The sequence below is a fragment of the Ziziphus jujuba genome, chromosome 1 (assembly GCF_031755915.1).
Source record: "Ziziphus jujuba cultivar Dongzao chromosome 1, ASM3175591v1".
Lineage (NCBI taxonomy): Eukaryota > Viridiplantae > Streptophyta > Magnoliopsida > Rosales > Rhamnaceae > Ziziphus > Ziziphus jujuba.
In genome coordinates this window covers 3,685,640-3,756,384 of record NC_083379.1, presented here as the reverse complement: position 1 = coordinate 3,756,384, position 70,745 = coordinate 3,685,640, and the positions used below count along the sequence as shown (strand labels likewise).

Here is a 70,745-nt window from a genome sequence, read left to right as displayed (position 1 = left end):
ATTTTTTCTTTCTTTTCATTTTTTAATGCAATTTTCTTTTTTACGTGTCATGTGGTAGCTAAGCTAATTAAATATAAGATAATAGATTAATATATAGACTGGACACCAAACTTGTTTATCAAACGATATATTAGTTTAACTTCTATTTGTCCTTCAATAATTTTAGTAGCTAACATATATAATTTGATATTCAAAATTTAATAAATTAATTTCAAGTTTGTTGTATTGTATTACTCACTTTAATAAGGAATTGTAATATTTTTTTATTTTTAAAGAAAAATTGTTGGTTGACCCTTTTTTTTTTTCTTTTTTTCCCCTTCTTCTCTCTCATTGCAGTTTGACGTGTACGGCAACTTGTTTGGGCTTTTTGCAGCACATCCAGTGACACCTCTAGTTTCAATCCACCACCTGGAAGTGGTGAAACCCATATTCCCAAATATGGGTCCCATTGAAGCAATTGAAAGGCTAAGACGCCCAATGAGCTTGGACTCTGCTGGGCTTATGCAACAATCTATTTGTTATGACAGAAGGCGGCGCTGGACCGTGTCGGTTTCTTGGGGCTTCTCTGTGCAAATAATCCGGGGCTTTATCAAGGCCCGAGATATGGAAATTCCGGGTCGGACCATGCTCAATTGGTATCGGACCTATGACGAAAATGGGTACCCGTTCAATACCCGCCCATTTTTCGAGCATAAGTGTCAGAAACCTTTTGTATATTACTTGTCCAATGCGGTGTTTTATTCAAAAACCAACAAAACCATTACTGAGTATATTTCGGATCGGGCACGAAGCCCAAAGTGCGAATGGAAAATGGCTAATCCATTTCGGATTCAGAAAGTAGTGGTTCATAAAAGACCCGACCCAAATCTTTGGGACAAGGTAAATTTCAAAGCCCTCATGTTTTGTTTTTGTTCTTATTTTTATATTGGCGTTTTGGCTTTTTGCTATTTGGTTTTTGGCCCCATATCTTAAAGCAATTAGTTTTACCGTATGCCAATATGATTTTTACTGCATACGAGGGACAAATAATATAACAGATACCAATTCATAAGAAGAAAATAAAAAACCAATTTAACGTAAAGTAATAGTTTATGCGTTGTTTGGTAGCACATTGAATATTGATTTTCGATTTTTTCTATTTAATTATGTATAATTTATTTACTTTAAATATTTATTAATATTAATCAGGAGTAGTCGGAGTTTGTTTGATATCAATTAACTATAAATTTAAAAATATAAAAAAAGCTACCAACTCAACTTAAACACAATCTAAAATGGTTTTCACTTGGATTTTTTATTTTTTTATTTTTCTTTCCCTTTAAGTTTATAGTTTTTTTTTTTTTTTTTTGGTTAAAAGTTTATAGTTATTAGAGACGCATTGTAAAATTCAAATTACCTCTGATTAATATTAATAGCAAACATTCGATATAAGTAAATTATGCATAATAGATAAAAAAATCAAAAATTAAAAACCAAAAATGGAAGTGTTATCAATCAGACACGTTAGTTACTTGTTGTTTTGATTTTTTTGTTACTTATAAAAATGTTGTCGTTAGAGAAGAGAGTTATAAATGTTGTCTAAATTGTTGTTAATAGTTGTTTTTTGAAAAATGTTTTCTATGATTTAATAAATGCTATTTATTGTTTGTTGAAAAATGAAACAGTCTCCAAGAAGAAACTGTTGCAGAATTTTATCAACAAAGAAGAATAGCACCTTGATGATTGATGTAGGAGTATGCAAAGAAGGTGAAGTTGTAGAATTTTAGAAATGGATGTATTATATAGACTTTTTCCATAGAAATTTTGCTATATAGAAAATTTTGCAATACTTTTCATGTCCACAAATTGGATGCTAAATATTTGAGATTTTAGTTAGTTTTCTTTATTAGAAAAAAAAAAAGGAAGATAAAAAAATTGAATGTATTTCAGTTCAAAATCCTTTATCAAGTTAATACCATGTTTCCTTTAATATTGCAAGGTGACATTACTTTTGGATAAGTATTAAATTATCCTTTAATTAAAGGATAAAAAATTTACGTCAACTATTTTTTTCTAAGTTATTTTGACCTGAATGAATTCCAAAGAAAGTAAAGGATTCTTTTCATTGCATATATATAGTTCAAAATATTAAACACTAGCTAATAGCAATCAATTTCGTGATAAATATTAGCACTTCTTTCTATTATGCTACCTTTTTCTGTAGATATCTTACTAAATACACACACGCGAAAAAAAAAAAAAAATTATAGAGATATCTTACTAAGTTTTTGAATTTATGCTTATCTTACTTCAACCAAAACATCGCCAAATTTTTTTAATATCTGTGAATTACATTTTACACATAAACTCTAATTTCATTTTTAATTTTTTTTTATAATTTTATAATAATTCCCTTTCCATTTTAGTATTTCAAATTTATGATCTTCCAGTCATAAATATGAATAACTTATCAATTGAATCAACCTTACTTAACAACTCTAATATCATTTTAACAAAAATTCTATTGTATCTAATTATTATTTTCTTCCCCTAAGCAAACTTATTTTTCCTACTAAACTTTCAAGAAACCATCAATTTAAGAAGAAAGAAAAGAAAAATATTTAAACTTGATATTAGGGGTGGGCATGGATTGGGTTGGTTCGGTTTTGGACCGAAATACAACCCAATCCATACATATCGGTTTTTCTAGTTTACAAACCAAACCAAACCATTGAAATATTAAATCTAAACCAAACCAAACCATTTATGATCGGTTTGGTTTGGATTGGTTGATCGGTTTGAAATTTACTAATTTATAAAGATATAATACAAATAAAAATTTTTTCAAATATAAAATATAAATAATAAATTATAATTATCCAAACATAAAATACAATTAGAATAATATAACATAGTCTACAATGGAAAATAAAGAAGAAAATGTAGCAAATGATACATATCATACACTTATTAAATAGCAAACATTAATGTCATCATCTCACTCCTATAAAATCAAATTAAAATTGTTAGAACAAATAATGTAAAATAATACATTCGTCAAAATTCATTCACTCAAATATCAATGCATAAATCTTTTTTTTTTTTAATTTTAAAACTTTGGTAAATCATAAGTCAATCAATGTTGACAGATTCACTAATTTTAGTTAATTTTGTAAGCTCTACAAAGATCAAAATAATAAAATTAGCAATAAATTATATTTAAACATTTATATATATATATATATATATAACAATTAGATACAATATATGTAGATATATATATATATATATATATATGATGGGGATGTAAAAAAATATATATATATATATATATATTATGGTGATGGTGATAGACTGGTGATGGGCGGCAACAAAGGTAAATGTTTAGTTTAGGGTTATAACTTACAATTTAATTTGGAATTTGGGATTTAGTATATGGGGATGTAAAAGAAAAAAAAAAAATATATATATATATATATATATATTTATATATTAAAAATCAATATATAAAAATAGAAAAAAAATTTTAAAAACTAATATATAAAAATGAAAAAAATATTCTAAAATTAATATATAAAAATGAAAAAAATAAAAAATATATAATTTTTTAGTTATATAATATATTATTTGGATTGGATTGGATTTATATTTCCAATCCATAACCAATCTAATCCATACAATTTATAATATTTTGAACCCAATTCAATCCAATTGATGTAAAAATCCAATCCAAACCGTTAAAAATGGATTGGATTGGGTGGATTGAACGGGTTGAATTGGATTTTGCCCACCCTACTTGATATATTTTAATGGAATATTAACGTATAAAATGAAAGTAAACGTGTGTTTTAGTAAAGTAGTACAATGATGGAATTTTCTACTATAAAGATATGCACCGGAAAAAAAAAGAAAGAAGAAGCTATATTTATTAAATTACTTGTCAAATGAAGTGGTGATTCATTTAAGGGTTTATTTATCTATATATTTTGTTTAAATTGAAACTTCAAATTTGATCAACCTGTTTGATCTGGTCAATTAAATTTGGCCATTTTAAACTCACCAAAAAAACTTAAATACCTCAGCTAGAAAATTCTTCAAAATATAAATTTCCTGGTAAAGCTTGTACATACAACCTAATGCTTTGGTAATCAATATATAAAAATTTGAAATACATATAAATAAAAAAATGGAACCTTAATCCACTTGGTTACTTTTAAACTTGATATATTTTAATGGAATATTAACATATAAAATGAAAGTAAACGTGTGTTTAGTAAAGTAGTACGATGATGGAATTTTCTACTATAAAGATATGCATTGGAAAAAAAAAATGCTATATTTATTAAATTATTTGTCAAATGATGTGGTGATTAATTTACGGATTTATTTATCTATATATTTTGTTTAAATTGAAACTCCAAATCTAATCAACCTGTTTGATTTGGTCAATTAAATTTGGCCATTTTAAACTCACCAAAAAAACTTAAATACCTCAGCGAGAAAATTCCTCAAAATATAAATTTCCTGGTAAAGCTTGTACATATAACCTAATGCTTTGGTAATCAACATATAAAAATTTGAAATACATATAAATAAAAAATTGGAACCTTATTCCACTTGGTTACTTTGTGCCTCATATTTTGGTTAACCATGTGAAGATCCTTTGGACTTTTGCACGCTCCAAAGAGAATAGTAAGCTCCATGTGAACCTTTGGCAGTCAAAGATGAATGGGTTCCTTTTTACACAACCTTTCCCTTCTCTAAAACCACAATCGCATCATAATTTTGTATGCCCCTCAATCTATGAGCCACAATTACACTAGTCCTCCCTACCATAACATTTTCCAGCGCATTTTGGACCATTTTCCTGACCGACTATCAAGAGCACTGGTTGCCTTATCTAATAGCAATATTGTTGGATTTCTCAATATAGCTCTAGCTATTGCAATTGCTTGCTTTTGGCCCCCAAATAATTGTGCTCCTTTATCCCCACACCAAGTTTCATAACCCTCTTTAAGGCCTGAGATCAAATCATGAGCACTTGCTATCTTAGCAACCTAAATGATTTCCATTTCATTGATTTATTTAGGTTCTCCATATACAATGTTTTCTCTAATTTTGCCTGCAAATAATGTTGGCTCTTTTTTAACAAGTGTGATATGTTTTCTTAATGATCTTAGATGGTAGGATCTTATATCTTGAGCATCGATTTTCACCGAATCTTTTTGTGGGTCATAGAATCTCTCAGTCAGTCCTATGATTGTTGATTTCCTAGATCCACTTTGTAGTACTAAGGTTGTAGATTTTCCAGCTTCAATGTTGATTGAGAAGCCATGGAAGATCATAAGGTCTGGCCTGGTTGGGTATGCAAAATGCACATCATGGAGTTCTATATGTCCTTTCATATTTTCAGTTAATTGCCTTGTTGGTTTTCAGGCTCAATTTTTGAGTCTCTGTCTAATATAGCAAAGATGGAACTAACAGCGTCAAAGCCTTTGGCAAGATCAAGTCATACTTCCAGCATTTGCTATGACTTTTCCTATACTTATGAGGATCGTTACTGTCTGAAATAATTGTCTACCTATTAGGGAGCCATTAGAGATAAGCTTACCACCATACCAATAGTACATACACCAATTGCAAGTATTAATGCTATGAGAAAAGGCAACCCCAAAACCCTTAAACTACGACTGTTAAATGATCTCTCTGCATGGACCATCCTTTTTCAATATTCTATTTTGAAAAGAAAAAGAAATAATGGTTGTTAGATATATGTATAAACATTGTGTGGACTTGGCATAATCAATTACTCACTTACAGAGCTTCTTTGTGCCATTAATGGGACTGACTTATTTATTAAATCATGTAGTATGCCTTCGATACACATTCTTTTTAATACTCCAGTTTGCCTATTGGATTGGAAGACTAACTTCCTTTAAAGGTCCATTTGACTTACCCATATTTTACTATTATTATATTTATTATTAAATTATTATTTTGGTATATGTTAAAATTAATGGGTAAGTCATATAGCTTGCACGTGACTTTAGTCATTAAAAATACTGAGGTTTTATTGTTAATGTAAGTGAGAAAAAACACACCGTATTTATGTTGGGGTTTAGAGAGATCACTTTAGGTTAGTCAAAGACGGGTTTGAGAACAGTTTGTCCATTATAGGCACTACTATTACGTTACTTCTATTTTGTGGAATTATAGATATGATTTTATCAATGACTGTGTTTGGATGTTAGTATTTTCTTTACATATTCATTGTTAATATTAAATGGAATTTATATGTTTGTTTTACTATCTGTGTGTTTATTTAATTTCAACAATTGGTATCAGAGTCTCATGCATAATAAATTCCAATTTGTTGTTATTATATTGATTGTGTAATATGAAACTGGCCATTGATCAATGATGTGTATATTGATCTGTATATGTTGTTTATTTTTATTTTTTCTCTTCTCTGAATCATGAGAATTTATACCTGACCTGTTCTATGAAATTAAATAAATAAATATATATATACAGAAGTGCTATGAAAAGGACCTGTCCGCACCACATGGAAAGGACTTGAACGTCCGTTTCCATCACCCATTTAATGAAACGGAGTGTTTGCACCCATTTTGGGAAAAAAAAAAAACAAAATAAAACAAAACACGTCCATTTATGTGTTTTACTAAAACGGTGCGTTGGCACCCATTCTCGAGGGGCAAAAAAAAAAAAAAAAAAACCAGCTCTAGGTTCTTTCTTTCTCTATTGCCCTCTTTGCTGCCCAGTCATCCATTTTTGGGGAAAAAAAAAAAAGAAAAAAAACAGCTCTAGGTTCCTTCTTTCTCTACTACCCTTTTTGCTGCCCAGCTCACCCATTTTAGAAAAAATGAGAAAAAAAACCAGCTCCAGGTTCCTTCTTTCTCTGCTGCCCAGCTCACCCATTTTCCCACAAAAAAAAAAAGACAAAAACAAAACACATCCATTTCTGTGTTTTAATGAAATGGTGCGTTGGCACCCATTTTCGAGAAAAAGAAAAAAATGAAAACCAGCTCCAAGTTCCTTCTTTTTCTGCTGCCTAGCCCCAGCTCCAGCATGTTCCTCTCTTCCTTTCTTTCCTAAATCCCTTAACCAACTCTAGCAGTTCATCCACTTTCAGGTTCCTTCTTTGCCGCCCAGCAGCTCTAGCACTTTCAGGTTCCTTCTCTTCCTCTCTCACTCTCACTTTATATTTTTCGATCTGCTTAGATATTTTTTTTTTGGATCTGTAATATGCTTAGCTATTTTCTGTGTAAATTCTGCTTGGATTTTTAATATGCTTACAAAATATGAACGTAGGAAAGTAATTTTGTGGTTTTTAAGAGGATAGAGGGGGTAAGGCTCTTTATGGAAAAAAAAAAAAAAAAAGAAGTATATATATATATATAATATAAATTAAGAATATTTGACAAGTAAAATTGTTTGTCTGTTTGCTTACATAATCAATATAAGAAAAACTACATGCTTCTTTTCTTCCCCCCCTCCCTTTCTTTTTTTTTTTTTTTTTGTTTCACCTAAAATTATGAAAAAAAAAAATCAATCATTTGGAGTAGAAGAACGCCTATAGACCTCTTAAACCGTTTCTTCCATACACATCAAATAATGTGGATTATCCAAAATTATTATTTTTTTGGTGCTCAAAATATCAAATAGGTGGAGTTGATGAAAAAATTTTATGCACGAATGTTAAGTAGCTGGTACTTTATGGATTTGGAAACATGACTCATGTTCATTAACTGGCATTGGTTTGTGATTTTCATTTGCACAGCCTCAATGTCAACATCCAGTACAAATAAAAGTGCTTGACAATAAAAGTGTCTTTGTGGTGGTTATATGAAAATACATATATCTCATTCAGAAAGAAATCCAAATAGAAAATATTGGAAATGCTATAATAATGAGGTAAAGATACAGAATTATATATTATTTTGTGTTACGAAATTAATGGATCAATGATTTATTAACTATATGAATGTTATGCAGAATGGTAAATATTGTGGAAAGTTTGTATGGGATGATGAAATACATCGTATTTGTGGAAACATGAACAATATGGAGACAGAAATGTTGGTTAATGAAATGGCTAGTCTAAATAATATTGTAAGAGAATTGAATTCCAATATGAAAGGTCTACTTAAAATTACTATAGAAGAGCAGCAGCATTATAGGAAAAGCGACTATGATTGGGGATTATTAGGTATCATTGTTATAACTACAATATTAATTTGTTATTTTTATAAGAATATGTAGATTTATTAGAAATGATATGTAATGACTTGCACTTATGTTTGACAATGATTAGACTCTGTATGACAATTATTAGAGGAAGATGAAGTAAATGATGTCATCTTATGTTAATTGATATAGAAGATAGATTTCCATTTCAACAACACGTTAAGCATAGCAGACATAACCAATCCATTCCTTTCTTCATTCCCCATAAAAATAAAATAAAATAAAAAGAAATCCATTTTATATTTTATATTTATTTTATTTATTAAGTGGATCCCATTTGCAATCTACTAAGAGAAAGATAAAATAAGTCAACATATATGAACGAGGAGCAAGAAGCTTTCATGAGTCTATAAATGCCACCATGATCAAAAGTTCAAGAACATGATGCCATGCGTGCCATCTAATTCTCCAAGTTATTTGGCTGATAAACTACACTAATTTTTGAGTATATATAAAGTACAAGTCGACTGAAGATAGAAAGAAGATAGAAACATAATGGCATTCCACACTTTACCTTACAATCTAAAGCCTCTATATTATGGATAAACTTATCAATTGGTCACACAGCCTTCAACACGATATGGCACCTATGATCTTTTAGCATCATGTAAATTTGATCCTACAACAAATCCATTAAAATCCATCATTTTTTAAAGTCTTTTAAAATCAATGACTTTTTGAATACCACCAGATTTTAAAAGAATTCTATAAAGTCCTAATTGAATACATCTAGATTTTAATGGACTTTTATAAAATCCATCAAAATCTGAATCGAATATCATTAGACTTGTATGGACTCCTTTAAAATATAAATCGAATACCTTAAAACTTTAAAAGACTTTTAAAATCCTTCAAATTCTAAATTGAATACATCCCCTTAAGCCAACTCCTGTGACTGTGTATACAAAAACCCTAATAAAATAATAAAATAAAAAAATAAAAATAATCATTTTTTGAATTCGAGAAGATAAAGATAAAGAACAAAGCCAGTATTGAAATTCATAGAACCTAATTAACCAAGCAAATCCACCACGCCCCCCCCCCCCCCCCCCCCTCCCCCCCAAAAAAAAAAAAACAAAAAAAAAGTCTTTCTACTTACGTTCAATTTCAGGACAATGCTCAAAAGGGAAAAAATAAACGGAATAACAAAGAATGATCTTAAAAAAAAAAAAAAAAGAGAGAATTTAAAACTGAGAGAAAAGAAGGAACATACTAAAGGCAAAAATTCAAAAAAAAAATAAAAAAAAAAGTTTTAGCTATGATTTTTTAAAAAATCATCATCAAAAAAGAAAAAAAATCAACTTTTTTTCATAAAAGCGTAGACTATTATAAAATTTTTTTAGCAACGTTTTATTAAAAAGCATCGCTAAAAATTTATACATAATAGTCGATATTAGTGTCGTTTTTTCTTCTTTTTGATGATGATATTTTAGAAAATCATCATAGAAAACTTATTTTTTATTTTTTGTTATTTATTTATTTATTTTTATTTTTAGATTGCATTAAAAATGACAATCAAAAATCTAATTTCAAATTATCAATTTATTGACACATTGGTATTATATTTAATTTTTGTCATTTTCAATTTTGAAGTCATTTTTTATTGAATAATACTCAATGAGTTTATTATTATTTTTATACAATTTTAAATTTTTGTTATACTTTAAATGAGTTTATTATTATCATTATACTTTAGTTTCCCAAATTAATAATTTTACTTAAAAAACATAAAATAACAAATTAGATTAGATAAATATTGTCCAGTGGACATTCAAAAGTTGACAAATATATAAAACATAATTAAGTTATATTAGATTAAGAGGCAAAGGTATTAATTTCTGTGTGCAGACTAAAAACATGTCCCGAAAATATCTTCATTCTTTTCTTTTCTTTTTTTTTTAAAGACTTACTTAAAACATATCCGTGCGATTTTAATTGGAAAAGATTGGAATATCTTGGTATATATGGACAAGGGAAACGTACCCATGCGTTTAAAATTGGAAAATATTTTAGAAAATGCTTGGTGTATATGGACAATGGAAACGTGCAAGGAAGAGTTTCCAAGTAGAGGAAAAAATAATTACTTTTTTGAAATTTTGCTAAAATAATATTATGTATCCAAATTTTGTCCAAATATATAATAGTTAATTGATTGGCTTTTTTTATTGTTTATTTTTTTCTTATTAAGATGTGAATCAAAATCAATTAAGTTTCCATATTTTGTCTTACATAAAAAAAAAAAATTGCATAAAATCATAATCACAATCCCAAAACTTAACTAATTTTGGGAGGCCTAATATATATTTTCCTTCCTTTTCATATTATATATATTTTTTTTTATTCTCTAACCTACCATTTTTAAAATTTTCACCATGGACAAGGGAAACAATATAATATTATATAAAAGTTAGACATTTCCTTTCAAATGTCTTCATTCTTTTTTTTTTTCTTTTTTTTGTTTTAAGACGTACTTAAAACATACCCGTGCGATTTTAATTGGGAAAGATTAGAAGATCTTGGTTTATATGGACAAGGGTACATTGGAAAAGATTGGAAGATCTTGGTTTATATGGACAAGGGAAACATACCCGTGCGTTTAAAAATGGAAAATATTTTAGAAAATGCTTGATGTATATGGACAAGGGAAACACCCAAGGAAGAGATTCCAAGTAGAGAAAAAAATAATTACTTTTTTAAAATTTTGTTAAAACAATATTATGTATCAATTCTCTGTTTTTTTTTTTTTTTTTAAACGTTGTGTGTGTGTGTGTGTTTTAACTATAAATTCCTTATTAGATAATTATTATATATGTTATATTATTTTTTCTATATATATATATATAAATTTATTTTTTTTTCTTAGAATGAGATAATATATGTGAAAAGGAGTTTTTTTTTTTTACTTTTTTTAATTAATTTGTTTAGGAATATATTTTGTTTTTGATTTGATTATAAAATAAAATAAAAATATATATGTATATATAGTATTTTTTCTATAAAACATTTTATTTATTTCATAATTATAAATGAAGACGCATTTTTTAAAACAAATATTGTAAAGCAAATTTAATATCTTTGAATACATAAATATATAAATAAAAAAATATAATATGTGATAAACTATTGGTTTTATATTAGGCCATATAAATCTTACTACAATGGCCATATAATATTTATGGCCAACATAATATTATATAAAAGTTAGAATCCGACCATATAGTTAGGCAATATATATATATATATATATATATATATATATATATATGTGGCCTAATATATATTGTAGTAAGTTTTTTTTTTTTTTTTAGGCCATAAAGTAATTACATTTGTGAAATAATAAGATTATGTTTTAAAAGATAAAATTCCATAAAAGATAAAATTGCTTTGTGAAATAATATATTAGAGAATCACAACTTTTTTTATTATTTTTTAAAATACATTTTAATTTGGCCTACAAATGTTTACCTAAATAGAGAAATGAAAAAGAAAAAAAAAAAACTGATTCTATATAATTATATACTAAATTTAGTCCTCTAGATCTATGTTTTTTGTTTTTTGTTTTTTTGTTTTTTTCCATTGGAACATATTGATGATCTCTTGTAACCGATACCAATTTTGGGGAAAATATTGATGATCTCTTTATTTATATCCTTTGGCATTATTATATAAAGCCTTCAAGTGATTTAAAATTCCAACAATTGGTTCCCACCGTATCGTTGACATAACCATGAACATAAACGATGTAATTTCATTAATTGAAACAATTTGAACACAGTTATAGGAGAAGTCTTTTTTTTTTTTTCCCAAAAAAAAAGTTATATATTAAACCCGTTAAATTTTGAATTTCACTACTTCATTATAATACAACCTTTTCTTTTTTCTTTTAATAACTAATAAAATTATTTTTAAATTCAATTCAATTCAGCCCTATATATAACACCACAAATAATTGAGTTTCGATTTCAAATCTTTTGCATTCTTTCTTGTTGACTTTTAATAACATAGTTTTATAATTGATTTTTTAATTATAATAAAAATCTATAAAAATTTAAAAGAAAAATCAGATGAATCTAGACAATGCGGAATCTAAGGCATGCACAACAATTGAAGGATGATGAAATTGTGAAATCCTTATTTGGTACGGTTTTGATGGGCCACAAATTTTAAATGTGACATATAAGGTAATGCTATCAGAACACACCCAAGGCTAGTATTGAAAAAATGGTAACATAATAAATTAGCCTTGAAATCAGTAAAATGGTCAAAGAATTAAAAGATATACATAGCAAACACAGGTTATAGTAGGCAATTTTCATCCATCGATTACATATATTATGCTACATCATGGGCTCTAAACCAATTTCTCCTTTTTATTCCATTTCCTCGCCAAAAGTTTCCCTTTACATTTTATTAACCCAAGGCTAGTATTGAAAAAATGGTAACATAATGAATTAGCCTTGAAATCAGTAAAATGGTCAAAGAATTAAAAGATATAAATAGCAAACACAGGTTATAGTAGGCAATTTGCATCCATAGATTGCATATATTATGCTACATCACCACCGGCTTAAAACCAATTTCTCCTTTTTATTCCATTTCCTCGCCAAAAGTTTCCCTTTACATTTTATTACCAAATAAATGCCTAATTATAAATAAACACTCTTTTATAGTCTCACTCTTGCTTTCTGTCGCTGAAAAGCTGAAAAAACACATAAATCTTTCATTAGTTTCACCACTTTGTTTTTTGGTTTGTGTTTCTCTGTAGTCTTGCCCCTAGCAGCTGTACAAGGAGGCTATATCGCAAAATTGCAAACGGGCAATTGGATACGTCTCTCCCATTTCACAAGGTCTAAAATTGCTTTCCTTTCTCTTTCTTTGCCTGTTTTTCAATGCATTTTTTTTGGCTGACATATTAAATATAAAAATACAAAAACAAACATGTAAATTTTTTGTTAGCATTGATTAGGAAAAAAAAAAAATGGCTTCCTCTCAGGTTGAAATGGCTTCGTGTGCACCATTTGGTTGTGTTTTGAGGGATCACAAACGGCGAGATCGATGCAGAGCAGAGAGTAATGCCAGAGCCACGCAAACAGCATTGCAAAAGAACTTGAAGAACTTGGTCAGAAACCACCTCCAGACTTGCGTTTCAATCTCTCCTGAAACCTCACAGAACCAACAACAAATCAACGATCCAGATTCTTCATGGATTGGCAACAATGAAGAGGAAAGACAAACAAACGACGTCGACACCTTGGGGTTGGCAAATTCGGCAACTTCATCACCAGGGCCATCAACTTCTAGGAGAGAAGATAACAATGTTCTGGTTAGATCAGATAGTCTCGGTGAAATCTCAAGCCTTAGGGCTTCTTCTCTTGTACAAATATGGGAGAGAAGGCTAAGCAAGTCTCATAGTATGAACTCCAATGCAAGCAGGTGTGATTCTGGCACTAGTTGTAATGAGATTGCATCCTCTGCAGCTTCATCTGTTGATGAAAGATTCGATGTTTGCCCCGCGACTGAGGATTCTTTTTCGGCTTGGAATGGCGAAAGGAATGCCCAAAGCGATCAACCATGTTGTTCTTCGTCTCAGGAACAAAGTCTGGATTCAGGAGAAAGTGAAAGGGTAGGAGTTGCAGATATTATTAGGAGATTCACAGCTGCTAATCAGGTACAGAGTTCATTATCTTCTTTGAGTGATGATAACTCTAGCACCAATGCATCACCGTCTGGCGAGCACGAACGTTCCTCTACTCCGGATCAATTAGAGCACAGAGGCTTTTCTCCTGTTAGATATTCACCTCGGATCAGAGGGAGACAGGCTTTTAATGATTTGCCTATGCAAACAGAGCGTGACAGGCATGGAGAGCTTGAAAAATTGGTCGATCGCAGACTGGTTTCGAGATTCCCACAAAAAGATCAAATTCAGGTAATGCAGTCTCGTTTGTACCAACACTTTTAAGGGAGCAACAACAACTCAAGTGGCAATGATTGTCCTGACTTTCATATCCAATAACATTCCATTTATTGATTGCTATTGAATTTAGTACTATTTCTAAGAACATAGCATGCTCTGTTTTTGCTTATTTGTGTGCAGTCTTTATTGCGGCATAGATTGCTACAGAGCAACATTGCAATTCACGAGCAAGAAGGCCCAGAATCAAGATCATCTCAATTCAATAAACAACCACAAAGTTCTACCATCATGCATTTGAGGTAAATCCTTTTTTCACTAAAATCTTGTATTTTGAGAATGTGCATTTCATTAAAGGTTTGAATGCATTATTCGTAACAAACATGTGTGTGTATTTGTATCATATGCATTATTTTTATACCATTACTAACATAAATTATCCCACCATCAAGAAGGCCTCAAAGGGAGATAGCAAACGACACCATAGATTCGGACAATTCTTCCATCCCCATTACACCTAATGAAGGTGCACACACTCATGAAGCTAATTGCACTGAGCAGCAAAGTCCAGTGCTTGAACAAAATTCATTGTCGTATGCAAGTGAAGATCTTCAAGAAAATTTGAATCCAAGTTCTGATGTTACATGGCAAGGAACAATTTCAGAGACCGGAAACCTTGAGTCGCAAAAAGCAACAGATTCAACCACGTTGTCTGATGGTTGGTATACAAATGATGCAGCAGAAGAAGTCTGCAATTCAGAGAATGAGATGTGTCGGTTACGCGAAAGGTAAAACTTCTTCCACCCTTTTCCCATTCCCTTATTTTAAACTTCAAGATAGGTCTAAGTATAGTGAATTCAAAAATAGGTAGCATGGGTGGATTCACATATGAACACTGATCAGCTAATCTACAATTTCATGACTCATAATTAGAAAAATATTTATAGAATATGTGTTTTTATACATTCCATCACTGAGATGAGTTTGTGATCTACGTATGCATCCATTGCAGAAGAAAAGTATCAAATATTCTTTGCAGTGCCTTTAGAGACAGAATGGACAGATTAATGGTGACTCACTTAGAAAGACAAGTACATCAAGAAAATGAAGAAGAAGATGAGGAACAAAACAATGAACAATTGATGACTTTCCTGCAAAGGCGCGTGCATCTAGCAGAAACTCAACAACACCATCAACAAGAATTGAAGGAGGAGGAACAAGAACAACAGAAACAACAACATCTACAAGAGGAAGAGGAGGAGGAGAATGATGAGGAAGAGGAGGAGGAAAAAGAAGAAGAAATCGTAAATAGTGGTCAATATCAAGAGGGCAGTGATTATATTAACCAATCCACTTCTTCACTGCAAATCCCACCATCATCTCTACTTGGTTCATGGGGATGCCAGGACAATGAAGTGGGTGATGAGTCTGATCTGGCTACATCCACATCTCCAACTCCATCTCCACACCAACATTTACCTTCTCAAACTTACTATCATGGTACGACGCAATGCTCTCCGGCCAGAATTACTTCTTCAATTGTAAGTACTTTTTAATTTTTCTTTTTAAATCTGTTTCAGTTGCTTTCTGTCTATGATTCTCAATTTTATGTTGAAACTAACGAAATTCTATTGGATTTTTGTTAACTGGATATAGGAACTGGAAGCGATATACGATTTGAGAAGGCATATGGAGCAACTGTCGCATGAAATGTCTGAGCTGAGAAAATCAATGAAGGTTTGCATGGACATGCAGATGACCATGCAACAATCCATTAAACAGGAAGTTAATTCAGGTTTGTACATTTAGTTCTATTAATTTCTTCTAATTATGAAATAGGCTCATTGTTAATCATTCTTCTTCCACGCATTTATACTCCAATAATTCAACAATTAAAAACTGTGTTCTTTTTGGTACATAATTATTATATAAAAAGTATATATGGAAACTGAATATTGCAGCTCAAGGAGAAGGAACATCACGTGAAGGGGCACCAAAGAAAGGCAATTGTTGTATATGCTGCGAGGTGAAAGTTGACTCACTTTTGTATAGGTACTTGCTTAATTTTGAAGTTTACAAACTTTTTTCCTTGATTAAACATTCAAAATATATTCGGATATATATATATATATATAGTTGTATGTATGTATAAAATTTTGTTGTATTGTTTCAGATGTGGGCATATGTGCACTTGTCTAAAGTGTGCACATGAGTTACAACGGAGCAGTGGAAAATGCCCAATTTGTGGAGCTCCAATAGTGGATGTTGTGCGGGCCTATATGGATACAAATTATCCCTCCATCGAATCCAGGGAGCGATTCGATAATGGTTTCGATCAGCAGGGTGCAACAGCTCACAGTGATAATCAGACTGATTCAAGAAGCCCTCAAAGGGAGATAGCAAATGACACCATAGATTCGGACAATTCTTCCATCCCCATTACACCTAATGAAGGTGCACACATTCATGAAGCTAATTGCACTGAGCAGCAAAGTCCAGTGCTTGAACAAAATTCCTTGTCGTATGCAAGTGAAGATGTTCAAGAAAATTTGAATCCAAGTTCTGATATTATACGGCAAGGAACAATTTCAGAGACCGGAAACGTTGAGTCGCAAAAAGCAACAGATTCAACCACGTTGTCTGATGGCTGGGATACAAATGATGCAGTAGAAGAAGTCGAAGACAATTACCAGCAATATTCAGAAACCAACTATGATTGGATTAGTGATATCTCACGTCCAAGGAGCCACTGGGAAGATCGTAGGAAAGCCTGGTACCAAAAGATGCATAACTGCAATTCAGAGAATGAGATATGTCGGTTACTCGAAAGGTAAAACTTCCTCCACCCTTTTCCCATTCCCTTATTTTAAACTCGAATATAGATCTAAGTATAGTGAATTCAAAAATAGGTAGCATGGGTGGATTCACATACGAACACTGATCATCTAATCTACAATTTCATGACTCATAATTAGAAAAATAATTATAGAATATGTGTTTTTATACATTCCATCAATGTGATGAGTTTGTGATCTATGTACGCATCCATTGCAGAAGAACAGTATCAAATTTTCATTGCAGTGCCTTTAGAGAAAGAATAGAGAGATTAATGGTGACTCACTTAGAAAGACAAGTACGTCAAGAAAACGAAGAAGAAGATGAGGAACAAAACCATGAACAATTGATGACTTTCCTGCAAAGGCGCATGCATCTAGCAGAAACTCAACAACAACATCAACAAGAATTGGAGAAGGAGGAGGAACAAGAACAACAGCAACAACAACATCTACAAGAGGAAGAGGAGGAGGAGAATGATGAGGAAGAGGAGGAGGAAAAAGAAGAAGAAATCGTAAATAGTGGTCAATATCAAGAGGGCAGTGATTATATTAACCAATCCACTTCTTCACTGCAAATCCCGCCATCATCTCTACTTGGTTCATGGGTATACCAGGACAATGAAGTGGGTGATGAGTCTGATCTGGCTACATCCACATCTCCAACTCCATCTCCACACCAACATTTACCTTCTCAATCTTACTATCATGGTACTACGCAATGCTCTCCGGCCAGAATTACTTCTTCAATTGTAAGTACTTTTTAATTTTTCTCTTTAAATCTGCTTCAATTGCTTTCTGTCTATGATTCTCAAGTTTATGTTGAAATTAACAAAATTCTATTGGATTTTTGTTAACTGGATATAGGAACTGGAAGCGATATACGATTTGAGAAGGCATATGGAGCAACTGTCTCATGAAATGTCTGAGCTGAGAAAATCAATAAAGGTTTGCATGGACATGCAGATGACCATGCAACAATCCATTAAACAGGAAGTTAATTCAGGTTTGTACATTTAGTTCTATTAATTTCTTCTAATTATGAAATAGGCTCATTGTTAAGCATTCTTCTTCCATTCATTTATACTCCAATAATTCAACAATTAAAAACTGTGTTCTTTTTGGTACGTAATTATTATATAAAAAGTACATATGGAAATTGAATATTGCAGTTCAAGCAGAAGGAACATCACGTGAAGTGGCACCAAAGAAAGGCAATTGTTCTATATGCTACGAGGTGTTCACTTTTGTATAGGTACTTGCTTAATTTTGAAGTTTACAAACTTTTTTCCTTGATTAAACATTCAAAATATATTTGGATATATATATATATATATGTATGTATGTATAAAATTTTGTTGTATTGTTTCAGATGTGGGCATATGTGCACTTGTCTAAAGTGTGCACATGAGTTGCAATGGAGCAGTGGAAAATGCCCAATTTGTGGAGCTCCAATAGTGGATGTTGGGCGGGCCTATAAGGATACATAGAAGACAAATTTTGAACGAGTTCTTGCACTAGAGGACCGTCTGCTTTCTATTAAGAAAATATTAGAGTGAAGCGCATACATATTCAAGGAAAAAAAAGAAGTTTAATTTGTTTGTTAACATCATATATATAAGTCTACTTTGCTATATACATGACTTCTTTTTGGGCATGTCTAATCGGTATTACAACCATCAGAAATGGTTTCTCTTTTCCGCACACATATGTTGTTGTAATGTGTTTTTTGAAGAGAAACCCACATTAGCAAGCCCGGTTATTCTCTATTTATATAGTTTGAGAAAAGACAAATCTCATGGTTGTTATCTTACACATGTTTTGTCTTGCTTCAAAAATTATTGAATGAATGTCATGGTTTAAATAACAATATATATAATGTTACATCTCATCACACTATGGATAGGGGTTTCCCTCCCCCCGCCCCTCTCTTTTGTACTTAAATGTTTGATAATTTGGGAAAATCTTTCATATGTGTTTGTTTTTTAATTTTTCTATGCAAATCTACTTTCATTTTCTCTTTAAACCTAATTTAGAATGCAACTTTCATTTGCCTTCAAATACAGGTGTATTATTGTTGTATGGTGGTAATAATTATAAAATTATTTTCCACAGAAAGGAAAAAAAATAAAAAGGATAAATAAAATAAGAAGGATGGAAAGTGAGAATTAAGGAGAAATACATTTTGATTTCTTATGTTGTTTGGTATGTTAGAAAGAAAGAAAAGTATCATCCCGGTTGTTTTGTATTTGAGGTAAAATTAATATATCAGGAATGAGTAGATTTATTTTTAGAACTAATTCTATAATTCTCCATTTAATTGACCAAAAAACAAAGGAAATTGAAGCAAATTTTCTTAGCATTTCTCTCTCCTCACTCTGACTCAAACAAGCTTTTACTTGAAATGTTTTGGTTTTAGAAGCAACACTAATTAAAGTGCATTAAAATGTATCTACCCTTTCAGATGTATATTTTGCAAATACCTACCTAATACACAGACACATTAACTCCGTGACACTAATTTTTTTCTCTCTCTAATTTTTTTTTTTTTCATGCCAATAAGACTTGAGGTACTAAATAGAAGCTAGCTTATAAATATTTGGTTGCTAAAATGCGAATGACCAATTTTGTATTGTAAAATTGGCAGGTGCACATGGCAATACCAGGCTGCCCTTGTCAAAAGAGACAAGGAGTGTGATGAAAACATAAAAGCTCTTGTCATGTCTCCATCGTGAGAAGGGATATCTCACCATCTAATCCATATTAAACAAAAAACTCATTCCCTTTCAAACCTGCTACATCAAATTAAAAGCCAATGCTGACTTCTATATGTAAGATTGTACATTTGGAAAACCACCTTTTCTAATCTTATGTTTGACACATATGAGTTGGATATAATTTCATATATCCTAGAAATTTCTCTATCAAATTAATTAATAAAGTTGGGTTTTTTATAACCGTGAATATTATGTTTTTATTGATGATGAACTTGCAATGCATATGGTATTAATTATGCAAGCAAGGTCAGCATCAAGGGCCACCTTTGAGCTGCTTTCAAGGCTACATAGACACTAGTGTTGGGCGACAAGGCATTTCTTTTCAATGTATTTAAGACTGCTTCCTAACAGCTCATCATTAGAGATTGCATTTCTTATTCATTTCTTTTCTTCTTCTTCTTCTTCTTCTTTTTATGATGTTTCATTTATTATTATTATGATTATTTTTCCAATTTGATTCTGGATAAAGCGGATTATCCCTCTGCTCTTTTGCTGCTATTTCACTTTCTTAACTGCATAGCAAATCACTTTGAAGGTCAATGATCCCGAGACGTTTTACTGGTGTAACACTTTGGAAAATTAAATGTTAAAAACTAATGAAATTCTTTAGAATTTGATTGGAAATTGGAAATTTGAGAATATAAAAAAATATATATAAATATATATATATATATATATTAAAAAAAAAAAAAAAAGGCTTCAACATCATCACTCTTGTTGTACAAACTCAAAGACAATATGACAGTATGCAATGTAATAAATAAAAACCAAGCTACTTTTGGATGGCCAAAGCGAGTCTCCTAGGTCCCCAAATATGTTAGAGGAAAGTATATATGCCCACATACATAAATATAAATATATATATGTATATATATGTGTGTGTGTGTGTGTGTGTGTGTGTGTGTATTTATTATACGTGAGTGTGCAATCATAGATGGGTCCCCTTTTGCAAGAAAGATAGCACTTTTGGTTCCCGTGAGTCCGTGACTACAAATAACTCCAAAATTATTTAAATCATAGAATTACATAAGACAACTAAAGCTTTTGGTTTTTTTACGTACAATAATGCATTTTGTGTGGATTTTTACTTGACCCTCTATATTAACCGAGTGAGTATCACCAACTAAAACAACACCATCTCTTTCCTCTTATTTAGAAACAACCGTCTCAAAGTGTGTGTTCCATTCCATATACCAGACTCAGAGATGGAAAAAAGAAATTGGTTTGGAGCTTTTTCCGTTGGTTTATATTTCTTTGTTTTGCTTTTTAAGATGTTAAAATTGTAGCTATATATCATTTATTCTATCAAACCAATCAATCAAAAATCCTTGGCTTGGATGAGAAATCTTATTGTTTTGTCAGATGTCAGAGATAATTTCCGATTTTGTAGTTGCATTGCAGGAAGATAATAACTAAAAATGAAACTATATTTGACCATTATCTTGTCATTAACAAGAAAACAAACACAATAATCCAAGAAAAATGTCTAAAAAGGTTATTCGTGTCAAGTTTGTCTTTGCAATGCTTCTTATCATGGATGCACATATTAAAACAGAACATGTAGAATATTGCTTGTCTTGTCCTCTTAGTGATAATCAAATCATAAGCAACATCACTTACATATATATATATATATATATATGGAGAACTATTATATATAGTGGGAAGTATTTCTCAGTTTATACTAGATAACATGGTAATGTTTCAAGCAAGTATTAGTGACGACTCAATTAATGAATATAAAATTAAGAATCTAGTTGGGGATATGGTATGCATTTGTCATAGAATCATGTTTTCTATTAAAAATTGGAAGATAGTTGAGATTAAAATCTGTATAAATGTGTATTTATGTATATTTATATATAGACAAGCTCACGCACATAGACTATTGACAGAGGAAGTAGCCTTGCAAGTCTCGTAGTCTCAGTCTACCTAAAAGTTCATTACTTGTCTGTAGATTTTGCATCTCAATTATTCAAAAGCTGACCAATTCATACGATCTGAATTAAAGATTAGTACACACATGTGGACTACTTTGTAATTGTAGAAATTGTTGTGTTAATTACATAATAGAGGTTCTGCAACATTTCCCTAAAAGAAATTACAGATTGGATGTATTAATGAGGCATAAGTTTGGGTTATTATGAGGATTAAATATTAATAACAAGCATAAATAATTCATAGATAGGAAACATGATCTATAATGCATGTCAAAGAGACTTGGAGGAAAAGTTGAAATAATTAACAAACTGAGCTGTCTTTTTACTTCTATAAATTTTACAATTAAGTCAGGGGAAAGTACTACACATATAGCAAAATATGTTTTTTTGGTAAATATATAAAACAACATATTTCTAAGTATTTGATCCACAAATATATTATCCAAGATATGATCTAACCTCTCTAATTGCATAATCCAGCTATAAAAGATGTGAAAGTTTTTACTATTTTCCACAGTAAATTGCAGAATCAAGCCCATGTAGGGATTTAATCAACAGACTACAAAAAAATTTTGAGAAAGTTTGAAATAATTGTGAGAACTGCATGAAGGTATGGCTTTCATTTTATTTTATTTTTTTTTTTTTTTTAATGATGATATCAGAAGTACATTTGAAATTTTAGGAAGGGATGGATTGATCATGTTTTCATTAGAGATGGTCCAAAGAACTGAATTTCATCATTGACACCAATTTTTTACTGTTTTAAGGAAATTAAGTTTCTTTTTTCTATACCTATTCCTAGGAAAAACAGAATTCAATTTCATTTATTGTTGGTTGTTTCTAAGAACTAGAATCAACCATTCATATACTTAGCCCTCAAAATTTACCATTTTAAAGAATTTCCTGTATAAATAGTTTTTATTATCACTTCCTCCATAAGTGTAACTTACATCACTATACATATATATAATATTATCATCTCTATTTGTTGACATTCATGCCTCTGTACAAAGCAGCCTTCATAACTTATTCATCTTGTATCACATTCCTATTCATTTGACAATTTCTTCCAAATGCCATATCTATATGTATAAATATAGTATCTAATGAAGCAAATAAACGATACATGATGGAAGTGTGTAAGGGCTTCATCCTACAACTTCAACTGCAGATGACATATATGTTTGGAACCCACCTATCAATGATTCTACGAGATCCTACATATAGAATGTATAAAAACTTTTTGTGGGTTTGTTATCCCTAACCACATTATTAAAAAGACATGTGCTTTCTTTAAATTGCGTGCCAATCCCAACATTAAGTTGGACACAGCAGATGGGTGGCCAATAAACTGGTCATGGCTATAAAAACCAATCTAAATTATGTAGGACCCTCTTCATTGTATGATTAAATTTTTCGGTCCAGATTTTAGTTTCTCAACTGATGCTAGCATTACTGTTACCGTTACCATTAGAGTTTTGCCTTGTGTCTACTGCTGATTTCTGTCAGGCATCTCTGGCAAGTCACATTATTCACTTTTCTTGCTGCATAATCTGCTTGCTTTGGTTTAATTGGGTCATGTTTTGAGCTGTATCTTGAGCTATATACTACAACAAGTTGCAACAAGTTAGACCCAATAGAATTTGTTGCAGAAAAAATTTGTTCTAAGAATCTGGTGTAGCCTCGGAATCTGGATCATATATATACATATAATTTCTCCTACAAGAGCTTTCCTTGTCAATGGGGTAAGTGGACACAAACAAATTTAACGTAGTGGTGATTCTGGTGGGATTGAAGTCAACAAGTAATTCATTCATGCAGGCTATTGAGGCAATATTAAGAGAGGTTGTCTTTTACAGGCTGATATTTATCCATAAAGCTTGAAAGTTCTGGTCTTGATCAACTGTAGAGAACAAATTGGTAAGCACATGCATGATTAACCAGTCTTTAACTTCAACCGATATAATAAAAGAAAAGAAGGTCCACTTTTGCACAACTGGGATTCGGATCAAACAGTGACTACACATACAAGTAGGCTTATTGATAATACTGCAATTTGGATACAGGGTGTCTCTAAACATAAGTTAAAATACATATAAAAGTCTTCAGAATGACCTTTCTTAAGCTCCCCTTTATTTCAACAACTACAAACCCAAAAAAAAGGAAAAAATAAAAAAGTTAATATCAAACCCAAGAAAATCACAAATCACTTATGGTACTTGATAACAATCAAAACCCTTGAAAGATTGTTTAGCCAGCTCAAAAGGGAAACATTGATTGGTCACGTTACATGGTCCCACTCCAGCTTGGGATTGAGGACTCATGGATATTGAGAGGTAAAGGGCACAAAAACTGTGGGGAAAGAAAAGAAGGGTCCCTCTGAAGGGCTGGCATGTTGGCACCACCACTACCGTTTCCCACACACACCTTTTTACTCCACCCAAAAAAAAATAAATAAATAAATAAATAATAATCAATTTTATAATAATTTAGACCATATCAGGAGGATGTCATTCCCATTTTCTCTCTATGCCTCTCACAAGAGGGTGTGTATGGCAGACCCCAACCCCCCCATGTTCTAACTTCCCTCTCATGTTCCCACTATCCCTTTTATAAAACCCCATTTCTTTCCCTCCCCTTTTTCCTTAAGTCCTTCATCTTCTTCTCTGCCTTTTTCTCTCATCCCCAATATTTCCTAGCTCTTTTTCCCAAGCTCTCACTTGGATTTTCCTAATTCACTTTTGGAAAAAAAAATAATAATAAACGAAGCACCCAAAGACAAAAATGTGTTCATCTAAACTAAAACTGCATAATCAAAGTAGTAATATTCCTTCCTCAGTTGCTAAAATCAATGGCCGTCCAGTACTTCAGCCAACTTGTAACCAAGTTCCAAGCTTAGAAAGAAGGAAGTCTCTTCCAAAGAGCTTGCCAAAAACTCCCACTTCTCCAACTTCGACTTGTAAAACTAAAACTTCATTATTGTCTCCTCCTGTGTCTCCCAAGTTACCGTCACCTAGACCACCAGCTCTGAAGAGAGGAAAAGATCCTAATGAGCTGAACTCCAGTGCTGAGAAGGTTTTGTTGACACCACGGAGCACAACAAAGTTGAGGAGTTCAGCGAAGAAGTCGAAGAAAGCTTGCGGTGTTGGAGCTTCCCCTGCTGATACTTCATTGAAATATGCTTCCTCTTTGATAGTTGAGGCTCCTGGGAGCATAGCAGCTGCAAGGAGAGAGCAGGTTGCTATTATGCAAGAACAACGAAGGATGAAAATTGCTCATTATGGAAGAACAAAGTCTGCCAAGTATGAAGGGAAGGTTGTTCCACTTCTTGATTCTTCACCTTCAAGTACTAGCAGCAGAGAACAGAAAAGATGTAGTTTCATAACACCCAATTCAGGTATGGATTATATATTATATATCACATTATTATGGTGAAAAAAAAAAAGTTTGTTCTTTTTTGTTTGTGTATGAAACAAAGGCTGTATATATACATATAGGTTAATCATACAAAGAAAGATGAACATCCATTAAATTGTTTGTGGTTATGCTAACAGATCCTATATATGTTGCTTACCATGATGAAGAATGGGGTGTCCCTGTACATGATGACAAGTAAGTAACCTCTCTATCTATATGCATATATATGCGCGTGTGTTTGTGTGTGTGTTTATATACCTACTAAAACTAATGAAATTATATTATATATGCAGCACATTATTTGAATTGCTGGTGCTAACTGGAGCTCAAGTTGGATCAGATTGGACTTCAGTCCTGAAGAAACGGCAAGCTTTCAGGTGGATTTGAAAGTCTTTCGCAAATTAAAACGAGGAATGTTTGATAATTGATTCCATATAATAAACAGCTTGTAATATGATTAAAATTTGTGACTGATTATTGTGGTTGTGGGAATATGTGTTTTTATACATGCAGGGAAGCATTTTCAGGGTTTGATGCAGAGGCTGTTGGTAAATACAATGAAAAGAAGATTACATCATTGAGTTTTGATTATGGGATTGAATTAAGCCTAGTTCGAGGAGCTGTTGACAACTCTAATCGAATTCTTGAGGTACTTAATCTTTCCTTGTTAGTGTTCCTTTATTTTTCACCATTTTCAATTTGCAAATCTAAGTTTTTAGCTTAACTCAGATATTATTATATATCCCGACTACATGGACCCAACTTAAATTGGCTTATACCTCCCTCCATTTCAAATCCCATCTAAATTTTGTCCATAACCAAATTGCCTAATACAAAACGTGTTTGCAATATATTTTTCGCAGATTAAGAAAGAATTTGGCTCTTTGGCTAAATACTTATGGGGATTTGTGAACCACAAGCCAATCACTACCCAATATAAGTCATGCCACAAGATCCCTGTGAAGACCTCCAAATCAGAGACCATAAGCAAAGACATGGTGAGAAGAGGGTTTAGGTTCGTAGGCCCCACTGTCATTCACTCATTCATGCAAGCAGCTGGATTTACCAATGACCACTTAATCACCTGCCCTCGTCACCTACAATGCATTGCCTTGGCATCAAACGGTTCTAAAGTGGCTGCCCCAGCTTTATGATTCTCACCAATCATCATCACAAGCAAAACCAATCTACAAAAGCATATATATATATATATATATTTGACAAAAAAATATAACCTAGGCTTTATTATCTGACCCAAAAAAAAAAAAAAAAAATGATTTGTAATATGAGGTGTGGATTGCAAAAAACGTTTTGGTTGGAGGGTATATCAGCAAAATATTGAGATAGGAAATTGTGGGGAAGAGAGAAGACTAGGGGAGACAGGGGGCATGTGGGAGGTGGGCAGGCAATGGCATGTGTATGGAGCCAATGGCCTTAATTACATGGTGGCCTCCACATATCCTCTTTCCCTCCATTATTTGATTCCTTTTTCTTTAAAGATTGTGAGGAATAATCAGTTCAGGCTGTTCAGCAACTGTTTTCCACCATCTTCTCTTTCGAAACCTGGCCTCAGTCAATGAAGATTTCTGTCAATTTCTGGTTCCTAGAGATCATAATGACTTTTATGCTCAGAAGAGACACGATAATTCCATCCTTTTGGAGGCCAAGTTTTCCAGACTTCTCCACCGTTTCATATTCAATCTAAAGAACAAGTGCTGTGAATCATTAGTGGCTAAATACCATTGTAGTCCTGGTTTCTAATTTCCAACCTTTGTGGAGGATACAAAGTCAGTGTACCATATGAATTAGTGTGAAGTTTGAGATTTTTTTTTTTTTTTTTTTTTTTTTTTTTTTTTTTTTTTTTTTTTTTACTTTTCCATGTATTAGAAACGAGGTAACAAGTTAAACTTTGCTTGCTCATTATATATATATATATATATATATATATTTATATATGGATTTCAGAAAATTACACTAGTACTCTATTTCTCTTTTGGGTTTTGCAAATATACTTTCATGTGTTTGAAAATTACAGAAATCCCCCTCAAATTTCATTTTTGCGACAGTCACATTACTTAGAACAGATGGAAATAATGCAACAAACTTTGAAAACATGAATTTTGGGCATCTTCCCAAACGGGCTCCAAGATTCTTTGTTTCACTATGATTTAGCAAAAACTTTGCGGAAAGCAAATAGCAGAAGTGGGGATGATGATGGTGATGATGATGAAGGGTACGACATGGCTGCAAATCCATACAAAGTGGCATTGGAAGGGGAATCTAGGCAGAGGATTGGCCATGGGGAACCTTTAAAGTTGGTTTCACTTGACATTTGCATGCATCACAAAAGTGTAATGCTTTTCTGAAGCCCTCTGTACCCAACCCAACTCAAACTCCTATTTTGCTTTTATGCCACTCACCATGTAGACCACCATTTAAGCATACAAATCTTTGATTTTAGTAAATAAAACTAATACCTTAGAATTGTTTCAGGTTATATAGCAAAAATCCTAAAGATAAGGATAAGGAGCTTTATTTTTTAACCGTGGTTCCCAAGGAAGTTGGAGACTTGTAGACATGAGCTTCGATCAAATTCAAAATATAATCTTTAATATTCAAGTAAAGAATTTAATGGAACAGACCCAGTCTATTTAGCATTTTTTCAGGTTTATGAGAGGACGGTAGGTCTTAATTTTATTTGTTTTTTGGGGGTAAAGGACGGCTGATCTTAATTGAAAATGAAACAATACAGGCTTATAAGGATTCTGGCCCCGATGAATCATATAAGATATATATACATCAGAGAACATCGTGCCTGGATGTCAGAATAATGATGATTACATATTTGGATATGCGACATTGATTAATGCGTTATTGAAGCATATAAAAATAAAGGTCAAATTTATCACAAATTTGGGTGTTTTATATTTCAAAGTTGAGGAGGGCCTAGCTTCAAAAAATCATTGCCATCTTACAAAAACCAATTAATTGAAACTTTTTCCATTACAAAATTACAAATAGCAAAAGGCCATTGTGGTGAAAAATAGATAAATGGGAAGGGCAAACATAATGATAGCATGCCAGCAGTTCTGCAACTGTTGGCAACTTAAAAAGGGCATAATGAAAATCATTGCCAGTTTAGGTGGAGGTGTTCAAATTTAGTTAATAGATCGGTCACTCTTTAAGATGGTGTTCAACCATCACAGATACAACGGGAGGGAGCAGGTAGCACCAAAATGAAATGGAAGAAGCAAGATGTTTTCAATCAAGATTACATCCCCCTTTTGAAATTTGAATTCCACCAAAGAAAGCATTAAAAATTTATTCCCTTTTTGTCATTTTTTGTACAATTTTTTTTTATTCTTAGTTTCTCTTTACACATTGCAAGCTAAACGCCTTCCAAATTTTTCTTCTTTTTTTTTAATTTTCCCTTGTATCTCCAAAAAGTTTTTAACTTTATCTTCTTAGGCAAGAAATAGTAATTTGGCAAATCTATCATCAAACCATGGGCGACCAAATTATATGATAAAGTTACCAGAATTTTTAATTGCAATATCAAAACAACTCAATACAGTTCACACTATTTTAATTTTCTAAATTACCGTTTTGATATCTTTTAATTTTAAATTATTTAAAACTATAGAATTGATTTCTCGTTTTCCTTCACCTTCCCTGTAACCAAGCAGCCAATATTGCACGGTGAAACTTTTCTGTCAGACAACCATAAGGCCATGTTCTTTTCCACAACTTTGATTGTCTATGCTCACTCGCTCATCAATACGGATTTGCCATTCAATGCAAATGTAAGCAATCCAACCTTTGTCCATCTAATTCCATCCTCACTCATTGATTCAAGCTCCGAGAGGATGCATCACCATAGTTGCCGGTGAGCGGATCCTCCTCATCCATGGATATCAATGATGCCGCCGCAGCTAAGACAGCTTCTTGTTTAGCGGATTCCTTCTTCGCATCTTTCCTGCTAATGGGCTTGGATTTGGATTCCTCATTCAATGGAGGCACTTGGCCAAGCTCAAATGCCTATGAAGGAGCTTGAGATTCTGAAAATATTGCTATGAGAATTTAAGTTGCAGAGAGCGCGTTGTTGGTTGGAGAATGCACATGTGTGAACATCACTTAGACCATCCCATGTTCATTCATAGTTTAGCGTTGCATGCATCTCTGACAGACTCACACCAGGAAACGAAAACCCCTAACCTTAATTGAAAATAAAAACAAAGATATGAATAATTTGGTACAATTATTTTTTATAGGACTGTATAGAGTTAAGTTGGAATTGTTAAAAAAATCTCTCTCATGTTACTCCAGGGCCGGGCCAAATGCCTTCAACTCCCATGGTTTTATGGTAAGCATACAGGTTGATGTGAATTCAGTGTAACAAGAAGAATAAAGACGTGTTCAATATTAGGTTATGCTTCAATTGTTTGGCTGCTAAAGCTTTACATTAATTGAAGTTTATGTATTCAGTTTCAAGAAAAACTAAAATCTGAAAGTCAAAGTCAAAGCGATGAAATAACAAGCTTTTTTTTCAAGCTTAGAAGGCCAAGACATGAGATTCAACAAAATGTTAAATTTTGCAACATGCCAAAGTGGCATGATCTAATTAACCACCACAAAAATCAAATAAAGGAAGAAATAATTCACTTTCAAATAACCAGATAGATTGTGCTCGCAAGGAATGTGTCGACTCAAAAGTTTGAAACATAAATTGCATAGCTAATATGTCAAAACTAAATTCCATTAACTCTCAAAAACTGTTTATACCATAACCACTCAAGCTGTCGAGGCAGCTTGGGCTGCAAGCCTCTTCCTTGCTTCTTCGATGATGGAAAGCTTGATACCTTTACCCTTGGGAAGGGATACCCATGGCTTGGTTCCCTTTCCAATAGTGAAAACATTGCTCAACCGGGTTGCAAATTCATGACCAGTGGCATCCTGAACATGAATTGTCTCAAAGGTACCCTTGTGTTTCTCTCTATTCTTAATAACACCAACTCGCCCCCTGTTCCTCCCACCAGTCACCATGACCACATTCCCGACATCGAACTTGATGAAGTCCACTATCTTGTTCATTTCCAAGTCTAGTTTTATTGTGTCATTGGCCTTAATTAGAGGGTCTGGATAGCGGATAGTTCGCCCATCATAGGTGTTCAAATACGGAATGCCTTTCTGCCCAAATTGCACAGAACGAACTTTGCAGAGCTTGAACTGCAAACACATACAAATTTAAAAATCAGAACTTATCCTCAACAAACTAATTTTAAAACTGATTCACAATCTTGTTGCTGAACATTGAATTCCTAACATCAATAGTTTAAAAAACTCCATGGAAATTAATGAACACAGAACATAAGTAAAAGAACACAGCTTCGCCCAGCAGATTCCTCAGAGGCAGCTTTGTACAATTTTTATCAGAAAGATTTTTCAGTTTTCACAATGGATCGTACAAATACATATATATATGCCACTGCTCCTTTCAAAAATTGTGTAATTGCTCCTTTCAACAAATGATATAACAGCATGTCTTTTATATCTAAAAAATAATACTTAATCATTCAAATGAATTAGTACCACTTATACCAAAAGAGAAATAACGCCATAAATATAACAATTTAAGAGGATATGGTAATGACCTTAGCCTCTTCATCTCTGATTGAGTGGAGACGGAAACGGCCCTTGGTATCATAAAGAAGACGAAAGTTCTCATTTGTCTTAGGGATTGAAACAACATCTGCAAAGGATTACACAATGTAGATTTCAAATATTGACATTCCAACCCAAAAATACATAGAACAAAAGACTTTTATGCCAAAAGAACTACGCAAAACCAACCTAATAAGTAAACAGCCCACTTTCAAGGAATATTACAACTTAGCATTCCAAACAATCAAACAGGCAAACAAGATGTGTCAAATCAGAAATAAATTGTTCAAGCACAAACAACATTTCATACAATGATAAAAACTTATAAGACATTATTTCAAACAAAATTTTCTAGGGAAAAAAACACTAAACAGAATGAAATATAACAGCCAGTATTGCCACAAACATTATAAATTCTGCATGCCTAACAATCAAACAGAAACACTCACGTTATGGAACAAAACAAAATGCATTTATAATAAAAATAACTTCATCCAAGCACACAAGCAACATACTATATGATATAATAAGATCCAAATTTTGTAATTGGACAATGTGATTCATCATATTATTTTCCAACATACAATCCAGGACCAATTCTCCATGAGAATTTTTCTGTGCCAAATCCACTAAATTGTAGAATAAAATTACAATAGAAATCAAAGAAATTAAGAGCAGTGAATCAATGATAAATGCAAAAGGATTATATGAGCATACCCATGAAACCAGAGGGATACGTCTTATCTGTCCTAACCTTGCCATCAACCAGAACATGCCTTTGCATCAAAATTGCAATCACTTCACGGTATGTAAGGGCATATTTCAATCGGTTACGCAAGACAAGGATCAAAGGCAGGCATTCCCTGGATTTGTGAGGTCCAGATGAAGGTTTGGGAGCCTAAATAAGAAAATTTATACAAGTAATAAATTAATATCTCTACCAATACTAATAACTGAGAGGGATGCCTTCAAATTTATTGGTATAAGATGCAAAAACAATAAGCATCATATCTAGAGAGAGAAACCAAGTAGTAGAAACAACTTACGAATGCACCACCAAGTTTGTCCAGCATCCAATGCTTGGGGGCATTTAGCCTCTTAAGATGCTTCTTCAACCCTCGCGCCTGCCATAAAATAGAGTAAATAATTAAATCTTATACCTTCAGATTATTTCCAAAGTGTTTAGTTAGCAAGTTCAAATCTCGTAACACAAAATTTACGTAAATAGGTAGGGTATTTTTATGGTTTAGGGTTTCATGAGTGAGTAGGGTATTTTTTTTTTATTTATTATTAAAAGATAGAGAGTCAAAAGATAGTGCAGAAAATTTAGAGGAAAATTGATGGAAACAACCTTAATGTGCTACTGTACTTCTCTCAGTTGACGCTTACATTTAGCAGAGTTTTCTAAGAACTTTGAAGAACTTAATTACATATTAGTAGAAAATTAATCATCCTCTGCTGTTCTGCAGTTGTTGTAACTCTAAGATACTTAACGGACAACTCTGTTTATATGTAATTTTTTTCTTCATCTCATGCCTAATTCCAAGGGATGTAAATGACATTCTTTTAGTTTTGATATTTGTTAAAAAGAAAGGTGGTGTAGTCTCACTTGAGTTACTGAAAATCCTTAATCATTATGTTTCGAAATTAAGGCGATAATTACATCCAAGAAGAAAGGCGGCTCGATCTGATTGGCATCGAATAAAATGTTCTTAAGAATGTACAACTGGGGAAAAAAAAAAATAAGTGATAGAACATAAAAACATATTCTAGTTCACCAAGGTTCCTAGACAGTGAAATAGTTCTAGTTACTATTAGCAGGCAAAAGGAATTTAATCGAAAAAAAATTAAAAAAAAAAGGTACTACATTAATCATGCTATTCTAAAAATTCATATGTTCAAAAAATTCTGGGTTTTTCATATTTCGATAGACATTACAAAACCCATCAACTAATCTTCGAAAGTCCATATCTAATTTTGTACAGTTCTCACCACGCCTACAAAACATAACTCCTAAACCTACACCAACTCTAGCATTCAGAAAAACCAATGGCAAGAAAAAAGAAAAAAATAAAAACTAACCATATTGGATTCGTGAGCTCCGAAGAATATCTACTACCAGTAAACCCGCCGAAAATGGAATCGTCCCCAAACGGCGCCTCTCTCAAGCTTCAAACAGATATTCCTTCTCCTCTCCCCATCCTAATATACCCCAACAAAAACCCTAGCCACCCTAATCAAAGCTCTCAGTCCCCTTCTCCGGGCCATTTTAGTTGGCCCAAATATCCAACATTAGTTGGGCCGGTCTAGTTGTAATTACTGGTTCTTTTAGTAAATCTAATGTTTTTAAGAATGGTTGGACTTGTAGAATGTAATACACATCCCTTTATCCATTTTTTTGGTGTTTAATTTAATTTTATTTATCAAAAAAAAATGAAAAAAAAATAAACAAATAACACAGCTAGTTTTTTTGTTGTATAATATATAGGATTTTAATGTATATGCCTAATTGGATGAGTATAGCATTTTTATTATTATTAAAAAAGTTTTACAATTGCTCCACGTATACAGTGTAGGTAATGAGCCCATTTTAACGTTCGGATGCCCATGTAGAATGTAGTACTGAAAGATTAAAGTTTAGTCCAATTCTACATTTTAAAGAAAAAAAAGGAACCTGAAAGTACAGTAAATAGAAGAGTTTAGAGTTAACAAATATTAGCCTTGTCAATTTCAAGAGATCTTTCATTCATTATAACTTTCTAGATCTTTTCTTACTTTGTTACTTTGGTTTTTTCTAATTTTTCCTTTTTTTCCGAATGACACATTACTAATGATAGGTTTTAGGTCTTTCATAAAAAATACAAAAATACAAAAAAAAAAAAAAAAAAAGATAGGTTTTAGGTGTTGGGTCAAATTCAATATATCTTCCATTCGTTAATAACTTTCTAGACTTTTTTTCTTTCTTTGTAGTTTTGGTCTTTTATGGTTTTTTAGATATGGGATATCGGGAGGCTATGTTTATATTGCTTAAAAAACATTAATTTTAAGAAGGAGGTTTATATGACAAAACCAAAACAAAGTAGAAGGTCCAATTTTCATACATGTTTGTCAAAAAGAGTGCCAACTAGGATAATATATTGGGGTGAAGTATGTATACAAAGTTGAAAGTATATCACTTTTGTCTCTACACATGTAGAAATGCCAATCTAAATGGAATTATTTTAGGTGGATTTTGTTCATGTTTTTGTGTGTATTAGGCTTCGGTCAATTTGTGTCTTTTTCATTTACAAGACTTTGCGCATTGAAAAATGGCAGGGGAATTTGGTGGACGATTTACCCTCGCCAGAGGTAAAATGCAAAAGTGATCATTTATGATCTATTAACGATATTTGTCGCTATTAGCTACAAAATTTTGAAAGCTATATGATTATCTATTGGTAGTTGGTAGCGTGTCAAAACAAAATCATCATTAACCATAAAAGTCATTGAGAAAGAAAAATAAAAAATAAAAAAAACCATAAAAGTCATCGTTAAAGATAAAATTACAAAGTCAAACTAGACCTCGATGGTAATGTTTTTATGAAAAAAAAAAAAAAAGTGTTTAAAGAGATTTTAACATGGTGTATGTAGAACATGTATAAGGCCCATTCTGCAGCCCACACAGGAACCTTGACAACAACAATTTTTTTTTTTTTTTTCCTACCCCTTTTGTCTGTTTACCTTTTTTCTTTTTTTTTTTCGCTTTTTTTATTATTATTATTTTTTTGCAATATTTTATTTGCTAGTTTGTTTGTTTTGTAATTGTAAGCTGGGACGGTGACTAAATCCTTTTCCTTACGTTTAAATATAGATTCTATTATGGCTTCGGAAAGATTTAATTCACATATTTTATAAAAGGTTAAATATTTTTTAATCTCTTAAACTATTATACGTTTTGTATTTTACCATGTAAGCTTTAAAAATTATATTATTACCATCCAAATTATTATTTTTATTACGATAATCCAAATAATTATTTTGATAAATGAATTTCATGACATTAATCATACATAATTAATCTAATTCTATTGGAAAATTATTTTATTTTATTTTATTTTTAACTGATATTCATAGCTTAATTTTACCCATATTCAATGGAAAAACAAATGAAGAATTGTACTAAAGTAACAAGAAAATAGTAATTTAGATGGCAATATAGCATTTAAATTTTACATGATAAGATGAAAATAAAAATATAATGGCCAATGAGGGTAAATATATTCATTATTTAGCCCTTTTATAAATTATTAGATCATTCCATTTTGGCTCTTATGTCTGTAATAGGGAAACGGTCAAAACGCAAGCATTTTTTTTTGGTCGTTTTCTCTGCAGTTCATATATGGTAATCTAATCTTGAATTGAAAGAGAAAAAAACAAATATATATACATATACATAACATTTTTGGTAAAAGAGAAAAAACCAAATGTGGGTAGGATAGAAAAGATACAAAACACATATAATATACATTCTATCCTGTTTGGGAGGAATAGGGATAGGAATAGGACTTCGAGTCCCAATTTGGTAATGTAGTGAAATAAAATCTTGAACAAAAATACAGAAAAATTAAAAAAAATTAAAAAAGAAAAAGAAAAAGTCCAAAAAAGATCAGTGTCACTGTATCTGTATCAAGTCATGGAAGGATGATTGGTGGGAACGGGTGGTGATGAAGGGTCCACGTGGCAAAGAAAGCAATGTGTGGGGCCCACTGAGGATTATTAAAAAAAGATTGAAGGAGTAGTCAAATAAATGAAAAATAAAGTAAGAAAAAAATGCCAGCTGGAATGTGAAAGGAAAGGGCCTTTGACAGCCGACAACAAACAAAGGCCCAATTAACGCCCACACTGATTCCAGCCTCGGCCTGAATTTTCGCTTTATACAACAAAACACAACAAATCTGCGTCCTTCCCATTTCCCAATTCCCACCATGTGCCTTACCTAGTTCCCTCATTATTTCACAAACTAAACAATCATTAAATTAATCTCTTTTCTTTTTTTATTTATTTATTTTTCTTTCAATTTGGAATATATATATATGTATACAGAAACTTCAATTTCTTTCTTTTCTTTTTTTTTTTTTACTTAATTATTATTGACGAATTATCTTATTCAAAAATAAAAAATGATTCATTATCATCTTCCCCAAAAAAAAAAAAAAAAAATGTAAACGAAGAAAACCCATACTAGATTTCAAATTTTAGAGAATTTTTATTTATTATTTTTGTATGCATTGGTTAAATTGAGTGAATTGTTATAGTTGAAGACAATATAGGCTGTGTAATCATTTTCAATTAAAATAGATATATTAAATCATGCGAAATTAGTCTAATGGTAAACCTTTTAAACTTATGAAGTCATATATCCCGCTTATATTAAGATTGTTTTATTTTATTATTATTTTTGTTCTTAAAAAAAAAAAAACTCAAATATTTGTTTTTGATATATATTTTTTGACTTTTTAAAAAATATTTCCAATTGATTATGGTAAGCACATAATCTCATTAATTTCACTATTCTTTAGCATTTTCTGATTGAAACATAATTTATAAATACATGATTAACTAAGACTTTTTTTCTTTTTTCTTTTTTTGGCTCAATATTAAAACTATCCAAACGTAAACTAAATTGCCTTCAAAAGTATAATGAATAATCATTTTTCATCATAAGTTGTCAAACACTTAATAAATCTTTAATCCTTCTCACTTTTCAATATTTTATATGAAATTATATAAAGTCTACGATATCTAAAGAAAACAATCCTTTAAAATTTGGGAATAAGAATGTTCACATTACATGTGATTATATATCTATATCTATTAATTAATTAAATCCTAAAATTGCAAAATCTTGTATATATATGATACGATTTTAAATGAAGCATACCTTTGATGAGCTTGCATATGAATTTATAATACAAGCTAAAAATTAGTAGTATTAAATTTTTATAAATATACACTTAACTTGGACGGCTTGTGGGTCAACATGGACCCTCCCTGATTGGTCCAACTCAAAACCGTCCCATCCCAATGCAAGACGGTGACTACGCGTTCGGTGCATAATTTCTTATGATTCAAATTTAATTAATAAATAGAAAAAATAGTAATGAGTTATTTATAAAATCAAAAAGGGTATTAACTTAATATTTTATAAATTAGATTGATTTTTTTTTTTTTTGACGACTCAAAATAACTACCATAAAATCAGGTAATATATGAACTCAAAGAGATCAGAAACGGCAACGTGTGAGAACAAGCAGCAAACACCTGGCTAATTGATCAACGTGTAGATCTAAAATGGAAGCAACAAATAAATAATATTAATTAAACAGAATAAACAATAAGTAAATAATACGTATAATATTTAATTGATAAAAAAAATGTTATGTGGATTATGAAAATGGCATTGACAACCCAGAAAGGAGAGTGTTGGGAAGAAACGCCGACAGGACAGGGTTCCTTTGCCAGCATACCACAGCCTCAAATCTATGATATTATATTTGTTATATTTCATTATTATTCTTTTTTCTTTTTTCTTTTTGTTTTCTTAAGTATATTTATAATTTGACCTGTTCCTTTTTACTCTTGTTATGACGATTAATGGAGTTTCTAAATTTTTATGTAATTTTTTTGTTTTTTTTTCCAAAATTTAATAATCAAATAGTAAAAGTTAGAAATCAATTTTAACTCTAAAACTATGAGATTCATGAATCTTGTCGAATTTCATTATCAAGGCTAGTCCACAATTTTACATCATACATGGAATTATGATTTATCTGAAAGCTCATTTCATTCAAAAATCATGATTTGTTTGTATAATTACATCTCAAAATGTTGAAATTTCAATTTGCTTGTGCTTAGAGTGGTAAAAGCGTATTAGGCTACAGTTGCCAAGACATGGTTCACACCTACCATAATTGACAAAGTAAAACAACGTCAAACACATAAAATGTCATACAAGTATCTTCAAGCATTGGAAGATTACATAGCTACTGTATGATCTTTCTTACAATATGACATTTGGTAATTGAACAAGAATTTTCCTATAAGGGATTGGATAGGTCAAAAGGTTAGTTTGAAACTACATTATTTTGTATTGTTTGAAAAGGTAAAAGGCATGTGAACAAATAATGTATCTTAAATCCTGAGTTGGAACTAAAAATTTTATCCACATAAAGTACAATAGAATAAACATATTTTACCAACCTTTTTAGATACTAATTGATGAAACATAACATTTTTTTTTTTTTGGGGGGGGGGGGGTGTCGGTCCAAACAACAATTTCAAAAGATCAAGAAAAAAAACATTTAACATAATGTATTGGGATAAATTATCTAGTAATTTATTAACCACTTTTCCATTAAAAACAAAATAAAATTTATTAACCATTTACATGGACTGACATGTAAAATTTTAATAAATAAATTGTTACCGTAACATGTACGTGATGGCTGCAAAATGGAACCCTCCAGAAGAATTAGCGTAACAGACACGTATGTGGAATCTACCGCTGCTGGAAACTTTGGTGGAACGGTAAAAGAGTAAAAACAGTAAAATAAAAATAAAAATAAAAATAAAAATAAGGGAAAAAAAATAAAATAAAATCGAGGACCCACCCATTACCACCCTCCAACATGCCACATATTTTTTTGTCACCATCTTACCACCTCAACTTTTTGGTCCTTGGAGCCCCACGACATTGACGAAAGGCCCTGCTTCTTTCAAGCTCTGAAATATATGAACAATAATTCTATAAAATAATAATAATAAAAAATAATTAATAAATTCTATTTTAAAAAAAAAATACTGTGATTATTATTAATTAGCATTTGAAAAATATCTAGTGGGACACCAATCAATGCTAATTATAACTTTGAAACTTTTTCCAGCTTTGCTTCCCAAATACCTCTGTTTTGTATTTGTACTTGTTCTGCTTCCTCACTGATCTTTGAAGTACTTTTAGGTTGTTATTTATTTGTTCAATTGTTTGCCAAATTGGACAACTTACGCATCTTCGTATAATGCATAGAATTAAAATACATAGTGCCTGAAATTACTCATGTTAAAAAAATAGTCAAAATTTTCAATTTGTGTGATTATTGTATCAACTATATAATACAATTTCATCAAATTAAAAAAAAAACCATATATAATAATGCTATTAATACTTATCAACATCAACTAATGATATTATTTCACTGATTTATATTAAATTTTATTGATGATATTATTTTACTGATTTATATTAAGTTTTATTTATCTGTTTAACGTATCATTTATCCATATATACTTTAAATTACTTTATTTATAAAGAGATCAGTGAACAATTTTTTTTTTTAAATTTTTAGTATGTACCAAATTACTTTATCTATATATAAATATAGTTGCATCATACATATCTTAAATAGCTAAAAAATATAGAAATAATAAAAATGAATGCAATAAATCAAAACTTTCCAAATTTTACTATATATATTTTTTTAATTAAAAGGAAATGAAAGTGTATAAAAATTTGCAGATGTCCTGGTTGGTGTCCAGAGTCCCCCTTGTTAAGGAAAATCTATACAGTGAGAATACACTAGTAGTTTACAACGAAACTACACTTTATTTCTCAATCACATTATAAATAATCTCAATTCACCTTCCCATATCCAATAATTCCCACATTCATTAAGCCAAACCCAAAAAAGGGTAAGACAGTGAAAAGGAAGGAAAACCAAAAAAAAAAAAAAAAAAAAAATTATATACAGAGGAAGCCCAAAGCGTCGTCCTTAAAAACAGACAAAAGGGACACAGAGAAATAGAAGGAGAGAGTAAAAAGAAAAAGAGAATTTTGTTTTGTGGGTTTTTTTTTTTTTCTTTTTTTTTTTTTCCTCTTCTTCTCTCCCTCTCTTTCTAGATCACCCCTGTTTTTTCTGCATTTCTCAACCTTTTATCTCTGTTTTTTTATTCTCTGAGAAAGAGGCTTTGAATCAGAAAACCCAAAAAATAAGTATCAGAAATGGTTAAAGAAAGAGTGGAGAAGAAGATGTCTGTGAAGTTCGTATGGAGCTATGCGGCGGAGCTTAAGCTCTTATTGACAGCTTTGCTCATTCTCTGCAGTTTAGCCACCCTCCTCCAGTTCCTTCCTTCACGTTTCACCATCTCCACCTCTGATCTCCGTGTCTGTATTTCCAGAGTAGTTTCCCAAAACTCCTCCCAAACCCAGAACCAGACACTTCTTCTGGCTTTGGCGGCGGCTGCCCCACCGCCTCTCCCTCCTCCGCCGATCCCATCTCCCCCGTCCGTCGCGGTCGACAAAGATCGACTCCTTCCCAATGGCGCTCTCAAGCGCGTTTTCAACCCTTACGGTTCCGCCGCTTACAACTTCATCACCATGGGAGCTTACAGAGGAGGTCTCAACACTTTCGCCATTGTCGGTCTGGCTTCGAAACCACTTCATCTGTACGGAAAACCGACCTATCAATGCCAGTGGGTTCCGGACCTCAACTCCTCCGAACCCATCTCCGGCGTCAGCTACAAGGTCCTTCCCGACTGGGGTTACGGGAGGGTCTACACTGTCGTCGTTGTTAACTGCACTTTCTCTGTTCCGGTGAACGCCGACAACTCTGGCGGGAAGTTAGTGCTCTACGCCTCCACATCCGGCGGTGGCGACCGGAATTTCAACATCACGGACAGAATCGAAGCTCTGACGGAAATTCCGGGAAGCTTGGACGCCACCGTTTTCACTTCAAGTCCGAAGTACGACTACTTGTACTGCGGGTCATCGTTGTACGGAACTCTCAGTCCTCAGAGAGTGAGGGAATGGTTGGCGTACCATGTGAGACTATTCGGGCCGAGATCCCACTTCGTGATTCACGACGCCGGGGGGGTCCACGAGGAGGTGATGGAGGTTTTGAAGCCGTGGATGGAGTTGGGCTACGTGACATTGCAGGATATCAGGGACCAAGAGAGGTTCGATGGGTATTACCACAACCAGTTCATGGTGGTGAATGATTGCTTGCACAGGTACAAGTTCATGGCCAAATGGATGTTCTTCTTTGATGTGGATGAGTATATTTATGTGCCCCCCAAAAACACTATCAAATCTGTGCTCGATTCGCTCTCCGATTATTCCCAATTCACCATTGAACAGATGCCAATGAGCAGTAAGCTCTGCCTCACCGATGATGCTGGAAGAACTTACAGGTTCGTTTTCACTCATATCCCCTTTGTCTTTTTCTCTTAAATCCTGTTTTTCTTCTTTTATTATTATTATTATTTTATTTAAATTTTTTTTTTTTGGGGGCTTGTGATTTTTAAGATTTTTTTCTTCACTTTTTTTTTTTTGCATGCTAGTGAATTTATTACACAGATCTAAGCTCAATCAATAGCGAATTTAAAATTGACGTTTTCTGTTCTTGTAATATTTGGTCAAATTTTAATATTTGAATTGATCGAATTGGAGTAAGAAACAGAATCAATTTTGTATTAGATTGTCTATGTTAGCATTTTAATAATGAAATTTTGACTCCATGGTTTCTAACCCTGTTGGTAATTAAACATTGGATTCTTGAGAACAATGATATAGATTGTGTAAAAGTTGTCCTCCCTGTCTTGTAAGTTAGGTAGATGCATCACATGGTATTATTGGGTTGAGCTTGAAATGTGAAACTTTTTTCTTCTTTTTATGTTGATGTTGAAAAGCATGTCTATATTAGTTATGGTGTAAAGGTATTTGGTATTCGTAGCAAATTCTACTGCTCGGGTATAAATTTTTTCTTTGCTTCATTGTACTTGGACTTTTCCAAGTAGGTTTGGTATAAACAATTATTCTTAAGTTATATACTTTTCTTAAAGAAAATACTTGATTAGGATTATGACATTATCTATTCTTTTCAAACATGTATATGTAATATAAAACTATAATTCAGTTGTCGGTGTTCTCCGCCTTTCCGGTTCTATAAGAGCATTAGAATGATCTAACTTTACGTCAATTTCGGGAATGGAAAAGAAGTTAGAATTTTGGTGAATCTTCTAGTGCAAAACATGTATATATTCGACTCTAATTATGTTAGTGAAGAATCATAACCTCAGAATCAAACACGATTATAGATCATGTTTCTTTCTCCTACTAGATGCATGAAAGTCGCAATAGTCAAATGATGTTGTTAATTGTGGGCATGAAAGATTGGTACGTGTAATAAAATGTGCTTTTCAATGAACAAAGTAGTCTATTCATCAAGCTTTTTTTTATTAAGTATATGCCGACATGAGATTGGGAGGACCAATTTCGATATTGACAGTGATGAAACCAGCAAGATTATGACTGATTTAGTTGCTACATAAGGTGGGATCAACATGAAATACATCTTAATAACAGATGGTTTATGTTTTAGCCGCATGATTGATTAATTTGATGAATTGATTGCCATTAAGATTGGATATGCGAAACACATGGTTAATATTGTTGATGGATTTCTATGGGTGTTTTGTCTTTGACAAGTCTGCCTGGTGTTTTTTCGGTTGATAAGCTTATGGGAATAGTGTTGTTGCTGTTGTTGATATTGTTGTGTGGAAACAGGAGATGGGGTTTTGAGAAACTTGTATATAGAGATGTGAAAAAAGGAATAAGGAGGGACCGCAAGTACGCGGTGCAGCCGCGAGCTGTATATGCCACGGGGGTGCACATGTCGCAAAACATAGGAGGCAAGACAACGCACAAGACGGAGGGCCGGATCAAATATTTCCATTATCACGGCACCATCGCAGTGCGCCGCGAACCCTGCCGGAACCTCCTCAATTTGACACAGATCACCTTTGAAAAAACCCCTTATGTTTTGGACACAACAATGCGTGACATTGCTTTCACCATCAAGAAATTTGAGCTCAAAATGATCGGATCCAGACTACAGAAGACTCGTCAATGACAACCCCTTTTCTTTCTTTTGATAGATTTTTATTTATTTTCTTTTATTTAAATTTTTTTTTTCTTTTGCATTTTAGTGATGTGTTTAATTCCTTGTTTATTATTTGTTCTATATGATTAGATTGACTTCTTTGTAGAAGGGTAAATTCATTGGGAGGTGGGTTCTTTCTTGTATGATAATTTTTTTTTTTTTTTAATTAAAAGTATAGAGATACAGCCATACAGTAGATGGTGGTGGGGTATATGATTAAACATAAGCTTTGAACAGAATATGAGAGCTGTTTGCACTTTGCATTCAATTTTTTAATTTTTTTTTTCTTAGAAGTATTCTGATACTTTGTTTTTAGAATATAATAAAAAATGAGAGATAAATTTGGTTGATTGGTTTTTGCTGTCGGTACGTATAGGATGGGGGGACCATCAGTGCACTACCACCAAATGCATGCAGGGCTGGCTTTCATTTTTTGTGGCAAATGAACTTCCTTTTTCTGCTGCTGCTTCTTGCTTTACCTCCTTTGCTTGCTTCATACCTCTCCTTTTTTCTATTTGTTCATTATTATTTTCTTTATTTTTCTTGGATTTTATATATTTTTTTGGGTAATAATTTAGTTAAGTGTCGGCTTTGTCATCCAAGACGAAGTCAAAAGAGGACATGTGCCTCATTCTTTAACTAACACAAGAAAAAGGAATGGAAAAAAGAAAAAGAATTATGAATCATGATTTCGGTGAAGTTCACTTTAATCGAAAGGAACTGTTTTTATCTGTTGCTCTAAAATTCCTAGGATTCTTAAAGAGTTTATACTTTTTTTTTTGTGGGGTTATTTTCCAGAGCAATGTTCATGGAGATAAAGTTGTGAATTTTCACAGTCTAATTGAACTGCTTTCTATTCATTACACTCCATTAGATCTGTTAGTTTGAATATAACAGTTTATAATATCTTTGATGAAAGCAATTTTTAGCTTTAATTTTCTTCGTCCTTTTTGGAAACAGTACAGAATTAGTTTTCTTTCATAATTTTTACAGTCAATTTTCACCAAAACGAAAATGGAAAAAGATGAACCACAAAAAGGTTGTCCTCTATTGGAATCCATTAATCTTTACTTCCTCTGAGTTTTTAATTAGGAACCCTATTATATAGACCGGTAGCCTCCATAATTTTTATATAAAAAGCAGGGAATTGTGGTTTACTCAATTGGGTGGAACAGTACCAACAACAAAACTCAAGAGAAAACTAGTGTAGTGATGACAGTTGGAATAACAATTTAGGTGGGGCCAGATGCAAGAGGGTATCAAATTATCAACGGTGATAAAAACAAGACAACGAGGCAATGACCCCCGTGAGAGTATTAAACACAGTCCGAACTGCAAATGGAATTCCAAATTAAATGCCAAAAGAAAAAGAAAAATGCTTTGAAACGGGTATGAGAATGTGACAGATTTTGAAAGAGTTATTTATGAAGAATTAAGAATCAAAACTGACGTGTGAGTTGGCTTGGCCATGGTGGTCACAAGGAGTTTGGCAAAGTTATTTATGGGAGTGAAAAGAAATTAATAAAAAAAAATGTTTTTTTTTTTTTTTTTCTTTCTGGGATGAAAATGAATTTGAAAAAAAAAAATGTAGGTTTGAAAGAATGTGCAGCGTGTACGCTGGACAAAAGAGCAAGTAGCTGTATGTATGTAAAGGGTTTCTCTATCTCCGCCTGATATCCTCAATCCTCACCGTCACTCGGACTCCCAATGACAAGGCTTAAGGTGCACATGTTTATTATAGAATAATACCCATTTCTTGGCTGTCAGATCTCTCTTCCAATTTTATCCTCTATCCCTTCAGTTTTGCTGTAAAATAATAATTTACAACTTTTATTTTAGTTTACGTTTTACATGAAAGTTCTTGTCTTTTTTTATTTAGTTTCATTTACTTTCTTACAATATAATACATTATCTAGATATATACATTTCAGTTCAACTCTGAAAATTACATTTTTCAAAGTGCACATTAAATATATATTTAAATTTATAAACCACCTTTTTGAATCATGTATTAATGGTAACCATAATTAATAATTATTTTTTTTAATAGCAATTATGTATTTTTGTTATGGATTAATCCATAAAAAATATGGTGTCAACCACTGCAATAACGGTATCAAAAGAAAAGAAAACAAAGGAGAAAGCATGTAGACCACTTGGACTTCATATTATTGCTTGGCAGCTGGCATGGACCATGGCAGTTTATGCTTCTCCCTAATTCTTTCTACTAGTATCATGAATTATAGTGTAACAAAATTTCAAACCTCAAAAAAGAAAAAAAGAAAAAGAAAAAAGCATATAATAGAGCATCAAATCTGCCTAAATTTTATCATATAATTAACACACACATAAGAAATTAGGAATGGTTGGTCCAGTCCAAGCATCATCTAGGAGGTGAATAAATATCATTAATAATTATTGATTAGGAAGGGGGTGGTGGTAGTGGGACCCATGTCACATGAAGGGCACGCAGAGAATATTACACAAAAGGCCGCATTGAAAAATGCAAAAGAAAAAGTGTGATTTTTAAGAATCTAAAAGAAGGGGGAAAAAAAAAAATTACTATTTCTAACTTTGATGATTTTTATAAGTAGGAGTGATGATATGTATTATCTTTATCAATTTACTTTACAATTATCAATTACTGTGTCACCAATATATCCTAGTGATAATAATTACCAATTAATAACAAAATAAAAAAACACACTACTTTTTTTAGCAAACAAACAAAACACTATATATATATTTTAGAGTTTTGGATTCATAACCATTTTTGGGTTCAAAAAATTCGTTATTATAAAGAGTGAAGTGGAGTAAGCAGAGTAAAAGAAGCCTCTTTGCATTCATGTTCATCTTCTTCTTATTCTTCCTTTTTTCTACATCTTACATGTGTCCATGTCGTTTAATGATTTGAGGTTGTTAAAACGTCAATTCCAAAAAAGGAGGAATTGGGCCCACTTTCACTGTCTGTCTCGTGAGATTGAAGTTTCTATTTCAAAGAAGCCAGCCTTTGTCAATTTGGATTTTATATTTGGACGGTATGGTCGACAGGTGTTTCTTTTGTACGAACAGAGTTAATGACACTTGGTGTCTTATAGTTTTTTCATATGCGTGACAAAGAATTTAATTTCGATGGTACATTAATTTTTCAATGATAGTGGACATCAATTATTGTACGTGATAATTATGCTAGTAATTTTGATTTATAGGTTTCTTTAGGTCCTTATAAAATGGGAAAAACTCGCCGCTAGTTTCTATCTATTAATTCTATTTATGTTGAGTTGTTAAATGTATAATGCAGGATCTAAAAAAATAAAAATATGAAATAATATATGGATAGTAAATTATTATTTCATTTTGTTTTTTTTTTTTTTTTTGTTGCTTCTATTGTAAAAATGACAATTTGTCTTGTCTCTAAAGTAACATTTGGTTAGTACTTGGTAACTATTGCGCACGCTTAGTCATACGGGTACAAATGGGGAAAGCATTGGGCAAAAGGACATGAGTAAAAAACATACAAGAACCAAGAATAAAAAGAAAAAAAGTAAAAAGGAAAAGATAAAAGAAGAATGAAAGACAAGCTTTCTTCTCACACAGCTCACGGAGGAGCCATACGCTCTAAAATAGATGACCCTTCGAATCCAATCAAAGAAAAGGAAAAAGGCACTTTGATAAAAGCCCAAAATTTTGTTTGACACTATCAGGACTATGTTGGATTCCCATGGGTTATCCGTACAGAAGCCCATATGTGTATGTCCAGAAGAATCTTAAGATACCTTTCAAAAAATAATACAAAGAAAGTTTGTTTTCAAACCTAAACCAGCAAAAAGAAAAAAGTGAAAAAAATATATATAGAAAACCAAATATATTCTTAGAATTGTACTAGTTTGATAATTGTTATCTATTAGCAACCTTCTTGGATTTCTCTCCTTCCCACATCGTGATTATTTTGGATCAGTATATTTTGGCACCCCTATACAATATCCCAGCAAATAAAACCTGAGCAAGTGCATAATTCTGGAAAAAAGTGTTAAAGCATTGAAGCATTCTTTTCAGCTTTCTGATAAATGAAACGTTAAATCACATCTGCATCTGGCAACAAAAATACCATTACAACAAGGTAAAACAGATATTTTGGCCAAAGGCCCATCATGAATTGTCTCAGTTAACCAAAAATAATACATGGCAAACTACAAAACTATGCAATGATGTTTCTAACATTTCATTAAAACTACAAAAGCAATATTCTCCTTCGTTTGCTGCAGAGAAAAACATTACCCCATTCTCCTCAATGTCCTCCAAATTTCATTTTCAACCAGAAAATGTTTGTTGAACTTTATTGACTGTTGGAAGCTTATTATACCTGATACTTGGAAGCACTCATGGTGTGTTACTCTCCAATTTGTTCAGCCAAACACTTGTTTAGGTGGAAATCAAACAATTAATTGATTAAAAACTAACATGAATGCTAAATCACTTATTAATACTAGAAAGTAATTAAACTTACGGGTATGAAACATAGATTAAAAATTCTCACATAAATGAACCAACATCCTGCTAAACATTCCTAAGTGGAAAAACAGAAAGAAGCGAAACCAACAGTTATATATTTTATCAACAAAAGTAAGATATGGAGGAAGGATACGACTCCATAAATATCTCAAATCAATAACACTATCAGTAAAATGATGTTATCAAGAATTAACCAAGCTCATACTCTGACCTATACATAAGATATCTTGTTATCCATACTCCCATGAAACTATCACAATTATTAGGAAAAAAGTTAATGAAAAAAAAAAATTATTGTTACAAAGATTTTCATGGTATGATTTATGTATAATAACAAAATTAAATTCCATGCAAAAAAAATAGGATTTACATGTTAAAAATCATGTACATCAACAATTGTAAAGAGATTCAGATCATGTTCAAGACACAAACTTGGCAAAATAAAAATAACTCATCATACTCAAAGTTTACTTCTGCATAAATTATTATAGTCTCAGTGGGCTCTGTATAGTAGTTCATTAGTAAAACTATATCAACTATCAAGCAACCATTCTTAACAAATGCCAATATTGATTTATGCAAGTACTTTTATTTTATTGTTTTGGCTAGAAAACAAAAAAGGTTTAAGGTGTCCGTATCAAAAAAATTCTGAAATCATCATAGACAACCAAAACATACTGAAAAATCATAGGGGTTAAAAATATTGAAAACGGGCAAAGAAATTAGGACCTCCAATAGCCATTTTGATTGTCTACAACCCTTAACTAAACGTTCTACATAAAATAGTAGTTCTCATTTTTTTTTTAGAAACAGTACTAGTTTTATCAAAATCCAACAATATTATGATTGTATAGTTGACATGAATTTTGATTAGAACAATTAAGATAATAATATAAGTAACAACAATTTGGCAAAGGCCCAGCATAAGATTTGCAAACGAAAAACCCAAAATGGCCTGAATCTGATTTGTGCATTAAAAACATAAATGTTTCAGAGGCTGAAACACACTATTTTCAGTCATTAGTCGTAGCTGAAACACACTATTTTCAGTCATTAGTCGTACATAAAAAGCCAAGCAACATAACAAAAAAAAGTAAGAAAAGCAATACAATATATCTAAATGCGATCATCCCACAAGGACTGTGAGCGAACATTGCTAGCTTTCAAAAGAGCCCCAATTTCTTGAGGAGGGTTCATGCCTAATTTAGATGCACGCTCCCACCGAGCCAGTCTTGTCATCCCAGCGCAGGGTCCATACGCCATGTTCAGGTCGAATTGCCTCAGAAGCTCCTCTTTCTCATCATAATCATCTATCACACCAATCAAAATCACATTTTTAAATAAAATCAGCGCCATAAAAATTAAAACAATAAAAACCCACAATTACATTTCTAGTTAAATAGATGAATTAAGAACAAAATTGGGTTTTTATTTTTTTTTTCCAAAGGCAAGATTTTTTTTTGATGGGGTTTCCCAAAAAAAAAAAAAAGAAAAAACCTTGAAGGTCAGGAGAGCCATGGGAAAAGAGAGCAGGAGGCTGGGCAACATCGGAGCCCAGAGTGAAAGAAGCGTGGGGTTTTGATTTTGGGGCCGATGATTTCTTGGAAGAAGCCTTTGCTATTCCACTCTTCTTCTTCTGCCTGTAGAAACCCTTCATGCTCCCTTTCGTCGCCATCTCTCTCTCTCTCTCTCTCTCTCTCTGCTTTCGAATTTTTGTAATTTGAATTTTGAACTCTTTTGGGGGAAGCTTCTCTTCTTCGCATCAAACAAATCATCAGCTTTGTTCACGTGGAAGCGCACGTGCTTATACCATCCGGGTTTTATTATTATTTCTTTTTCTTCTTCTTCTTTTAATCTTTGAATATAATTTAGTTTCTTTTTTAAAAGAGTGAAATTGATCTTTATATTAATTCTATAAATTGGTATTTTCATTGTATGAATGCCCGTTTACTTCCAACGTGATTAACTCTTTGTGTTTCTTTACCTAAACCAATGAGCTCAAATCAGCATCTATACATTCTAATTGGTGATGATGATAATTAAGGTTATTTGTCCAAATTATAAATATACAAGTTCGTCTTATGATACTCTAAAAAGTTACTATTTTAATTTCATTTTATATATGTTCTTAATTACTTGAACATGCTATGATTCTTTAAGTTATCGAGAATGATTTTGAGCTAATGGTTTCAAAGATGAACAAATTTGAAAGTTAATAATATACCAAGTGAATTAAACATTATTTGTATACGGTGTTATTTTTAATAATATAGATAGTTCGAATAATTTTTTACTTTTAAAAGGAAAGTTTAAAATAAAACCAAACTTATTTAATAATTAATTCATTATTTAAGTGATAATAGCAAGCAAAATTAACCTCCTTATGTATATTTGTTTTTGTATAAATCTTGTTAATTTTCATTGAAAAAAATTTGTTAAAAAGAAAATCAACGTGAAAAAAAGAAAACCTCATATACAAATGCAGATAAATATTGATTTGTTTTATTAATTACAATTTATATACTGTATAAAAAGTTTATTTTGTATTTTATTGTTTAAAATTGGAATTTGGAACTCTTATTCAAACTAGTAGTAATTTTATCATTAGACAATGCTCCTTTAAATAAAGCAGAGTTACTTGTTTGTTATCTGAAGAAAGTTGTGGCTCCTGATGTTACCATACTTGATTTAGACTCTGCTATCAAGAACTTTGTTGAGAAAGCTGCCTCATACTTTCCTATATATTGGTTTTGGCTTGAATGAGTCAGTGATATCAAATTTAGCCATAAAATATAGGAAAAAGACATGGTTTTCAGGGGCAAACATCATAATCTCTTATGATTCTGACAAGGTTCCTGCTTTGGCATTCCTTCAACCAAATTACAATAAACAGAGCATTTTCTATGGTTCCTTTGAAGGATAGTTTCTATTCATATTTAGATCCTAAGTTTCAGCTATTTATCAGGTTTTATATCATTTATTAAATGATACATTGTACTATCAGTTTGTAGAAATATTAAGTCTCTCTAACAGTTTATAACAGAAGGATTGCCACTAATATTCTTGTAAATTTGTTTTTCTCGCATGGTGAAATATCCAGAAAGCCAAGCCCTCCTACAAGAAATCCTCTTAATGCGATAAAACAAATCAAATATATAAAGCAAAGCTTACTGCTTGAGCATGTATAGATATATAAAGAACCATTTTAAGTAACTACTTTTAAGATTGAGGTTTGAAATTTTGAATAATAAACTATCAAAAATCAGATTTTTAACGTAATAGTCTGTCAAAAAAAAAGGATTTTTAAGGTTACAGTTTTGATTGGAAAAAAAAAAAAAAAATACTAACATTTCCTTATATATATTCAAAATAAAGTTAATTATGAACACAATATAATTATTGATCATCTGTTTTATATTCTAACAGCATTTTTTAATCAATAATGTTAACTTATTTGTCACAAACATTTACCAAATGATACTAGTTAATATATTATTGATGTATTACTACAACCTTAATATGTGATTGGTGAAATATTATCTGTAACTCAGTATTGGTGTATTACTGTAACCTTAATATGTGATTGGTAAAATATTATCTATAATTCAAGGAACAAATTAGTTAATGTGGAACCCAAAAAAAGATAAAATTTTGGAACAAACTAAAGAGGTGGAGGAAATATTTCTAGCAAGTAAAAGAACAAAACCATGTGGTTGGAGAAAAACACTAGGCATTATCAATGCTCAGTGTCCAAACACATGATAATAGAGTCAAACAATAAAAAACTAGGATTTCATTATTACTTCATGCACTCTGAGCTTCCAAAAAGGCATTGAAGTCCTCCCTAGCCTTGCGCAATCTTGGGGTAATGCAAGAGGCCGGTGACGCTGGGTACGACGTAGGAGACGATGACACAGAGAACCGGACATGGCGAGATGATTCATGAGATTTCCTAGGTGCAGAAGATGCAGCTGCTCTTGTGGAGCTATTCTTGAGAACCCCTTTGCGATCTTTGTCGAAGACGAAAGCAGCAGTAACTGGGGAATGAGCATCATTACCACCGGTTCGTATCAACTCCAATGGCAGATCAAAGTATAGATTCATGGAATCTCCATCTTCGTTCATGTCATTGATAATGGCCGATGAAGCCCACGACCCACATTCAAATTTCTCCATTGACACTGTTCTGGATATACCATATTCCACTTGATGATCACCACCTTCTACCTTTCTTGGTCTCACCGGTTTAGCTTTCCCAAAGCCAGGTAGGAACAAGCACAGAGCTCCGCATTTGAATCCATCATCGGAAATTTCCATGTTTTTATCATCAGCATTGTTACTGCTCTTATGATTCACTTTGCTAGTGATCTGGTCAGTTTTGGAGAAGCTGCCTAAGTTCTTGTTGTTGATCATTTGTTCGACGGCATTGGGTTTGTTATGCCAAAGATCAAAGTCATCTGATGGTTGAAATGCTCTTCCTTGCCCACATGATTTGCTTCTGCTCAAGTGAAGTTCTTGTCCCAGAGTGAGAAGCCCATCTCCCGGAGATTGAAGCCTGCTATGATTTTCGATCTGCCGGGGAGATGCATGGCTTTCGTTTCTCCATTTTTTCTTCAGAAATGCTTTGCCAAATCGAGGCGACGAGTTGGCTGAGTTGGGGAGGCTGCAGCTTAAGAATTTGGGATTTGCAGGAAGAAGAGGAGGAGGATGTAAGTCCATCATAGCAGAGGTTGGAGGAGTAACAGCAGGCAATATCAGAATTGAATCAGCACACGTTTCTCTCAATGATGATTCTCTGAGTGATATCGGGTCCACAGATATCTGCTTTTCCTTCATCAAGCTCTCATTCTTGATCAAGAATTTAGGCTCTTCGATGGCCAAGAATCCAGAGCTTTCATGGTCAGGTTGTTGGAGATTATTAATGTTGCTGTCAGAGTTGGGAACCACAGGATGTGAAGAAGGAAGTGCCATGGTGGTGATGAAGGTGAAAATGGAAGTGAGAGAGTCTTAAGAATTTATAAGGACGAAAGTTAGAGAGATCAAAGAGACGTGAGAGGCATGTTTTCCACAGTTACCCTAGTTGTGATTTCCATGTTCTTGGTCCAATTTATCTCTCTGTTTCCCAAAGGGCACATCTGAATTTAATCAAAGAGAACCCCAAAAAATAAAATAAAAAGAAGTAGAAAGAATACAAATTGGCAAAGGGTGAGAGATAGAGAGTTGACTTTTGTAGTACAAGGATGGGAATGGGATGGAGGTGGAGGCTTTAACTATTTGGACAACATCACGTTCATGACATGGCCACACGCTCCCAGGAGAACACCAAAACTAGAAAATAATAAATAAATAAAGTTTGTCTGATGTGCTTGCTTAAAAACACTATATAATATTCTAACTAAAAAAGAAAGAAGGAAAAAACTGTATAAAATACTAAAAATCTAAGTGGAGACGTCAGTCTCAAGGGGTTCATGGAACCTAGATCATGAGCTCAAATCCTGTATGGAAAAATATTAAACTAATATCTAAAAAATTCCATTACCAACCATTAACTCCAAATACATGCAACTAAGAAAAATTAAATACCGGTTTATGCTCAACCAACTTTGTTTAGACAGGACTATCTTCTTTCTTGTAAGTTCCTTCCAAGTTCAAAAGCATCTCAGTGTCTCTTTCTACATTTTTAAACCTAAAAACAAATCAAACTGCACTGACCAATAATTTAAAAACTGCAGGAAAATAAGAGTAACAAATCACAGAAATACAGGTCCATTTGTTCGTCTGTGTGTACAAAATAACTTGCAATTTTCTTCTCTCTTATGTGGGGAATTCCAAGCACAGAGCATCACACAACAAAATTATTATTACATTTCATGATTGGAATATACAAACTGTTGTGGAGAAACAATGACACTGAAATAGATCTACTTCAAAGGCATGGTTATACACGGTGAAGTCAGATGGTAAGAAAATAACCTTCTACTGGAGAGAATTATAAAATAAAATCAATACAACTGAGATACCAATGATCACAGGAAAAGCCGTTACTAAGTACAGCGCTCCATAACCCTGCAAGATTATAAACTTTTTATACAACCTGGAGATTAACTACAGAATCTACAAAATTAATAAGCTAGATTAGTCATTTACTGCAGCCCTCATAATTTTGGAATTTAATCAACGGTCAGCATGCATGAACCAAAAGAAGCAAAAAATTTGCAATAAAATATAGTATTTTATTAGGTTTTAGATTAACTATAACAATTCAATTTGAAATAAAATATAGTATTTTATTAGGTTTTAGATTATATATAACAATTCTGTTTTGAATATTGGTCAACATAACCATGGTGCAGTGTATTTTCTTCTAATACTTTAAGAGTAAACGAACACTGTTTTCATAACATAACTAGTGGTAACTACAAATTGTTTTGGAGAAGATATAACGATACACATTCGTTAAATCAGTAAATCCAGTAATTGCAAGAAAGCATTATTTAAATTGTTTAGGAGAAGGCCAAAGTATCAAACCACAACTGAAGGCACTTCACTATCATCCTTGGTTTCATCTTCAATCTCAGCAGCTGTATCCCAATCGACGTTCAGTCTCCTAGCAGCCTCTTGAGGATCAATACCGGTATCTGTGGCTCTTGCATATAAGGATTTGCTGGGTTTTTTCTTTGTTGCTTCAACCTATATACGAAACAGCATGTAGGAAATTGAGTTGTGTGGATACTTATAGCAGTGCCTGTCAAAGAAATATGAGTACATAGTTGACCCTTGTCTAGCAAATCGGAATCTAAACTCATGATAAGCAATTTGTTCTGCTTGATAATATATTTTTTAAGGATGTACGAATAAATACAAGTTAAGAACATTCTTCCAGGAATGTATCATCTGAGTGATAGGCTAATGTGTTACCACACAAATAATAGCTGGTAGTATATCTTTCACTATGTTTTCCAGTTTACTAGAGAATAAAATTTTATTTTGTTCATCCTGCATATCATCATTTGCTGCTGATCTTTTTTGAAGGACCTAGTGGCATGGAACTAATCCAGCTGACAGCCCACAAAAATGCAATTTTGATAGTTCTATTAAGCAGCAAGCTGTCATATTATGTCCCTTCTTTTTTCCTTAATAACAAATATTGCTATTAAAAGGCTCTGCCAAAAAAAGAAATTTCTAGAAGTATACCCAGGTAATATGTTTTCTTACAAGAACCCTATGTTGATATTGGCACGTCTTCTTAGAGATAAAAAAGAAGAAATAAAGAAAAGTAAAATGACAAGTAAAAGACCCAAAAAAAAAAAAAAAAAAAATTCTAACTTGGCATGCAACAATCAAGGACATTACCCAAACAAAATAAAAATATAACGTCTCTAAAATCTATGACTATTGTGCTAAAATTACAATATTACCTCTAGGTTGGGCCATTGCAGCATTTCTTCAGCCAGCACCTGAAGAGCAACCCGGTTTTCCGGGACTTTCCCTTCATTCACCTAATAAGTTGAGAAAAAACAAACTCATGAAATCAAATTTTTCAGTATTTCTACAAATGAGAAAGAGATAGCTACGTCTTAACATGTAATACTAACAATAATACATATTGCATACTACTACTCACATTCAAACATAGAGAAATATGTAATACAGCACATTGATACTTTAATATCAATCATCTTGTCTTATTAGAGATCCACATACTCTCACCCTCCTATTCCAACTGTTGATCTCAACCTTCTGTTGCTCTTAATGAAGTTAAAAGGTCTACTATTGCAATTTTGTTATGTCTCTTAGACTTTCAGGATACTTTATGTTATCTAGAGTGGAAGCATCTTTATGCAAGAGAAAATGAATGTCTGAACATCTAGAGGTAGATGGGAACTCATTAAGTTACCAGATGGGGAAGGAACTTGTTGGTTGTATGTGGGAGTTTTAAGTCAAGTATACTCCAGATGACGGTATTGAGTGCTTAAATGCTCAAATAGTCACAATAAAAGTATACACAAACTTGTGCTGTAGACATTTACCCCAAAAAAAATAAAAAAGAAGAAGAAGAAGACTTGTGCTCAAATAGTTGCACATCTTAATTTTGCATGTCTACTTGTCGCATTGGTAGCCCTTGTTTGAACATATGAAGAACCATTTGAAAAAGATATTTCAAACTAAAGACTTCGGCCAATTAAGATATTTTCTTGCAAATAGAAGTTGACATGGTAAGAAAAGAATTGTCTTGTCATGAAGTAACTATGCACAAAATTAACCGAATGAAAAAGCAATATTGGGAATCAAAAGCCCATGCATACTACCATAAGTCTATACAGACAATCAAATGTGCTGAGAATGAAGATTTCAGGACCACACTTTACTTTTGCTGTAGGAGTAGTAAGCCACTTTATGGAATTGTCTAAAAGATTTGTAAGATAATATGTACACCATTTTATATCATTGATACCTCTGCTGTTTCATTAGATTGGTCGCATACTGTAAGTAGTTATTCAATGAGTTCGTAAACAATGTTCAATGAATTCAGCCTTTTCTCTGCTACTCTAGAATCAAATTTAAAGAATATAACTTCAGATTTATTGGAGTTACAGTAATAGGAGTAAACACAGCCAGCTGAAAATAATAAAATTTTGAGAACATATAAATAAATCACAAACTTACTTGTTCCAAAGCTTCTGCTAAATCTTCCCTTGTTGGGGTATCGGGATCTTCAATGCCAAGCAATCTCCTGCGCTCAACTTCTCGTGGGTCCTCAATCATGATGGTTAACTTAACCTACAAAAATGTGAAACAGCAAAAATGAATTGCTTACTGATACTTAATTTTTCCGCATTGCAGAACAAGTTCTATTGAAAATGAGCTTAATAAATTCTGAAAGACCAAAAGGGGCTTGAAGTAAAGAAAAAATGAAATGCAAATACCTCACTGAAGAGCATGTCTCTGTTCTTGCGGAGAAGCTCCAAAACCTGATAGAGATAAGAGAGGAAGAGAAAAAAATAAAATAAAATAAAATAAAACTGTAAGAAGGGAAAACAGAGATCATTCAAGGATTAGTGAATGGTAAATAAAATAATACCCTTTTGATTTGGCGGACGTATTCGAGGTCTTGAGGATCGGCATCGTCTTTGTCGAGCTTGTTATCTTGTGGGGTAGTTGAAGCTCGGAGTTCAGTGTCTTCCATGCCGGCGAGAACGATTGCACTTCTCCTCTTTGGGGTTGGAAGATAGTGGAAACCGAGGTTGAGAGCTGAGACTCCGCCATTGGGATAGGAATTGAAGGAACGATGGTAACAGTGAACCAAAACTGCAAACCTACCAAAGCAAGAAGAAGAAGAAGGGGTGGATGAAATTGGCGCCCATTGAAGCATTTGCACACTCAACGGCATTTTTTCTTTTTCTTTTTTTAATTTTTTAATCTGTTTCTGTGATTTGCAAATATAGGATACGATAAGATAAGATGCCAATGCCAAATATTACGAAAATGCACACAAACTGCCAACTGCTAAGTGCAGTTCTGTCTCTCCAATCACTTTTTGAATTGTGCGTGTGCCCCTTTTTTTTTTTCTTTTTTTTCTTTTTTTTTTTTGTATCATTATATGATGCTCTATTTTATTTGCTTGATAAATAAACTAAATACTTTAATAAGCTAAAAATCTTGTCTTAATACAAAAAAATTCATTTGGAGTCAGAAAATTTGTTTGAAAACACAAAAAATAGATGTTTTTAAAAATCTACTTTCTTTTCAACATGCAAAGGGATATTTGGAAAATTTGGAAAGAGAAACTAAGTGAAAAACACTTTAATTTGAGCATAAAGACTGGCAATTTGGTGGACAGTTCAGTAATTAAATAGAGAAGAAAATGAATGGGGTTTCTCTCCTCTGCTAAAAAAGAAAAAAAATGAAATGCCCAGTTCTTTTTTCAAAAAATGTGCACGTTTCATATGAGGACACTGAATTGGGTTTTTTTCCAAATTATGGACATTACACCTAAATATAGGAGGGAATTTGGCCCTTTACCCTCCTTGGCAGGGCGTTAATGAAATATACCCCTTTTCTTTCAATTTTTTTTTATTTTTACCATATCAATTATAATCTTAAAATAATTTCAAAAGACATCCATATCCTTTTATATTAATTTCCAATCTATTTCCACCAAAAACCTTTACTTCATCCCATTCTACATCATATTACACACCACGAAAAACCCTTTTAACTTTTCAACTAAAAAACAAAAAACTATTTTTTTCTATTTTTTTAATCCACTTATAAGCATCATCAGGTAATTTTTTTTTTTGTTTTTTGTTTATTGTCGTGTGTGATGTATATATATTGTGGATTTCATATTTACATCAAATACTTGGAATTTTAAAAATATATAATATTTCTTGAGTACAATGTGATATATTTAGAAGTGTGAATCGCTTTATTGATGTTTAAAAAACCGGTTAAAAATTTGAAATTTATGTTAGATTAAGGTTTTTATATGGAAGTTATTAAAATTTAAGTTTTAGGATAGATTGACACTGGGTATCAGTAGGAAATGAAGAGAAGAAAAAAAGGGACCGGTTTGGCCTGAAACGGTGGCCGAAGGTGGGAGAAAATTTCTGGTCAGAATTTGGGTACGAGACCCGGTTCGGGTCGACCAGCTGGAGGTTAAAGGAGAAGCGAACGATGTGTCGTCTGTTACTAACGACATGTCGTTCGGTCGGCCAGCCATACGACACGTCGTCCTATTAAGATGACATGTCTTTAATTAGAAACGACATGTCGTTTTTGTTTGTGTGTGAGGGACCACTTGTCGTTTTGCTGATGTAATCGATGATGTCAACCTTTTTTTTTATTTTTAATTTTTTTTAAAAAGAGTTTTGGGGTTCAAAAGGAGAAAAAAATATGGAGTTGATTAAGGTTTATAGTTTGGCACAAGCTTAAAAATTAAAACTAATATAAATTAATTTTGGAAGTGATAAAAAATGTGGAATTGGTTGGATAAATAAATGTGTTTGATCAAATTCTATGTTATTTTAAGTTGTTTATATGTAGTTATATATATATATATACACATATATATACACTTTAAATGTAGATGAAAATGAGCAGCATTGGCAATTTAAATTGAAATGGTTATTTTGTATTGTTTAGAATTATATAAATTATGTGTTCGTAATTTAGGATTATGGTTATTTATATATGCATACATAGTTGACTATGTGGCTAAAGGTAGTTAAAAAGTTATTAATGTTGTCAAGTTAAATTTATAGGTTGTATTTTATAATGGCACAAAAAAGGAATTTGCGATCTCAATCGAAGAAGGGAGTTAAGATGATGCAAACTAAGAGACGCAGTGGCAGCATATCAGCACCCGACTCTAAGCGTCGACGAACTATTAGGCATCAATCCAAAGCTGAGAAAGAAACCACCAAACTTCCAGGGCACATTCCACTCTCCTCTTCCCCATCTGAGATGGTAAGTTTTATATTCATTTATGTAGTTTAGTGCGGTAAGTGATAATAGATCTGTCGGTATTTATTCATAAATGTGAATACTTCAGAAAAGCTTCACCCAATGGCCATCGAGATTTTTTTTAGTTCATTGTAGGTTGATTACTGATGGTTTCATCGGTAATTACCACTAGTGCAAAAATGTGAACCCATATGTCTTAACATTTGGTTGAAAATTATTATTATCAAGGTAGGGTGGAAAAATAGGGTATGATTAAATGGTTGACATTTGTTCCATTTCTGTAATTCATTTTGCAGGCCAATGACGCTCCAAAGGAACGGATCTTTCAGAATGCCGATATATTTAAAGTTAGGGCACATTCATTCGGGAATCCAATAGAAGCGAATGAAGTAATTACAAGTGTCCTCATAAGTGAGCAGCTGGAAAAGTATAGACAAACATGTTTTGGACACTTACTTGACATGAAGAACCTCAAGTTCTCTGGCCATCTAGTGCATCACCTATTTTGCAGACGAATTGTGTCCAACGATCCAGAAGTACTGGAGTTTAACTTCGGCGGATTTGGAGTGCAGTTTACGAAGTGGGAATTTGCACTAATTAGTGGTTTAAAGTTTTGTAGGTGCCCTTCCATATATGATATGCTAAATCCAAAAGGAAATGAGCTGCGCACGAGGTTGCTAGAAGACATGACTGACTTGAAACTGCCCGAACTGGCTCGAATATTCAAGGGTACAGATTATGTGGATGATTGGGATGCTGTAGGAATTACATTACTATATTTCTTAGTTCATGGTGTACTCGGAATGGATCCGAGGGTTCAAATAAATAGAAAATTCATTGATTTGGTTGCTGATATGGAGGTATTTAATTCCTACCCTTGGGGGTTTTTGAGCTACAAGGAGACAATTGACTCATTGCACAATGCATTCCACCATAGAGGACGTGCAGTAAAGAATAAATCACAATCGTAGGTTTTCCATTGGTGTTTCAAGTACGGTAATATATTTAATACATGTAGTGTTTACTTAAAAATTATATTTAATAACCTATAATTTATATTTTGTAGGTGTGGGGGTTTGAAGCAATCCCTGATTTTGGTAACCATTTTGTCGAGCGGCGGGAAATCCATTGTCCGAGGATCCTTGGATGGCATGCTACAAGTCAACCAAGCCATTTTACTGTCCATTATTGGTTCACCTCAAATAGCAAGGTGAGGCAAATTTATTTAAACTATATGGTACGACTACATTCAAGTTACATTATCAATGTCCAGTTTTCAAATTTACTTTTTTTTTCCTTTTTTCATTTCATGCAGTATGTTGCGCACTGGAGGTTAGACGCTACCAATGAGGAGAAGACTATGGATTACTGGCAAACAATAGCAGTGAACATACATAAAGTTCGCTATACGACACCATCACTTGTAGCACCGATAGCCAGCATTGGTGCTAAAGATGCGTCCAAAGCTGAGGAGCATTCTAGTGCCCCTCCAGATGCTAATTTCAGGGTATGCAATTGTTACTTGCACGCAAATTTGCATTTCATATGTTGTACTAATATATATTAACTTATGTTTTGGATATTGATATTAATTAGCTTGCTTGCTTGGAGGCAAAATTTGATGAATTAAAGAAATTTGTGGATGATTGTCATCACGAAGTGAAGCAAAAGATCGCATCATTAAGGAAGATGCTTAGTTCTGTTATTGACCAACTGAAGCATCAGGTATCATTTAGACAACATAGTATACTTTAGCGTTTCAGCATTATTAAATTATATATTGTAATTCAATAATTACTTGTTAGTTTTTGGGAACTGCAAAATAACCACTGTGTTTTGGAGGCCGAACATCATATGCACACCCATTCACCATCATCTTCGGTGCGACCATCATCCCCTCTGGTACCATCATTTGGAAAGCAAGCCGAAGAATTTTATGCACCCATAGACGGTTCCAATGGTAGGAAGGAGGATGACGATTGTACAAAACTGTTCGAGCCTATCGTACCTGGAGGAGCCTATGTGGAGGATTCCTGGGTTTTGGTGCCATATCGGCCTTTGCATTTGGGGTGGGATATTAGTACTTCAACTAATAGTCCATATCATGACCAATTAGCTAAGAGTGAGGTGGAGGCTTAGATGCATAAAGTTGGTGATAAAAGCCGATTCGGTAGAGTTTACCACCAGTCACATCATGTCATCTCTCCTTACATCGACCCCTATAAGAAGAAGGTCAAATTTAATCTTAATTGACATATTGATGCATCGAAGGAAAGGGCGTTCGATGAGTGGTATAGGGTGGCACCGAATGGAGCGACCATGTGTACATCTTATATGATGATGGGGAAGAATTTTTTTGCTGAGTTACTTACCCCTGCAAGATGGTTGAGTTTCGATGCAAGTTATATACTTTACTTCCATGTAAATTCATTGTGTTCGTACGTTTGGAATGATGTTTTATTTATCACCTCACACTTGTTTTTTTATTTCCTTTAATGTTTTTTGCAGCATATTGATACTATTTTGTATTTCATACGAAAATGGCGGTTTGAGAATGAGAAGATATTCACCCACAACAGTGCCATATTAGACATGTTATTTTGGGTAAGAAGATGGGATGTTACTGCGTTGCTTAATGTTATATTGATGACATTTTATATTGTATCTATTTAATTATTTAGCAGTCATCCATCAAAGGCCGTTATCCCATATGGGAGGCATCTCAAAGCACATATTCATGTGATTCGACACTTCGTAGCTATGTGCGTGGGAAGTCACCCAAACTTAGAGTGCCGTGGTGGAGATGTGATCATGTAAGTCTATACATATATTTAAAAAAATTCTGATTAAGTTTCCCAATTTGTGGATAATGACGTTACGGTATAATTTTCAGGTGTACATCCCTGTCAACAATGGAGGTGCCTATTGGTTGGCAGCATGTGTGGACTTGAAGGCTCAACATATGGATTTATACAATCCAAATATGGGAAATAAATATGTCCAGAATAAAGAGTTGGACAATGCGAAATGCCTTAAGTATATGCTGCCTTACCTATTGAGGGATGGGGGATATTACGAGAAGAATCCGGAAGTTCTTCCCACTTTAGAGCCATTCATGATGACCATGATCAAGGATGCACCCTGCCAAGATAATGGGTATGAATGTGTTGTCATTTCCAACCACTTCTATTGCTGCTGTTTAATTGTGCTTACGTGTGGAAATTCACGTGGTTGGTTTTCATTAATGTTATTCATTAATGCTATTCTGTAGGGGTGATTGTGGCGTCTTCGCTTTGAAATTTATTGAATACAAGAGCATTGAGGAGAACCTTTTATTTGGCCCGGAAGACACTAGCTTGTTTAGAAAAAATATGCTGTTGACTTGTACTTTAATAAATTTTCAATGTAAATCGTATGTTTAATATTATGACATCCTATATTAATGGTATCTTAATATGCAGAATCTAGCTTTAGTCATGATAATCGTTGACAAAATAAGAGAAAAGAAGACCTTTGGTAGTGATAAAAATTCAAACAAAGATGATTACCGATACGCTTTCGGTAACATTAATTCACATATTTTTTGACTCCAAAGAGTCCGCTAATGCGTGTTTTCGGCAAAAACATGCAAAATATACATTCATCATTGACCCTAAACAGAAAAAACCCCAAAAGTCTGGAAAAAATTCTCAAATTGGCAAAAAAATTTGATTACCGTAGGTTTCATCGATAAATACCGAAATCTCAGTAGTAATCGCATTTCTTCAATTTTTTGGCCCCCAAAAGTCCCTTAATGAGTGTCAAATGCAACAACATCCAAAATATACGTTCTTCGATTCTAAGGAGAAAAAATCCCAAACGTTAGGAAAAAGTTCTCAAATTGGCAAAAAATACTTGATTACTGTAGGGCCTTCGGTAATTACGGATGAAACCTACGGTAATCCGTTTAAACTGGCTAGAAAATTTACCAAAGATTTCATCGGTAATTACCAAAGGCTCTACGGTACATTTGACAACTTTTTTGGCCCCTACAAGTCTCCTAATGTGTGTTAAATGCAAAAACATGCAAAATATATATTCTTCAATGATTCTGAGAAAAAACCCCAAACGTTAGGAAAAAATTTTCAAATTGCAAAAAAACTTGATTACCTTAGGGTTTTCGATAATTACCGATGAAACCTACGGTAATCAGTTTAAACTTGCTGGAAAAATTACCGAAGATTTCATCGGTAATTACCAAAGGCCCTACGGTAATCACATTTGATAACTTTTTTGGCCCCCATAAGTCCCCTAATGTGTGTTAAATCCAAAAACATGCAAAATATACTTTCTTCAATGATCCTAAGGAGAAAAAACCCCAAAGTTCTGACAAAGTTCTCGAATTGACAAAAAAACTTGATTGTCGTAGGGCCTTTGGTAATTACCGATGAAACCTATGGTAATTAGTTTAAACTTGCTGGAAAAATTATCAAATATTTCATCGGTAATTACCGAAGGCCCTACGGTAATCACATTTGACAATCTTTTTGGCCCCCACAAGTCACTTGATGTATGTTAAATGCAACAACAAGCAAAATATACTTTCTTCAATGATCCTAAGGAGAAAAAACCCCAAAAGTTTTGAAAAAATTCTTATATTGGCACAAAAATTTGATTATCATAGGGCCTTCGATAATTACCGATGAAACCATCGGTAATATTTCCAGAAAGTATAAATCTATTACTATAGGTTTCATCGGTAATTACCGAAGGCCCTATGGTAATCAAGTTTTTTTGCCAATTTGAGAACTTTTTCATAACGTTTGGGGTTTTTTCTCCTTAGTATAATTGAAAAATGTATATTTTGCATGTTGTTGCATTTAACACACATTAAGGGACTTGTGGGGGCCAAAAAAGTTGTCAAATGTGATTACTGTAGGGCATTTGGTAATTACCGATGCAACCTTCGATAATTTTTCCAGCAGGTTTAAATTGATTACCATAAGTTTCATCAGTAATTATCGAAGGCCTATGGTCATCAAGTTTTTTTGCCAATTTGAGAACTTTTTCAGAATTTTTGGGATTTTTTCTCCTTAGGATCATTGAAGAAATTATATTTTGCGTGTTTTTGCATTTAACACACATTAGGGGACTTATAGGGGCCAAAAAAGTTGTCAAATGTGATTATCATAAGGCATTCGGTAATTACCGATGAAAGCTTCGGTAAATGTTCCGGCAAGTTTAAACTGATTACAGTAGGTTTCATCGGTAATTACCGAAGGCCCTACGGTAATCAAATTTTTGTGCCAATTTGAGAACTTTTTTAGAACTTTTGGAGTTTTTTTCTCTTTAGGATCATTGAAGAATGTATATTTTGCATGTTTTTGCATTTAACACACATTAGGGGACTTGTGAGGGCCAAAAAATTAGTAAAATGTGATTACCATAGGGGTTTCGGTAATTACCGATAAAACCTACGGTAATTTTTCCAGCAACTATAAATTGATTACGGCAGGTTTCTTCGGTAATTATCGAAGGCCCTACGGTATCAAATTTTTATGCCAATTTGAGAACTTTTTCAGAACTTTTGGAGTTTTTTCTCTTTAGGATCATTGAAAAATGTATATTTTGCATATTTTTGCATTTAACACACATTAGGGGACTTGTGGGGGCCAAAAAATTGGTAAAATGGGATTACCATAGGGGTTTCGGTAATTACCGATAAAACCTATTGTAATTTTTCTAGCAACTACAAATTGAATGCTTTCACTTCTTAATGTCATTTTTCTCTTACTTTGTCAACAATTATCATTAATAAAGCTAGATTTAGCATATTCTCGGTGGAAACACACACGATTAAAGTTGTCGGATGGAATTGTGGTGATTTTTTTACAACGATGGACAAATGTCGATTACCGACGATGCATCGGTAATTACCATTGGGTAGTAATAGCATTCGTGAAACAGTAAGAAACCTACAAAAAAATGAACACATAATGATATTTTAAAAACACAATACGACGGATGACTTTGCCAACAAAGCAACACATAAAACCAACATCTATTATGCCAAAACACATGTTAGCGGTTGAGCTACTAATTGCATTCCTTACTACATTGCATAACACACGAATACTGCATAACATGCCCCCATTGGCTTAATATAGCGTAGAGCAATTTATGGTCCTTCAGTTGAATGGTGCTGTTGGTTGGTAGTGCGATCAAGAGGTACGGCGGCCAACCATGATCAGCCGCTGTGACCAATCTGTTTGCATCCCCTGCATCTATATTGAAGATGCTCCTCTTCTTGAGATTGAATCCTCTTCTTTCTTGGTCTTCCTGACTGTTTTCCAATCTTAGGTGGAAATACAAGCTGGTTTATGACATCATCTTGAGCATGCCACTAACATTTATCTCCAAGTGGATATATGGTTTCCGAATATGCGTCACAGAGTGAGTCAACTTAGTAATGCACCAAGCAAAGGATATATGGAGAAATATGTCGATGCTTACATGCTTCAATTGCATGGACACAAGGAAATCCATCAATGTCGAATTCCTTGCATGATTATGTCTTATTTTCTAAGTTGACTACTCCAACGAACATGCCATAGCCAACAATTTGAAACTCGTATAAGTTCAATGGAATAACACGTAAGCCTCTGCCATTATTTGAGCGCTCTTGCATGATATTTTCCAACCAATTAGTAACAAGAGTTTGCATTGCAGCTGCGTTATTTCGACGTTCATACCCCTTGTTGATTAATTCTTCAATCATGTCTGCAAACAAAACAGCTCAAAAACATTACAAACTCTAGTATTGCCCTTCCTCCTCATGATAATTATAGTAGACCATGCCTTCTAATGCAAGGAAAAAAAACTGCTAAATTATAACAAAACCAATATAATATCAACCAATATAATATTAAACACAGTAATCACATAATAAAAACATTAAAAGTTAACTAAAACTATAACTGTGGATATTTAGATATCATAAAACATCAACAGCAAGTAGACTTCTCATATAAAACATTTAATATGTTCCCAAGAAGATAATAATCATCAAATGCGGCTCCTACCATGGACCTACCAATAATCCAAACCACAACAGCTGTGGTTCTTGTGGTCCTTGAAATTTTGAATAGAAACCTAAAGTGAAAGAGCTTCATGATACCATAATATGCTGACAACACAAATACAATTGAGTGAATAATCTTCCACCAGTTCCTTTCACCCTAAAGAGAAAAAAGTTCATCCCACATAACAAATAGCAGGGAGGATTGAGCATTTCTTAAAAATTAACAATGTTTCAAAACATGTGACAAATAAATTGCTTAATTTTTAAAATCCTAAAATCTAGTTATTAAGTGCACAGGAGAAAAAAAGTTCTTAGATAAAGGTGGAAATTCTGTGGTTTGGTAAAATAAAGTAGAAAGCTAAAGCATAGATATTAATTTGAACATTGTTATACAGATAATGAGGATCCATTAATAGTTCCAACCAAGTCAGAGATCAAAATGCCAACTCCCTGTGTGTAGAATGTACAAATATACAACAATGAAAGGAACTCAATGTTGACCTTAATTTGAAGGTCAGCAAATATGAACTGAACAAGAAGAATATAGGTAATAATACTATTGCACTACTTTGACCAATATAGGAACCAAATGGACCTCCAAAATTCAAAACATCTAAATTTTTTAGTCTGGCTAATGATGAAATGAGGAAAAGCAACGTATAAATTTTGAAGTGCATGTAAATGTTGATATCTATTTGTGCAATTTCAATTGGTTTACTCGGTTTTTCATATGAACACCTTATTTTACATTCATTGTGATTTTGCCTGTTTTCTAATATCTTTTCTTGGCTTCTTTCCCCTTAATGTGTGTGTATTTGTCAATACAATAGATAATATAGTGGTGGCTAACTTCCAAAAAGCATAATTGATTCGCAGCCAAACCGAGGAACTCATATAAAATGTCTTCCTTGCACAGGTCCCATAGTTTTCTATTATTATCATACGTTAACATATCATTGCATCTTTTAACATGAAGTGCAGAGGGAAATGATTCCACAACATCATAACTGGAGTTTGAGTTAAATCAATAAATGAAAGCCCCAATGGACTGTTTAAATTAATAAACATGTATGAGAAATGACTAAATTAGAAGGGGATAAATACAAAAAATATCAACAAAGAAAATGGAGAACAATATTTGTGAAGTATCTATTTGACACAAGAATAATTTACTTGAATAAAAGATATTAAAGTAATAATAATAATATAAATAAAAATAGAAAGAAAGATGCATGCTGATACAAAAAAATAAAGGAAAAACAAAGTGCATTTACATTGGATATTAAGTGTTATGAAGCGGTATGAATGCAAATACTTTAAATCGAAAAACTCATTCATAGAACTCAAAGAAAGGCATTGAAAACAATATCGCTAAACAATTCACTTCGTAAACCATGATTAATGCTGCAGAATAACACTACCCCAAGAAAACTTAACTCGTAGAGCCCAAATCCATCTAAAGCTACCAAAGGAACAGCTGAAAGTGAACTTAAAAACTTGAAGAATAGATATAGAAAATCTAATTAACAACAGCTTCAGAATTCCAATTGTTTGTAGGACAAAACTATTTTGGAGAAAACATTAAAAGGCATCAGTGCAAACACTCAACTGCCTTAACAAATATTTGACAATAGTTTTTGTAGTCGAGTTATATTAGTTCTCCAGTTCCCCGTTAGAATGAGAAGCCAAATTTCAGAGCTTCAACTTTTTAGCTTCCTCACTTCCATTTTCTCACTCCACTTCCCAAGTACAACATATATGTTAGACACAATTACATATGTAGATATTGGCTTAGGATTTAAACTAAATATTTTCTTTGCTAGACAACATTATATAAGGTTAAGCACATTCAAACATAAGACCAATTAACATTAAATAATTATCAACATAAAAAATATAAGCTTTAAGAAAACATATAGTTTTAACAAGAATGAAATAGTAAGTGGGATGCTTATTGTTTATTTTTATCATTTCTATGTTCACTACCATTATTATGATTCTTTTAGTCTTTGCTCACAATAAAAAAAACAAAAAAAAAAAAACAAGGAAATGACCTAAAATAGGGTTTGCAACCAAAAAAAGAAATAGGAATAAAAAAATTGTAAAGTCTTGAGAAAATGTTCCACCAATAAGTGGTGGGTTTTGAATTTTTAATCAAAAAGGTGCTAGGAAAGTGTACCATAAACGTTTATAGTGCCCTTGGGTGGTTCCTTATCAGATTTCTTCACCGAATCAGCACAGACAACAACATAAATTTTCTTGTATAGTTCTTCAAGGTTATCTACTTAATTCCTTCTTCTATGTACTCATTAAAGGATTTCACTCAACCTTCCTGCTAATGTCAAAGAACTTGTATGAATATGTAACAGCCCAGACCACCCGCATGAGATATTGTCCGCTTTGGGCCCAGCCCGCATGGTTTTGTCAAAACGCGTCTCTAGGGAAATGTATCCACACCTACTTATATGGCATGCTTCATTTCTCTTTCCAACCGATGTGGGATCTCACAGAATATATACCACAATGATGCATATGATATTTTGTGCAGTAGCCAATTATAGTAGCTCGTGTAGGAACCTCGGAAGACAACGTATTGAGGTTATTTTTAATCACATAAAGTGCAATGCACCCATAACTCATTGGAAGAAACTTAAATTATCAATCAACAAAAAGGATGAACATCTTGACTTTTAAAATTAATATTATCAGACAATAGAAAAGCATGATTAAGTAAAAAAGGAAAAATAAAAAGTTCTTCAACAACTCAACTAGAAAAATGTATTCTGATGTGTTACTTTAAGACATTGCATAAGCATTCTACTTGGCAGTCTTTGTCTTTGAAGAAACAAGAGCATGCCTAGAATAGGGCAAAGAAATGAAAAAAGGTAAAACTAAATATTTAGAAATATTCAATCAGAATGAGGACACAAATTAAGCAACTCATACCTACCTAAATGCATAGATGCAATAGGTCCTCCATATCCAAACATGTCAAAAAAGGGCTGCAAAATCAAGATATGCTTAAAAGATAAATTTCAATGAGTAAACACTAAGAAGACAGTGGACACAGGACATAACTTACAAACAAATTGTACTTCGAATATGAAGGAAGAAATGCATGCTAATAAATAACCAACAGAAACAGAAAATAAGATAAAGTACATGTACAAAATAAGAGGTAGATTTCTCTTTATATTCGAATGAAACATACATGCACAAGCTACAAAAGTTAGTGTCAGTTTTCACCATATAAATAAGTGTTTTCATAAGATAAAAGCAAAATAAAAAGATTTTGAAAACAAATTTTACCATAAGGTATGGAGGTTTTAACTGTATTGCCTGTCTTTTTGAAGACCTGTGAAGTGATGCGCCCATCTTTCCCCTGTATAGAATATATGTAAATGACACCTTTTGAGGAACACAAAAACCTCACAGAACATGGAAATCATATTTAATAAATAACACTTATTATCATAATAACAGTAATGAAAAATGTATTTTCTTGTAAGGCTGCTTAGGGTTTTAGTTCTTTCACAAATTCTTCTTCTGTTTGACTAGTGTATCCACTTTATAGGGAAAACAATTTCTTTAATTCATTATGCCTCTTTGAAGTACCAATAGCTTGTTCAAGAAATCACATCAAGAATGAGCATTAAAAAGAAAATATAAAAAGAGCACATAATGAATATGAAATTTGGCCAATTAAACACTAGAACAGAAGAAAATTAGCCACCAAATCTATAGGACCCTGTTATGAAACATATCCACTGACGAAGTCCAGGTCCGAAGGGCCAGCATAAATTAATTGGAAGTCCAGGTCCAAAGTGATAATATAATGAAAACTAATGAAAAAAGACTTGGTTAACTTTTTAACATTTGATGAAAAAATTTATTAGTGGGTCATTGTAAAGAATGACATGCTAAACTTCCAGAAGAAAAATCTTCACCTCTGCCGCACCAAAGCTTTCCATATAACCATTGGCAAAAAACATGTTCTACTTAACAGCTTAATGATAATGATGGAATTCTAAAACATAATACTATCTCCTTATTCATGCATTCAAAGTATAAACCAGACCAGAATTTCTAAATCGAAAAAAGTCGAAAAGGGATGAAAGGAGAAAGGGCAATGCTTACCTGCTGTGGTTGGTTTGTTATCTTCCATAAGAACACGTATCGTGAGTGAGGATAGGTTTGAGGGAAGATTGCAAAAAGGGGTTGTGTTGACATGGCATAGGTTCCGACCACCATTTGCCCTACTAATAAGTTCTGTAGATAACCGAAGCCATGAAGATAAGAAAGAAAAGTCGCCGGGAGAAGGAAGAAGTTGCTGGAAGAATTTAAGAGCTTCTATTGTAAGAGGGAAATGGATCCTAGAGAAAGAGAGAGTGAGAGGGAAAAGAATCATGTGGAGAAGAAGGAAAAGGAAATGGAATGGAGCAAAAGAAATATCAAATAAAATAACAAAAAAATAGATAAGAAATAGAGAGAGAGAGAGAGAGAGAGAAAGAGAGGGGGGGAGGGGAGGGAAATTAGATATGAAATGTGGTAGGTGGGATACTAGTAAGAGGAAGAAAGAAATTGTAAGTGATTTATAGGATAAGGGTAGAGTTGGAATATTGAAAAAAAATGGGTAGACAAAAAAGGTTTAAAGAAAGATGGGTATTTTTCATTAAACCTTTTAAAATAAGGACATTGGGCCAAATTCCCTAGGGGATCACTGGGGCAAGACCCAAAATTTTGGACCAAAATAAAAGGTATTCGGCCCATCTAAACTCTTTGCACATTTGGGCTTTTTTTAATCGTTTATACATATGGGTTTCATTCAAAACGGAAAAAAAAATATATATATATATATATATATATATTTTTTTTTTCAACCTTTTGCTGAGATGAAAAATGATTTATAAATTAGACAATAGTTATGAAGGGCCGGTATTAATTAAGA

General features: G+C 32.6%; 9 protein-coding genes across 9 annotated transcripts; 4 read left to right on the top strand and 5 right to left on the bottom strand.

The window, feature by feature from the left end:
* Positions 1-13,225: 13,225 nt before the first annotated feature.
* Positions 13,226-14,950, top strand: LOC125419158 (uncharacterized). The gene is made up of 3 exons (XM_060812334.1): positions 13,226-14,173; positions 14,342-14,460; positions 14,614-14,950. Exons 1-3 carry the CDS (start codon positions 13,226-13,228, stop codon positions 14,948-14,950), a joined length of 1,404 nt encoding a protein of 467 aa, XP_060668317.1.
* Positions 14,951-15,213: 263 nt separating this feature from the next.
* On the top strand, positions 15,214-18,012 carry LOC112489775 (uncharacterized). The gene is made up of 7 exons (XM_060812328.1): positions 15,214-15,249; positions 15,565-15,699; positions 15,815-15,895; positions 16,120-16,184; positions 16,332-16,988; positions 17,213-17,744; positions 17,860-18,012. Exons 1-7 carry the CDS (start codon positions 15,214-15,216, stop codon positions 18,010-18,012), a joined length of 1,659 nt encoding a protein of 552 aa, XP_060668311.1.
* Positions 18,013-24,192: 6,180 nt separating this feature from the next.
* Positions 24,193-26,925, top strand: LOC107404723 (uncharacterized). Its single transcript, XM_060815305.1, has 5 exons — positions 24,193-25,106; positions 25,264-25,321; positions 25,420-25,503; positions 25,640-25,775; positions 25,990-26,925. The coding sequence occupies exons 1-5, from the start codon at positions 24,494-24,496 to the stop codon at positions 26,278-26,280; spliced, it is 1,182 nt and encodes a 393-aa protein (XP_060671288.1). The 5' UTR covers positions 24,193-24,493; the 3' UTR covers positions 26,281-26,925.
* Positions 26,926-29,768: 2,843 nt separating this feature from the next.
* Positions 29,769-33,028, bottom strand: LOC107404727 (small ribosomal subunit protein eS4z). Its single transcript, XM_016011718.4, has 5 exons — positions 32,870-33,028; positions 31,834-31,911; positions 31,505-31,685; positions 30,778-30,875; positions 29,769-30,352 (listed from the first exon to the last, which is right to left on the bottom strand). Exons 1-5 carry the CDS (start codon positions 32,870-32,872, stop codon positions 29,918-29,920), a joined length of 795 nt encoding a protein of 264 aa, XP_015867204.1. The 5' UTR covers positions 32,873-33,028; the 3' UTR covers positions 29,769-29,917.
* Positions 33,029-39,544: 6,516 nt separating this feature from the next.
* Positions 39,545-43,117, top strand: LOC107404726 (galactan beta-1,4-galactosyltransferase GALS3). The gene is made up of 2 exons (XM_016011717.4): positions 39,545-41,008; positions 42,384-43,117. The coding sequence occupies exons 1-2, from the start codon at positions 39,822-39,824 to the stop codon at positions 42,727-42,729; spliced, it is 1,533 nt and encodes a 510-aa protein (XP_015867203.1). The 5' UTR covers positions 39,545-39,821; the 3' UTR covers positions 42,730-43,117.
* Positions 43,118-48,222: 5,105 nt separating this feature from the next.
* On the bottom strand, positions 48,223-49,030 carry LOC107404725 (uncharacterized). The gene is made up of 2 exons (XM_016011716.4): positions 48,769-49,030; positions 48,223-48,581 (listed from the first exon to the last, which is right to left on the bottom strand). The coding sequence occupies exons 1-2, from the start codon at positions 48,944-48,946 to the stop codon at positions 48,388-48,390; spliced, it is 372 nt and encodes a 123-aa protein (XP_015867202.1). The 5' UTR covers positions 48,947-49,030; the 3' UTR covers positions 48,223-48,387.
* Positions 49,031-50,836: 1,806 nt separating this feature from the next.
* Positions 50,837-52,960, bottom strand: LOC107435947 (uncharacterized). The gene has a single exon (XM_048467548.2). The coding sequence runs from the start codon at positions 52,240-52,242 to the stop codon at positions 51,076-51,078; it is 1,167 nt and encodes a 388-aa protein (XP_048323505.2). The 5' UTR covers positions 52,243-52,960; the 3' UTR covers positions 50,837-51,075.
* A 148-nt stretch (positions 52,961-53,108) lies between these two features.
* LOC107404724 (ycf3-interacting protein 1, chloroplastic) lies at positions 53,109-56,747 on the bottom strand. The gene is made up of 6 exons (XM_016013807.4): positions 56,354-56,747; positions 56,199-56,243; positions 55,939-56,052; positions 54,690-54,770; positions 53,800-53,961; positions 53,109-53,337 (listed from the first exon to the last, which is right to left on the bottom strand). Exons 1-6 carry the CDS (start codon positions 56,660-56,662, stop codon positions 53,248-53,250), a joined length of 801 nt encoding a protein of 266 aa, XP_015869293.1. The 5' UTR covers positions 56,663-56,747; the 3' UTR covers positions 53,109-53,247.
* Positions 56,748-65,207: 8,460 nt separating this feature from the next.
* On the bottom strand, positions 65,208-70,057 carry LOC132800395 (uncharacterized). Its single transcript, XM_060813964.1, has 3 exons — positions 69,935-70,057; positions 69,107-69,179; positions 65,208-65,496 (listed from the first exon to the last, which is right to left on the bottom strand). Exons 1-3 carry the CDS (start codon positions 70,046-70,048, stop codon positions 65,285-65,287), a joined length of 399 nt encoding a protein of 132 aa, XP_060669947.1. The 5' UTR covers positions 70,049-70,057; the 3' UTR covers positions 65,208-65,284.
* Between the last annotated feature and the right edge of the window lie 688 nt (positions 70,058-70,745).

Excerpts from the sequence above, each read along its gene's own strand:
- LOC107404725 (XM_016011716.4), bottom strand. The coding sequence starts at position 48,946 with ATGGCGACGAAAGGGAGCATGAAGGGTTTCTACAGGCAGAAGAAGAAG. Across the intron at positions 48,582-48,768 it reads TGGCTCTCCTGACCTTCAAG|ATGATTATGATGAGAAAGAG; the intron begins GTTTTTTCTTTT and ends TTGGTGTGATAG.
- LOC107404727 (XM_016011718.4), bottom strand. Across the intron at positions 30,876-31,504 it reads GTATCCCTCTGGTTTCATGG|ATGTTGTTTCAATCCCTAAG; the intron begins GTATGCTCATAT and ends AATCCTTTGCAG. Across the intron at positions 30,353-30,777 it reads TCAGAGATGAAGAGGCTAAG|TTCAAGCTCTGCAAAGTTCG; the intron begins GTCATTACCATA and ends ATGTGTTTGCAG.
- LOC125419158 (XM_060812334.1), top strand. The coding sequence starts at position 13,226 with ATGGCTTCCTCTCAGGTTGAAATGGCTTCGTGTGCACCATTTGGTTGT. Across the intron at positions 14,174-14,341 it reads CACAAAAAGATCAAATTCAG|TCTTTATTGCGGCATAGATT; the intron begins GTAATGCAGTCT and ends ATTTGTGTGCAG. Across the intron at positions 14,461-14,613 it reads TCTACCATCATGCATTTGAG|GCCTCAAAGGGAGATAGCAA; the intron begins GTAAATCCTTTT and ends ACCATCAAGAAG.
- LOC132800395 (XM_060813964.1), bottom strand. The coding sequence starts at position 70,048 with ATGGTGGTCGGAACCTATGCCATGTCAACACAACCCCTTTTTGCAATC. Across the intron at positions 69,180-69,934 it reads TAACAAACCAACCACAGCAG|GGGAAAGATGGGCGCATCAC; the intron begins GTAAGCATTGCC and ends TATTCTATACAG. Across the intron at positions 65,497-69,106 it reads TAAAACCTCCATACCTTATG|ACATGATTGAAGAATTAATC; the intron begins GTAAAATTTGTT and ends TTTTGTTTGCAG.
- LOC107435947 (XM_048467548.2), bottom strand. The coding sequence starts at position 52,242 with ATGGCACTTCCTTCTTCACATCCTGTGGTTCCCAACTCTGACAGCAAC.
- LOC112489775 (XM_060812328.1), top strand. The coding sequence starts at position 15,214 with ATGGACAGATTAATGGTGACTCACTTAGAAAGACAA. Across the intron at positions 15,250-15,564 it reads TGACTCACTTAGAAAGACAA|GACAATGAAGTGGGTGATGA; the intron begins GTACATCAAGAA and ends TGGGGATGCCAG. Across the intron at positions 16,989-17,212 it reads ATATGTCGGTTACTCGAAAG|AAGAACAGTATCAAATTTTC; the intron begins GTAAAACTTCCT and ends CATCCATTGCAG.
- LOC107404724 (XM_016013807.4), bottom strand. The coding sequence starts at position 56,662 with ATGCCGTTGAGTGTGCAAATGCTTCAATGGGCGCCAATTTCATCCACC. Across the intron at positions 56,053-56,198 it reads GAGACATGCTCTTCAGTGAG|GTTAAGTTAACCATCATGAT; the intron begins GTATTTGCATTT and ends ACATTTTTGTAG. Across the intron at positions 54,771-55,938 it reads TAGCAGAAGCTTTGGAACAA|GTGAATGAAGGGAAAGTCCC; the intron begins GTAAGTTTGTGA and ends TCAACTTATTAG.
- LOC107404726 (XM_016011717.4), top strand. The coding sequence starts at position 39,822 with ATGGTTAAAGAAAGAGTGGAGAAGAAGATGTCTGTGAAGTTCGTATGG. Across the intron at positions 41,009-42,383 it reads GATGCTGGAAGAACTTACAG|GAGATGGGGTTTTGAGAAAC; the intron begins GTTCGTTTTCAC and ends GTGTGGAAACAG.
- LOC107404723 (XM_060815305.1), top strand. The coding sequence starts at position 24,494 with ATGTGTTCATCTAAACTAAAACTGCATAATCAAAGTAGTAATATTCCT. Across the intron at positions 25,322-25,419 it reads GTCCCTGTACATGATGACAA|CACATTATTTGAATTGCTGG; the intron begins GTAAGTAACCTC and ends TTATATATGCAG. Across the intron at positions 25,504-25,639 it reads AAGAAACGGCAAGCTTTCAG|GGAAGCATTTTCAGGGTTTG; the intron begins GTGGATTTGAAA and ends TTATACATGCAG.